At 35.4% G+C, this 72,089-nt stretch overlaps 1 protein-coding gene across 2 annotated transcripts; it reads right to left on the minus strand.

Moving 5' to 3' along the window:
- Window positions 1-30,739: 30,739 nt before the first annotated feature.
- On the minus strand, window positions 30,740-45,167 carry LOC149571372 (uncharacterized). 2 transcript variants are annotated; one of them, XM_089812913.1, is made up of 5 exons: window positions 44,151-45,167; window positions 32,977-33,086; window positions 32,516-32,887; window positions 31,641-32,406; window positions 30,740-31,516 (listed from the first exon to the last, which is right to left on the minus strand). In XM_089812913.1, exons 1-5 carry the CDS (start codon window positions 44,359-44,361, stop codon window positions 31,437-31,439), a joined length of 1,539 nt encoding a protein of 512 aa, XP_089669039.1. In that variant the 5' UTR covers window positions 44,362-45,167; the 3' UTR covers window positions 30,740-31,436. The 2 variants fall into 2 exon arrangements, with proteins under 2 accessions (XP_089669039.1, XP_089669038.1); XM_089812912.1 differs by having other exon boundaries at window positions 32,977-33,089; window positions 44,151-45,085.
- Between the last annotated feature and the right edge of the window lie 26,922 nt (window positions 45,168-72,089).

The raw sequence follows: 72,089 nt of genomic DNA on the forward strand, positions 1-72,089 counted from the left end.
ATAGTGAAGTACCCGTGCTACCTTGGTAGAGCTCGAACCTGGAGCTGATATTTGCAGAGGTACTGCATCAGTGCTTGGCTACTATGTTGTTCTAGTAGGAGTCATATAATAGGAAAATTGACCAATATTTGGATTGCTTCTTGTTCCTTCTCCTTAGGGCTCTCCTCCTTGTCCTCTTCAACTCTGCCTTGATCAATGATCATAATCTGAGAAGGTGCACCTTGACTTTGTGTTGTAGGATCAGAGATATCCTTCTATCCTATTTTCTCCTTTTCTTGCTCCTTGGTAGTTGAAGTCACTATGACTGTGGAATCAACCTTAGCAGATGCATCTTGTGCTTCTTGCTCTTTTGGTTGTCCACTTGTAGCTGTTGGAGTATGTCGAGGTGGTTCTTGTGGATTCACCTTCTCCTTTGTTATCTCAACTACTGCCTATTTTAGTTCCTCTACACTCACCTAAATTGGATTGGTACATAGCTATTATTGCAGAGTAGTTTGGTGAAGGATCTTTCTAGGATCCTCTGCAGTTAGTGGGTTGATGTTCTAACCAGAGGTGTTAGGAACATCCTTCACAATTATTGTCTCTGCAGGTGCGGGTGTTACATGTGGAGGACTAGGTGGTGGCATTTGTGTGTCTTGCACACTCGGTTCCTGTTGTTGCTCCTCAGCTATTGCTATATCACCCTCTTGTGTTTCCTTATTCACTATAACATCTTCCTTTTCTTCTTCTCCTTATTCTTCCTTGTAATTGTCTTCTTCATTATCTTCATCATTCCTTCCCTCAAAGGGATCTTCTTGCCCTTCCTTAACTATCTGGAGACCATAAATTAATTTCCACATGAGAGTGGACTTCTTCACAACATCTGGACTTCTTCACAACATCTTCAATTTTATTTTGCAAAATGTTGAATGGTTTATATTTGGGTGCAAATTTTCTCCCATGTTTCTTACTTGCCTTTCTTATTTGACCTTTTGTTAGTTCAGGCATCACATGAGCTAATGTTGACTCTCTTATTTCTTTCTCCATATTTAGGCAATAATGCCATTTATTTTCTACAATAGAGTATAATTCTTTAGGCATAGTTTTATCTAGTTCAAGTGGAACATTCTTGAACTTGGCCTTCATAGTGTAGATTGACTCTTCCACTATGTTTTGCTCTTCTCTTGTCAGCTTATTAAAATCAATGCCTTTAAGTCCTGACAAGTCTGCATTGTCTCTATTGTCACAAATGTTTTCCAAATTTGATTTAGTGGTGTGACTTACCACTCTAAATTGATCGGTGTCCTCTGATTCAGTCCTCTCCTCATTTGATTCTAGAGGTGCCACATATTTTTTCCTCTTTTTCTCTGTTGGTCCTCCCTATTCTATGGCTTTCTTCTTTTCTTGTTCTTTGTCCACCTTTTTTGTAGTCCTTGTATCTGCCCTTGTGGTAGGCTTTGTTGGGCTTGGCTTTGCTTTCTTCTTGTTGTTAGGTTATGTAGCAGGTTGTTTTTGTGCTTTTCTCTTCTTGGGCATTGCTTTAGGTGCTTCCTCTTCTTGCTTGACGCCTTCTTGTTCCTTAGCATCTTCACTCATGCCTTGGTTTAGTGCTAGTGGTCCTTGCCCCTATTCTTCTTCTTCTTCATTATCTTCTTCTTCATCTGCCTCTGTTGTGCCTTCTCCAAATTTTTCCTTAAGCTTCTTCACTAATTTGTCCTTTTTCTTCAATGTCGAAGTAGTCTTTAGTTCCATATCCACTTTAGATCTCACTACATCATATGTGCCCAAATGTGGAGCACTCTTATCTACTTCCTCTGCAAGTAGAGTTTTTATTGATGCAGATGCTTCATCAATATATATTTCATACCCAAGTGGTCTAAGCCATCTCACCCTTGGTATGGTTGCTTGGATGTAGGTACAGTCAATATCAACAAGAAAACAAATATCATTTATGTGCTTCTCCACAAGTGAGATTGGAATCCTAAGTCTTTGTTTCATTGAATTCTTGAAGTCTTCAAAGTAGTTGGTCATGAGTGTCCCAAAATTTTCCCCCATTTGTTCAATCATTCACCTAGGCTACTATGGACTTGTTTGTCTTCCAGCTAACCTTTACAAAAGAAGGAAATTCATTCTATACATAGAAGAATATACATATCAAAATTGCTCTAAATTTGATTTGAGCTCCCTTTGTTCTTCTTATAGCTCCTAAATTTTCATTGATCTATTGTAGTTGCAGTTCAACCAGATCATAAGTATGATCCTTTTTAACAAGTTTGTAGTCAACATCTACTACAATACAGGGAACATTGTTGAGTCTGCTAGATTGGTAGAATTTATGGGGTATGACTCTGACAGCAAAATCAACAAGAGGATCCTTAATGGTATCTATGGTCATGCCTCTCTTGTTCCACTTGGCTCCCGTATTCTTTTCAATAGCTTCCTTAGAGTTACTTCTTAAGATTTTTGTCTGATCTAGGGTTGGATACCCTGTTACCCTATGAACAATCATTTTTGATATTTTAACTGGCCCATCTTCTAACCATAAATTACCATCATGAATCCTACTGAGTACAATTCTAATCCATTTAGTCTTAAAGACAATAGGGAACTCTGGAGCACGGGTTAAGCCCTTCTTCTCAATGATTTGATATTCTTCTTTCAAGACTCCATTCTCACCCAATCTATCATATGCCTCCCTGATTTCCATGTCTCCAATAGCACCTCTTTTGCAGTTATAGAATCTCCTAACATCTTAAACCATTACAACCTTAGGAGGAATTATGGATAGGGCTCCAGCAGGGTCGTTCTTGTAGGCAACTTCAGGGATAGGTCTGAAATCGGGTTGCTTAACTTCATTTGATACAAGCTGGACTTCAAACAGCTCTTTATCCTGAGGCTTTCTAGAGCTAGAGGCCATTTCTTCAAACTAGGGTTTAAACACAAAGAAATTTTAAAACTGTGTAGCTCAGCACAAGTATAAATACCTTGAAATCGATGAAACTATGTTGAATCTATGTAGAAATCTGCTCAAATGCCTCAAAATCTGCTTGGAAATCGTTCTACGCTCTTCTTGTCTTTTTCTCTTTGTTCACACTGGTGAAAAATGATTCAAAATTTGAACATATACCCTTATTTCATAGCATTTAATGTTTAGTGCATTTGCAACTATCCACTTGGCTCCTTAAGCAATTATACTTTACTCAGCTTCCATTGACTTTCAAACACTCGGCATACACTGGAGTTTCCCTTTCTCGGCTTCAACTAGAATTTTCCTTTTCTCAGCATCCTCTACTAACTCGGCCGCAACTAATCGCCCAGCTTCTCCTGCTTTTGGCAAACAACTCGGCATGCACTGGGATTCTATTCAGCATCTGAAGGTCACTTTCCTTATTCAGCAACACTTGTGAAAACTTGAAATTTTAACTTTGCATTTTTATTTATGTTGATCTCTCCTTTTCAGCGCTTACTTGTCTTGGAACTAATGTATGATAAAGCTTTGTATATCATTTATGCATACCTTCTTTTTCTTAGTTTGTTGTAGTGTGACCACTTGACCCTTCAGGTGAAGTAATCCTTTCATTGGATGTGTTGCCTCCATCTTTCTTCTTCCATGTTTTATTCATTTCTCCTCTGATGTGTTCAACATCAACCTTCCATTTTCCTTTTTTGAACTCTGAGTTGGGTGCCTTTGACCTTGTTGGGCAATTCTTGCTGATATGTCTAGTCTTCAAACAACTAAAGCATGTAATTTGGCTCAATCATCTTCTATAGTTTCTACTGAAATGTGTTCTTATGCAATTTTTAGGGATGTGTCCATACTCTTGACAGTAGTGAGAGCTTTGCCTAGTGTTGTAATCCCAATTGTAGTGATATCCATTACTTTTGGTCTTTGCTAGTTGATTTGGTGTCCACATAGGCTTTGATCTACACTCAAAAGCTCTATGTACATACTTCTTGCAATTGTAGCAGTGACCTTCAAATCTTGATGTCCTGATGGTTCTAGTCCTGCAGTCATGTGCTTGATGTCCTTGATTGTTGCATTTGTGACATGACCGATGCTTTTGGGTTTGTCAAGTTGATTGGCATTATTGCTCCTACACACATTAGAGGTATGTCCTTTTTTATACAAAAATGACAAGTAGGTTTAGTGTTCTTACCTTTGTCACTTATTTCTTTTGTAGTCTTAGACAACTCTCCTTTTTCAGTGTTGGTGCATCCTAGTTCTGAAGTGTCATTACTAGATCTTGGTGATTTTAGAAGCTATTGAAAGTAATTGATGGCTTCATTAGGTTTGTTGAAGCTTTCTACAATTTCCTTCTCTCTTTTCAAGTCATTTTGCAGTTGTTCATTTTTCATCTTTAGTGTGGAGATCTTAATGTCCTTGACATTTAGCTCATGATGTGCATTTATCATCTGGTTTAGGGTGTCTAGCTGCATGTTGGAAATTCTTCCAAGCTCAATTGATTTTTCCTCCAATCTGTTGGCAAGGTTTCTCTTGTCTTCTTCTATCATAGCCTTATCTTTAATGGTTCCTTTCTTCTATTCAGTTACTTCACAAATCATCACAACTTGAGATTCTTGTTCAATCTTGAGAGTTTGATCTCTCCTACTTGAGCTCTATTCTTCTCCATCAGGTCTACTATTTCTGCATCAAACCCCTTGGAATCTCCATTTGCAAACACTTTTTAGGTGTCAATCTCCTTGTACTATGTATCATTCTCAGCTATGGCAATCTCTCTTCTTCTCTTTAGGGATTTCCTTAGTTCTTCCCTAGCTTCTTCCAAAGAATGCAGAATGAGATGTATCTCAATCTCTTAGTTCTCTATAATCTTCTCAAGTTTGTAGACTTCCATTTCTAGATCTTTTTCTCCAAACTGTAAGGCTTCTCCTTGTGAGAACTAGGCTCTGATACTAATTATTGGAATTTACAAGTGGGGAGATTTACTTATGAGAGGGGGCGAGGGTGAATTAGAAGTAACAAACTTTAACCTCTAAAAATTTTAATTGAGATCAATCACATGCATATAACATATTTAATTAACATGACAGTAAAGACATGCATGAAAATAGATAACACAAGATTTGGTGACCCAGAAACCCTCCAAAATGAGAAGGTAAAACTAGGGTGGGCATGACAACCACAACTTATCACTGCAGCAATATGTAATTGATTAAGGTTACAAAGTTTTCCCATCAACAATGGTCTACCTTGTTAAAGGCTTTACACTCTGTTAAAAGTGACCTGGTTAAAAGATTTACAAACATTCACTTGGAATGTCACCCTATTAAAGGATTTAACACCTTGTTAAAGGTTCTACAAAATAGTTGTTAAGCCAACCTATCTTCATATGATTTTCATTCTCCTAATACAATGGTTAGACAGTATAGTAGAATGTGTTGACCTGATGATTTACAATCTTCAATTGTTGATTCCAGATCCTTGTTCTGTTCAATCTAATCCAATCCTTCCTAATCTAATATAACTCTATTCGTAGTGTTGATATTCTATTCTGAACAACTTTATTCTGCAATGTTGTTCTTCCTTTAAGTCCTTACACCCCTTCCTTCAAAACTTCGCTAGCATTCTCTCATGCATTCCATATGACCTCTTACTCTACTGAACTATGGGTTTTCGACCTCCTTATAAAGGTTTTGAGACTTAGGGTTAGGTGTGAATCTACGATCAAGATTCATCCATCTTTCTCGCTCAATTCTTTCCATATTTATTGATTGGTTGCTTGCTCTCTCCATTTTTCTAATTGGTTGCATGCTAATTACATAGGGAATGTAATAGATTTGATCTCATCTTTTAGATCCTTTGAGATTGATCTTGAGTCAACTCAAAAATCGTTTACATCTGAATTTGTGAAGGCACAAACTCATATGTTGATTTTATGTTACTCAGCACTTACTGTTTGTTAATGCTCAGCACATATAGGAATTTTGTTTTGCTCGGCTCCTAACTCTGTCTTTCTCAGCACCTATACTTTACTCTACACATATGTTGGCTCACCATCAATAGTCACTCGGCACTTGTAACTTGTTCGACACTTGAACAACTCAACATTTGTTGAATTTCTAGCTTGGCACATACTGTAGCTCGGTATCTATATTATACTTGGCATCAACCTTAGAATTTTCTTAAGTGTGTTGACACTCAATTGTCGAAACCAATCTGAGACCAACACGATTGTGTGGTTTTTTGAATGGTGTTCTCCCAGATTTGATAAGTTGACATGGTGCACTTAATGTGCATAGCATATGATCATGGCATGGATCGATCGTAGGGATGTGTGTGGACCTATTTGGGTCTTGGTTATTTGTCCTAGGTGTATTTAACAATTGTTGTAAACTGACTTGTGGCATATTTATTTTATTGGGATTCTAAATGATTCTATTTGAAACAAGCTAACTTGTGGATGTGAAAGTATTTAAGGAGGGCTTGGGTAGACTTGTAGGGGGAATTTAATCAGAGAGTGGAGGAGCAAAAATTCAAGTTTAGAATTTGGAATTGCAAATTTGTGAGAAGAGCTAGTAGATATGGCTTGCGAGCATAGGTTTAGATATTTCTTGGTGTTTCTACCATATTTTTGTTGTGTTACAAATCTGAACTAGCTAGGGTTTGGGTTGGATCTTGAGAGATCTTGCAGAACTATTAATTTTATTTTATTTAACCATACCCAGGAAGGCCTTACAGCCTAGTACATTGCATGTAATCAATTATTTTATGAATAAAGACTTAAGTCTGGTATCAAATCTTGTATCTTGTATTGTGTTCCCACTATGTTTTTATTGTTGGAAACTAGATCGCCTCTAATGGGGGTTCATTTGGTTCTACACTACATCACCAAATGAGTGTGTTATGTGTTGCAATTTAGATTAGACAAAGTTACTTTCATTTACAAACATTGTGGTAAATGTTATGTGATTACTAAGTTGTAGAAGAGACAATGAAAATATATCAAAAAAATTTTAGGGTAAAAATTCTTGAGGATACTAATTCACCCCCCACCCCCACCCCTACCCAGCATCCTACCTTTCCAAATATTCCAACAATTGATATTAGAGCTCAGTTCTCTTCTTGAAGGTTTTTCCACCTAAGAGTAAAGATATGAGTCATGGAGAGGTATTGGCTTGATATGACTATTGAATACCGGATATTGGAGTTAAGGATGGCCATTAATCAAATCAATGAGATGAAAGACAATTTGAGACAATCATTGAAAAGGAGGAAGGAAATTGCCTAACAAACAAATAAAATAGCATATTAGGAAGAATATATTAAAGAATTGTATGATGGAAACATATCTAATGAATCTGTTGTTATTATAGCTGATCTACTAGAGAAAAATCATAGTCTGGCCAAGTAGGTTAAATCATTAAAAAGAGAACAAAAACTACAATATAATAGGATGTGTGAAGTAATGGAACAAAAGAGAAAAGTTGAGGGTGACAAGAAAATGATGGAAGAAGATAAGAGACAAATCATTGCAAGACAAGATGCTAAAGATAAAGAAATCTCAAGGTTGACTCAGAACCATTAAGTTATGGTAAATCAGGCACTTGATCAAAATCATAAAATTTGTAGAAAGATTGAAGACAATTTATTAAGAAGTAAAAATGAAAAGCTAAAAAATGAACTAAAATCTGAGAAAAAAAGAAATGGGAGATTGACGATATTAGAGGAAAGCATCAAGATATTGGATGAACAACCTAGAGGATAGAGGTGACCGAGAGATACATCTAGACTAGGTTATAACAAGCATTCTACCAATTCAGAGTTTAAAAAGCCTCTTGCTATCACTGTGGAAACCCTAGACACATAGCTAATGTTTATAGAAGCAAAAATGGTAAGTACAATGTTAATCCCAAGTTTGATGGTTATTGTTATCATTGCAATAACTATGGACATCAAGCATATGAATGTAGATCTACGTTCAATCGACCACCTAAGAAGTATGCATTCAATGGATATTGTCAAACTTGCAACAAATCTGGACATAAGTCTCAACACTACATATCACAAATGAAATTTAACTAGTTATCAAGAAAGAAAGGCAATACAATCAATTGGAATTATAATACATGGTATTCTTCTACTAGATGTGGTAAGTAAGGTCATATTTCTGCAAATCACATAATATTACACTTTAGAGGAAGATCTAGTAACTAGAAGAATCTTGGAATAGCATGTTATCACTGCCACAAAGTTGGTCACTTAAGCAAGAATTGCAGGTACCGAGTGTCAGTGCCTAAAGAGGAAGAACCAAAAGGTAAAGGGAAAGTGAATGTGGATGAAGTTCATAAATAGATGAATAAGACATGGATCAAAAAGAAAGAAGAGAATGAGACATCAAATGCAACTAATGGTGGTACCTCATCCAATGGATTAGGTGGAACCTCCACCTACATCTAAACCTTATAAGAATGTATGGAACTGCATTATCACAGACACATCTTATATCAATTCCTAGAATATAAAGGAATGAAGTTTCTATCTACATAGTGTATGATGCACAAGGACAACTCATAAAGTTTGGAAGTTTTGCAAAATTTTCAAGTCACATTGAGATGGTTGGTAACCAAAGATGTAGTGATGATCAAGTAAGTAACAATGATGTGTTAATCAAACTCGAGAAAACTCTAACATGCTAATTGAGCAAGTGATGGGAACAATTTCTTGACCAAGTTTATTAATGGGAACTAAATATGAGGTACAAAGTATTTATTATACCCTAATATGCATTAAAAGATACCTTTTTGAATATTAATAGGAAAAATGGAATTCATTTTTTGTTACCTTGTTTTTGAGAGCATTGAACAAATTTGAGTTTCCTATGAGCGAGATTGAATTTGAGAAGTTTGAGTATGAATTTGATGAAGAATCATGGTGCTAAAGTGAGATTGAAGTAAGCTGATTGAAGTGCAAAAATATGGACAAAATCCTACTCTGTAACGATAGCTTCAAGTTCTGCAACCATGAAGAGAAAGCTAAAGGAAAATATTGTGAAATTAATTTAAAATTATTTTTGTGAAGAACTGAATTATAAGTTGTATCTTGGGGTTGCATCACAAATAGAAAAGGTGGGTGCCCTATCATTGATTCCACATAGGGTTTTACTAGTTAATGATCTCCGCTCATTTTATCATTGCAAAATTGTTGAAGCCAGAGATCATGAGTTACATGAGGTCTATGGTAAATTACCTAGCGATGGCAAACTAAAAGATGAACACAAACATATGGAGACAAGAGGTCTCACACATGCACTACATTTTCCAAATGTATTCAAAATGGAGTGGATTTGAATTGTCTAGAGTCGAGTTCACAACATGAAAATGTGGTTCAATGACCCTGTAAAAATCACAAGGGATGTAATACACATGGTTATTAAATACCAAATTACAAAAAAAGAGAAGGCAATCTGCACGACATCAAGAAAGGAAATTAAAGAAAACACTAAATCCTAGTGAGAAAGTAGAGGTTTGAAAGTGAACACAATTACTAATTTCAAAATTAAATTTGGTGTATATGTCATTGCATACAAAACATTTCAATCAAGCAGACCAAACTGTGTTGCATGTGTTGTTGATTTGGCCTACAAAGTTATAAAGAAAGGAACCAAACTTGACCTAAACGAGTTACAACTAGAGAAGTTAGGTGAGAATATGAAGACTATCTGAGTGGCTCAGTCTAACACACGTAAGTTTGGATCATTTTTAGTTTGTATATTCTTTTATATGCAAAAAATTTTCCCCACCATTTGTCAAGTGAAATGGAGAACCGACACTCCTGTCATCTATCAGATAAATGAGTTTATTGCACAATTAGGAGATAACTTTGATGATGTTGTGTCTACTTTTTTATCAAGTTCAAAGAAAGGATGAACAAAAGGTATAGAATCCAACCCAAATTAGTTGACAAATATCACAATGAGATCTTTTTTCTTGTGGACACTAACACCATTCATGTGAAAGTTATGATTCCAAGGGTTGCTTGGCTTGAACCCATGGAATATGAAATAAATTATGATTAGGAAACCACAAAAATAGAAGCTTTATTGAGTGAACATGTGGATAAGGATACCAAACCATTTGGTGCATATGAATTTTCCAAGTAAAGGATTAAACTGGACATTGCAGTAACAAAAGTTGGAAAGAAATCAACAATGATGTTGAGTACATCAGAGAGTGTATTTGGTGAAAGAGAATTGAATCGACCATAGACAATCACTGAAGGTAAAGATGGGAATGTTTCTAGAGAAAAGGATAAAGGTAAAGCAATAGTTGTTGTAGAACAACAGACAAAGAAAGGTAAGAAGAGACCTTTGACTAATCCCATGAATCTGAATAATACTAGGTCAAGGACCCAAGCTACACAAGTGATTACTCCATCATTGAAGAAGGGTATAGTCAAGATTTAAAAAATCCTACCCAATCATGGGTCAAGAAAAATTAGAGGAGAAAGAATGCCACTAAATCTTCCAGCAAGTAAACAAATAGGAGGAAATTGCTTTTAAAATATGATGATGATGAAGCTAAGGAAAGAAAAAAAATTGAATCAAATTATTTTAGAGTTTCTGTACAAAGGAGACCCAAGACAATTGAGGAAATAACTAAAAATATTAAAAATAGTACATGATTTTCTACTTTCAAATACTACAAGTATGATTCTACGAGTGAAGAGGACATGAAAAAGGTTAAAGATGCTATGATAATCATGATAACCAAAATCAAATACATGCCTTTATAAATTGGAAATAAAATTCCTAATGATCTCTACCAAATAATTGGCAATCGATGGAAATATGCTCTAAATACTGAGAAGGAAATGAGACGAAGGACACTGGCTACTCTTATACCAAATTTTGGACTTGAAGATATAAGTGATAACTGATACATTGGAGCATTACAAAGATAAATCTATTCAAAAATAAAGATTTGTTTTTTTTTTGACAAGAAATCTGCAATTAGTTGATGAGGACTTTGAAATGATCTGGAAGCAAGTTTATAGTATCAAGGATCCAGAAGAAATAATTCAAGTTGACACCATTGAGCCCGAAAAAAATGTTGAGCTTGACAACAAAGAGCAAGAGTTTGTTAATATTTCACCAAAAGAATGGACAAATTTTGTGCATGAGATGGTAGAGGATATAATTGGGAGATAGGAGGATGTCACTATTGAAGATTTGACAGAGGGTGATCCAGTCGAAAAAATGAAGAAGGATGAAGATATCATAATAGTGATTGAGTTGAACACTGAGGGATACACTTACCAATCCATCTTATGCATATATACCTAGATTTGCACATGTAATCAAATAGATTAAAGAATGATATTCCCAATGGTTCTTTACAGATTTTAGCATGCACTATCCCCATAGACAATGAAGGACAACAAATAGATGTAGATACCAAGAAGTAGGTTCAAGACACGCAATGAGGACAAGAGAAAGAAATAACTGGAACTATAGACACCAAACAATTAAATACAAATATTGATGCCAAACATGCTCAAACTAGAGGAGGCTCCACAAAGAAGAATGCAGATGGTTTTGCTATAGGTGAGATAGCACCAGCCCACAAACCTTCGGGTGAGGAATTATTGGGCATGTCCAACTTGTACTTGCAGAGAAGCAAGAGTTTGAAAAATTTTCATTGTCAACATATATACCAATTTATGTATTCAATCATATTTACTATGTTCTATTAACTTGATATTGTCACAAGTGAAGATAAAGGAGAAACTGAATGAGGAACCGAATAAAGATAAGGTCGTGAATACTTTACCGAGCATGGATCTAGTACCATTTGTACAACCTATGGTAATCATTGTTGTTGACCCATAGAATAAAGAACATGAGTCCAAGAAAGAACTAGAAATCGAATGGAAGAATTTGGAAATCTGAGTTTGTGTGCCACAACGTGCATCACTGAGCACCGGTGCTATAGATTCTGAGGGAAAGAAATCAAAGAAGACAAACAAGGAGAGTCCACCATCCACAAAGTCACACTAGGTGACATTAGGTAAAGTAATTTTAATACAAAACTAGGATACAAACATTCTAGATGAAGAGAGAATGGAAATATACATCAAGCTATGTGAAAGAGAAATACAACAAGCTAAACTGAGAAAAGAGCACAAACAAAAACAAGTATTGCATGATCTCAAAGGCATGCTACTAGACGTTGGGCCAGATATTATTCTAAATGAAATAGCTCCTATACTAGACCAACTAGTGCAAATTGTTTATAAGCTAAATGAACTGAGCATCATACACAATCAATATTAATGCAAAGAAGTGAGAAGAAATTTGAAAATAAGGTGTTGGAGAATGTCTCTATAGACATTGTAGTCAAACAAGTGCATTATCCACTTATGTCACCGAGTTGGAAGTGATTTTAAAAAGTTATATTATTGTTTCACAAATTGTGTGATATCCCCTCTCTAACAAATGAAGTCAAGGACAATTTGCAGAAGATAAATGAGGATATGAAGGTAAGTGGTGATGCACTAAAAATAGATGCAAGCACCTCATCAACACATTATTCCCATGTTGAATATCTAATAGAACTTCAGCACAAATTGTTAGAAGAAGAGAGAAATCTGGGGGCCAAGATAAATGAAGTTCAAGCATTGTTGCTACCTCCGATGGAGGTTATGCAAAATCGTATCAAGATTGCTAAAGAACTCATAGCTTCCCTTAGCTTATCTATTGTTGAACACATGATAGAGTTAGCAGCCAAGCTGATAATTTAGAAGCAAACACTTGAGTTGATAAGAACAAACTAGAACAACACAATGACAACTATGTTGAACACTCATAAGGAGTTTCGTATTCACTTTGGATTCCATAAAAAGTAGTATTTTTCTTTTTTCAAGTTATTTTAACATCAATGTCAAAAAAGGAGTAACTATATATGTTTGTTTGTATTATGTTTATTTATGAAGTTATAGGTATATAATATAATACTATAAACAAAATCAATTTTAAAAAGAAAATATTTTGAAAAATAAATTCAAACTGAGGAAGCATGTGTATAGGGGGAGTTTGCATAAACTGTCAAGGTATTTGAAGCATAATTTATTTTGCACTAACGTAAAAGGGAGAGAATGTTACTCCCATATATAATCATATTACCAATTACTGTCAAAAAACTAAGGAGAACATGGTAACTAAGCCACCATACTGCTCGAGCAATGAAGGAAGAAAAGGATGTGTATGCCAAGCTTAGTATTCACCGAGCTATTCTATACTCAGCGAGCAAAATACATTACTAAACTTGGTAGAGGTCACTAAGCAAAGACACTACCGAGTGACAACATATAGAACATTGTACTTACCAAGTAGAACAGAGGCACTACAAAAGTTTGAATTGGCACAAAATCTCATGTGACATGACTATACTGAGCAGAAAAACAGTTTACACGGTTTGAGGTAAATATTTGCAGAGATTTCTTGAAGATTGTGCTTTGATTGTTTTATGATTACAAAACATAAAAGACCAATTAAAATGAGTAGAAAAGGAATGAAATGATGGATTATTCTAGATCATTGGTTTTGATTAATGATGTATTCTAGAAAGTTTCTAAACACCAATTAGGTCAGATAGAGAAGAGGAAAAAGGAAACTATAAAAGGACCTATATGAAATAGTTTAAAGTTGTTGATAGTTGTTTTTGAGAGGAGTATTAAAGGAGAGTTGACAAGAGAGCAAAGTATATCAAAGTTTAGAGATCAGAGATTAAGGCAAAATTGAAAGGAATTGCAAATGAATCATAGAAGGTGATATATCAATAAGCAAAAGAGGGGTCTAATCAAGAAAAATAACCTGATATTACAAAGATCATTTGCTACTACTTTCATATGATTGTAGTAGTTCTAAATTCTTGAAGAAGGTAGACCTAATTGTCTCTATGTTAATCTCTTAATCGAGTACACACTTAAAAGAGTGTTGTTAAACCCTTGTGAAAGGTAGATCCTAGCACATCTAATTGTATACTCTTAATAGAGCAAGTCATTAGAAGTGGGCAAACATTGTAGCCCTAGCAAGGAACTCTCTTACTACAATAGTGATGAATTTGTGGGTACCATCCTCGTTGCATTTTTCTCCCTCTAATCAAGGGTTTTTGCGTGACCAAATTAATGTATTATATTTTATGGTTTTATGTTTATGTTTGATGGTTGATGTAATTTAAATTAGACAAAGTTACTTTCATTTACAAGCATTTTGGTAAATGTTATGTGATTACCGAGTAGCAAAAGAGACAAGGAAATATATCAAATTTTTTTAAGGGTACTGATTCACACACGCCCCCTCCTCTCATCATCCTACCTTTGCAAATATTCCAACAAAAGATTCAAGGATGGTGACTCCTCCTCATAGAAAAAGTTTGCACATTCACAAAAAGGGGGGGAAGGGACTTTGGGCTCAAGTATGAGAAATGTCTTCCCCTTTAGAGAAAGAGGAATAGGAACAAGAGCAATAGGATGAACAGGTTAGGAGTTTCTTTTTCATCGCCTTCTAGGGAGAAGACTTCAGAACCTTAGCATTTACAAGAGATGACTCAGAAAGACTTTGAGTCAAAACATGAAAGGGATCAAGAATAGCTTCCATGTAAGGATGATGACCTCATCATGCCTTATGAACCTTTGACTGCTTCCACCAAGCCCACCTAGATTTCCAAGAAGGAACGTCCTTGAAAGCATACATATTTTGATCCAAGTGTTGATATGTACATGTAGGGACAAACATTTTAGAGGGGAGATTCTAGTAGGCTAGGATAGAGGACATCTTCTTCAAAGAAAGAAGAACAAGAACATCAATAATAAACTAAAAATATGCAGGCTATGTTCCCAACTCCTCCTAGAGAGAATACTCTAGAACCCTATCGTGAACAAGAGTAAACTCAAGAAGAGGCTAAGTCATAACATAAGGAGGAACAAAAAGAGCTTCCAAGTAAAGATGATGACCCCATCATACCTTATGAACCATTTACTACTTCCACCTAGCTCACCAAGGAGGTATAGCCTTGGTAGTGTGCATACATTGATCCAAGTGTTTATATGTCCATGTTAGGACAAATATTTCATAGGGAAGAGTCTAGCCAGCCAACACAGACGATGTCCTATACAATGCAAGACAATTAAGGAAAATAGAAAGCATATATTACAGTGCCTCCTCTAGATGCAAGTATGAAGGATATCATGCACAAATATTATATGATGGAAGAGGTAGACTTGGGAGATCCTACTAGAGATGGAAGCAAGAAATTAGCTACATTGGGTCTTAGGTAGTTGTTTAGTCTAATTCAGAAACATGAGGCAGAGAACTTGGCAATGAGAAATTAAATAGAGGCCTTCAAGAAGTATATAAATAAGGTTTTTGGTCCTATTGAAAAGATCAATCTGTAAGACACATTACAAGTAGCCCTTGAGAAGAGTGTGAACCTGAATCCCACATTGAATATGCATCATTCTTTTGTGAAGGCATGTGTTGATTCGAGGACAGATCTCAAACAATTTGGATCCAAAATAACAATAGTTATATTTATTCATTTGAGGAAGTTGTCAGAACTAATTTGTCTAATTCAATTACAGGAAGGCAAGGATAGTATTCATGAGTGTACAGATAAGTGGAAGGGATCGAGAGATTTCAGTAAAATAGAGAGTCAGAGACTCCAAAACAATTGCCTTGTACGAGAGTGTGAAGAGCTGGAGAATTTTGAAATTTGAATATCTTTGATTGAGGATTTTCTCTAGGAATATCAAAGGTGGCTCACAAAGATTGAGAAATAGAGGGATGATGCATTGTTATGGATTGAACACATTGAGAAATTCATTGACAGCATGAACATCCAAGTGTACCAAGTTGAGAATCAGACCAAGTTATGTAAGGTAGATGTGATAGCATAGAAATTTGTAGCTACAGTGGTCGCAATCAAGATCTAAGAGGGCATCCAGTCGATGTTCACGTGTAAGTGACACATGGAGGATATCATGATAGGGAAGCGTCAGATTGAGGATTCTGAGGCTGGTTTCATGAAATTTTGTAAGAAACAAGAGTGGAGGCTTTATGCTTTGCACTTACCTAGTTATGAGGAAGTCCTTGAGGTAACAGAAAGATTCTGCAAAGCACACTGGGAAAATTCCCAGAAGACTAACTGCAAGAATTTCACACTTGGTCAATTTTGACGCTTAGTCATTTTTTGGACTGTACATTTTTGGACGTGAGCTAACTCAAAATTGGGCTGCAATGTGGCACCTACCACTTTTTGATATTCAATTCTATAGGCATGGAGTGACCTCCAAAATTCATGGAACTTAGTCAAATTTTGAAGGTGAATTTTTTGGACTTCACTATGACCTCTAAAATTTGAGGGATGTGACGTGTGTCAAAGAGATGCATGTTGGGGCTTTTTTTGGTCGTCTTGCATGTTTGTTTGGGGTGGTATTTGCATGTGTTTGGGATATCAATCAGTTGCATACATGAAGGGGGATTCATATGATGGATTCAAGGTAAAAATATCAAAGTCAAGTAGAACTCAAGTTAAAGAACGGTGGAAACTATAGCTCATTTTCTTCCATCTTTGGGTGGATTTGTGTTTGTATTTACATTTGCATGTAAATAGATGTAAATATGTGCATAATAGTTAGTAGTTCATTTAGGAGTATTTTTGCATTATAAAATAATAGATTTTATTTTATTTTTTCATTTCATACATGATTGAAATTCTAGTTATAGGTTTCTTAATTTTGAAGATAAAGCACTATACAAAAAAAAAAATAGTACAATCAGGGTCCATATTTTTTGTAGTAAAGCTATATGTAATTGATGCTTCATTCGTGATGTGGGTTCTCTTCTATTTATGAGAAATTTATGAATAAGTGATGCTAAATTATGAATTTTAGAGCATTGGTTGTGAATTATTGTAATTTACAACTATAGACAGTCAATTAGTTTGGAGTTAATCATTGTTGTGATTTTCTTGTTGTGACAAATCATTGGGAAGATTTCTTCATTTATGCTTCAAGATAATTTTGTCTCATGCACGCACATTCGTAGTGGCTTCATGATTTGATGAATTGCATTGGTAGAATTAAAAATATAAACTAATTTCCTTTCATAGAATTATGTTTCACTGGAAAAACTTAAATATACCCAAAAAAATGGTGTTACTAAATGGTTTTGTTGCAAAGGTTGCCTTATGAGAATTTACATCATCTTCAATTGGTCTACCAAGTAGTTGACAAATGGCCTAAATGAACCTTGGGAATAATTTTATTATTTTTTCAAGAGGGGAATTTGCATCTCAAATTCATGTCTCATGTAAAAACAACGTTCGACACTAATCTTCCAAATAGACTAAAGAATATCAACTTATAAGATAGAGAAAAAAACATTGTAGTTTCTTGTTTAAGGCTCACTATATTTTCGAGTATTTTGGTGAGGAATATATTCCTATGAACGGACAAACCAAGAGGCTCCATATTTCTTTAGCTAACAAACAATAAAAAATTAATTGCATGATAGTTTCAAGAGTTCTGTAGAAAGGATAGAAGTTTAATTCACCACTATGATGCTTCGTAGGCACTCTCAGCAAAAGGAGTTTCTATAAGAAGGAAAAAAAATTCATTTTTTGAGTCATCAAGATACCCCACAACTTATCCACATAGATTTGCTACTAGGAGGAATCAAATGCGAGAAATTATCATTGTTATTTTTTAAAAAGGAATAGATGTCCTTGGTTCTGATGGTAGAAAGTAGAGTATCATTGGTATATCGATAGGAGAGAGACCTCATCTCATTGAAGTCACGAGACCTAAGGAGTGAAAGTTATTAGCAGTAGGTTTTAAGGACGAATAAGTTTGTATTACTCATGGGGAATGTCAAATTTGGTTAGGGCTCCCTATTCAATAAGTTGTTTGTCAAAGATAACATTTATCATCACCCTTCTCCCTTTATTAGCCTAATGTCTTGTTGAAAAACCTTGCAAGAGGGAAAGGGGTTTGTCTTTTTGTACTAAATTCCACAAAATAGACTACTTGCCATAGATTGAATTGTCCACTGTTATAATATCTATACTAGATATAAGATGCCTCACTAATTCTCAGCCTTCCATATGGCTTTAAGAACATCTGGACCATTCGGCCTTACACGGAATGAGCATGTAACAAGGTGACACAAGGGAAGCCCTTTCCAAGAAGGGCCTTTGAGGGGAGCTCCTCTACTAATATTATTTCTAATCAATATTTTCCAAGGTTTAGAACTTTGTGTTCCTTTATAGACCCATTTGTTAGAGAGGGAAAGCTTTTGGGTCTTAAGAGCCCAACCTTCCTGCTCATGGTACATAATTTCCATTTCCAATTCATTGCAAGATGTTGACAATATATATGATAGGCTAAGTTACTGAGAGGGGAGGGGTGAATCAATAACTTATAAAATTTGATCCTTATTTACCAATTAATCCTTCATGTGTGTTCTAATCTAATTGTATGCATGAATAACTGAAAACATCAAAACATTCATAACACTTTGACACACAATTTGGTGACCCAGAAACCTTCTAAATAGAAAGTAAAACTGGGGTGGGGATGATACCCACAAGCTTTAGTACTACAGTATAAAGTTGGTCTGTTAAGGCTTACAATGATCACTTATGATGATCTGCCCTGTTAGGAGCAATAAGAACTGCTAGATCCACCTTGGAAAAGGATTTACAAACAGTATGCACTCGGTAAAGAGATTCACAAAAGACTGTTAAATCTACATTGTGAAAGGATTTAACTGATCCACCTGTTAGGATGAAACAGTGGCTAAACTCTGATCTGCAACTTGGCTTTGTTGAATGAGATTCCTTTGAGTGTAATGATCACCTTGCTATGATAGATAAATATTTGTTGCTCCTTATACTGTTATAGCCTTTTATTTTGCACTTCTGCTCTTCTCTGCTTGATATCTTATTTCATATCTATTTTTTGGATGTGATACTATACATTACATATATACCAATCCAATTTACAAATCAACAAAGTTGGCTACAATACAAGTTTACACAAAGTCAGCCCAAACTACAGGAACTCAAGTTCTGAAGACTAGCTCGGTGAGGTTTTGATACTCGGCATTATCATGCATTCGATAGATGTAGAAGCTCAATCCATATTGATCACTCTCAAGTAGTCTTAAACTCGGTTTGCACTGGTAACTCGATGAATACTGTGAAACTTGGCATATAAACTAAATCACTTGATTCATACTGCATAGCTCGAAAAATGTTATCACTACGAGCTCGGTATAAACTGAATCACTCGGTTAACACTGAGTGGCTTAGTCAACACTGGATTCACATCGCTATAACTGTGAACTCAATAAGCATTGCGCAACTCAGTTTGCACTGAGGAACTTGGTAAACGTTATGAAGCTCAGTTTACACTACTGATCATCATTATGGTAGAAACTGCTCGGCACAAACTAAATATTGTCCCTTGGATTTGGTAGAAACTGTAGAACTCGATAGAGACTGAAATTCTTGGTTAACTCAGTTAACTGTTCAATACGCTCGGTAGATACTTACAATTTGAATAAGTGTGTCACTAATAACAAACATGACTGTAATGTCAACAATCTCCCCCTTTGGCATTAGTGACAAAACACTTATTAGGCAAAACTGAATTTCAAGAACACTATTTATTCATCACCTTGTGTCTCCAACTCGATAGAGTACTCTATTTTTTAGATTTTTCAAAATTGTTTTTGTAGAAGATGTATCTCTGAGTTTTTCTACATATATAATGCTCCCCCATACATATATACAATATACTTTACATCTTTTCACATCTGATATATCCATTTTCTCCCCCTTTATATATACTTCCCCTTTATAGTATACATCTTCTCTACAATATACATCTTCTCCCCCTTTTTGACATTAATTCCAAAGATGTATGCTATATAATATACAAAAATGTCAAAATGTGACAAGAAATGGGAATGTACCTTTAAAATCAGTGTCATTGTCTTGTCCCAATTTTTTTGCAACACCTTGCATGTGTGCAATGCAACTTGAACTTCTGCTAAAAGTTCTATCATTTGATCTACAATTGAGAAGTTGTTATCATGGATGAGCGTTTTGGCATGTGCAATATGTTTCTGCAATGCATCCATGTTTGGGAGAATCATGCCCTAAATGTCTACTTGTGTAGCTTTTATTCTGGCTTCTTCTCTTAGCAACTATGTCTGCATATCAGTTAAGAATCTGATCTTTAAGTAGTGGTTAGAGCTATAACTTAGGTCAAGTTGCAATTTTTGTGCACTTGCCTACAAATCTTCATCAATCTTTAACAGTTTATCTCTTATTTCCTTGGTGAAAATTGATGTATCGCAAGGTTTACCGAATAATGAAGACACATTGTTGCAAGAGGTCTCCAATGAGCTTAGAATAGTAGATAGATCTACTTAATGAATAGAAATCTTTTGAGCAATAAGTTCCAAAACTTTATTCTCAAATTTCTTCTCCACTCTCTGCAACAATTTCTCCTGTCCATTCAAATATTCGTTGAATTTTTGGACTACCTCTACTAATTGAATCAAAATTTGGTTGAGAAGTGTCAACCTCTATGTTTAATGCCTTTTCTAGGATATTATTTGCATTTCAATTATTTGAAATTCTTTATTTCTTTCTTCTCTAAGCCTATGTTGCTTAGCTTTCTTCTGAAGGAGTTCTCCAAATATATGCATTTGATCAGGGTTAAAATTGGAGATGTCCCAATTTGGAATAACAATCTCCTCATCAAGATCAATTTCTTATTCTTTCTCTTTTCCTTTATTCAAAAAGTTTGTACTTGATTGAGGCTTGGTCTCAACTCTCTTTGCACTTATTAGTTGCATGCTAGGAATGGAAACAATGGTAGAGATAGTAAGACTAGTTGAAAAAGTAGATACTATGCTTATTATTGAAATACCAATTGTTGAAATACCTAGTATAACCAAAACTAATGTAGAGGGAAGTGTTGACTACTTGGTTGATGAAGTGCTTGTCACTTATGTCAATGAAGTACTAAGTTGAACAGGTGCAAAAAATGATTGAGTGTTTGTACTTACAGTGTTTGACACAATCAATCTTGTAGTGGCTTTCTCTTGGCTTGATGTTTTCAATGTTTCTCTTGAAGAATGAGGAAGTGAGGCTATGACCACTACTACAATTTTCTCAAGGTCAGTGTCCTCTATGTTCTAAACATCAGGTAAATCTTCCCTGATAGCTTCCTATCCCTATTCCTCTTCCTCATCATCTACATTGTCATAATGAGTAACTTCTTCATTATCAATTTCCTCATCTTTTTCATGTTCATCATCATCTTCATCCTTGTCACTGACATGAACCACAAAATCACTTTCCTTGTGAAGATTGAAAATGTTCTTCCATGTGTTGGTGGCATTCCTTACCACATGTTCAATGTCATTTATCAATATAAGACAAGTGTTGAATCTCAAGGTAAGCTTTTCTTCATTCTTCTTTAATGATTCTTTTACTTCCTTATCATTCGAACTCGTCATGAGTTGCCTCAGGGTTTGCTCATATATGTCCTTAGCAGTTTTCATAGCATTCTCCCATCTTGGCTTTATCTTCTCGATCAGATCACTTGGAATCTGTTGAACAAGCTGGTCTGGGGAATATTTCCACTTACCTGTTTTAGACATTATCGTGTCTTCTATTTGTTTTTGCTCCTCTATAGTTCTAGTCTCATACGTTAGTGATTTAAAGTTTGTTATGTCAAGTCCTGAGTCCATTTCCTTTAACCTTTCCTGAAAGGTGGGTGGAGATCTTTTAAAGATCACGTCGATCACATCTCCTCCTTCTTTATCAAGTTTCTTCCTAGATGCCTCCTCATGAACACAGCAATAGATGGTTTGGAAGGCTTGGTTATTATAACCTTTCCTTTCTTCTTTATAGACTCTTCTTCCTCTGATTTCTCTTCACCTTCTACTTCATCATCCTTAATGTCATCTCCCTTGCCTTCGGTCAACAGAAGAGTGGAGTTGGTTTTTAATTTTGCAATTCTCTTCTTCCCTTTGTTGACTGCCTGAGGGAGCTTTATTTCAAGTTCTATTATGGCCTTTGCTTCATCATAGGTGACAAAGTATGCAGCTTTAGGGTCAATAGGCTCATTAATCAATGTTTCAATAATGTCCTTGGTTTCATCAATGTTAACCTCATAACCTAGAGGCTTAACCCATACAATTCTCAATCTAACTGCCTGAATATATACTTTCACTATCAACCATGAAACAAACATCATCTTCGTAATCATCAACGAGTTTCTTTGGTTTCTTGAATCTATTATTCATCTTGTCCTTAAATGCATCAAAGTAATTATCCATAATACTCACATAGTTTTCTCCCATTTCAACTATATATTAATTACTCTGATAAAGAGCAGGTACATCCTTCCTCCATACGACTATACCTTTAGATGAGAAGAACTTTTGCACATAGAAAAATAGACAAGTTAAGAGTGAACCAAACTTACAAGGATTGTTCTTTGAAGTTTGTATACTCTCCATATTCGTGTTGAATTGGCTTAGCATCAACTTGGCAAGGTCAAGTGATATGTTATTCTTGACCACTTTGTATGCAAGATCCTTGGCTCTAATGGTAGAAAGCAAAGTATCATTGGTCTATCGATAGGAGAGAAACCTCATCTCATTGAAGTCATGGGAATTGAGGAGTGAAAGGTATTAGTAGGAGGCTTTAAGGATGAATAATTTTGTACTACTCATGGGAAATGTCAAATTTGGTTAGGGTTCCCTATTCAATAAGTTGTCCATCAAAGATAACATATATCATCGCCATTATCCCTTTATTAGACTAGTGTCTTGTTGAACAACCTTGCAAGAGGGACAGGGCTTTGTCTTTGTGTACTAAATTCGACAAAATAGACTACTTGCCATAGATTGAATTGTGCACTGTTATAATATACTAGATATAAGATGCCTCACTAATTCCTAGTCCTTCCATATGGCTTTAAGAACATCTGGACCATTTGGCCTTACAGGGAATGAACATGTAACAAGGTCACACAAGGGAAGCCTTTCCAAGAAGGGCCTTTGAGGGGAGCTCCTCTACTAATATTATTTCTAATCAATATTTTCCAAGGTTTAGAACTTTGCATTCCTTTATAGACCCATTTGTTAGAGAGGGAAAGCCTTTGGGTCTTAAGATCCCAGCCTTCCTGCTCATGGTACACCATTTCCATTTCCAATTCATTGCAAGATGTTGGAAACATATAAAATAGGCTAAGTTACTAAGAGGGGAGGAATGAATCAGTTACTTATAAAACTTAATCCTTATTTACTAATTAATCCATCATGTGTGTTTTGATCTAATTATATGCATGAATAACTGAAAACATCAAAACATTCATAACACTTTGACACACAATTTGGTGACCGAGAATCCTTCCAAATAGAAAGTAAAATTGGGGTGGGGACGATACCCACAAGCTTTAGTATTGCAATATAAAATTGGCCTATTAAGGCTTACAATGATCACTTCTAATGATCTGCCCTGTTAAGAGCAATAAGGACTGCTAGGTCCACCTTGAAAAAGAATTTACAAACATGCAATAAAGTATACACTCGATAAAGAGATTTACAAAAGGCTGTTAAGTCTACCTTGTGAAAGGATTTAACTGATCCACCTGTTAGGATGAAACAGTGGATGATCTCTGATCTACAACTTGGCTTTGTTGAATGAGATTCCTTTGAGTATAATGATCATCTTGCTATGATAGATAAATCTTTGCTACTCCTTATATTGTTGTAGCCTTGTATTTCACACTTTTGCTCTTCTCTGTTTGATATCTTATTTTATATATATTTTTTGGATGTGATACAATACATTACATATATACTAATCCAATTTACAAATCAATAAAATTGGCTATAATACAAGTTTACACAAAATACACGAAGTCGGCTCAAACTGCAAGAACTCGGGTTCTGAAGACCAGCTCGGTGAGGTTTTGATACTCAGCATCCACAGTCAATGCTTGGCATCGTCATGCATTCGGTAGGCGTAGAAGCTCGGTCCATAGTGATCACTTCTAAGTAGTCTTAAACTTGATCTGCAATGGTGACTTGGTGAATACTGTGAAACTTGACAAATAAACTGAATCACTTGATTCATACAACATAGCTCGGTAAATGCTATCACTACGAGCTCGGTATAAACTGAATCACTTGGTTAACACTGAGTGGCTCAGTCAACACTAGTTTCACATCACTGTAAATGTGAACTCGATAAGCACTGCACAACTCAATTTGCATTGAGGAACTTGGTAAACCTTATGAAGCTCAATTTACACTGCTAATCACCATTATGGTAGAAACTGCTCGATGCAAACTAAATATTGTCCCTTGGATTCGGTAGCAACTGTAGAACTCGGTAGAGACTGAAATGCTTGGTTAACTCTATTAACTTTTCAATATGCTTGATAGATACTTACAATCTAAATAAGTGTGTGTCACTAATAACAAACATGACTGTAATGTCAATAATTTTTTACCCCCTTTTTCATCTAACTATAGAAAATTCTTTTCATCTGACTATAGAAAATTCTTGATTTGCTTATGAATATAATTGAATTGTTATTGGTTTAAAAGACAAAATGAAGTGTAATAAATATTGTTGATGAACATATCTTTTGACAAACGTGGTATCTACCTGCCAAAGACACCAAATGTTTGTTTAATCTTCTCAACTTCTTATCAAGTTTATGTCTAACCCAATGCCACATTTATTTCAAGTTGGGGCAAACACAAAAGGAAATTCCCAAATATCTAATTAGATGCTTGGAGCTCCCCCATTTCAACACATGCTTGGGTGAGGGGGTGTCTTCCCAGCCTAAAAGAATAGACTTTGAGATGGATATTTTTCTACCCTGGGCTTTTTAAAAGATATTTTGTCCATTAATCTATTCATGTTATCATCTTCTAGACTTATTGATATCTTCATGTTATCATCTTCTAGAGAAAATAGGAAAGATGTATCATCGACAAATTGAAGTCTAACTAAATCATCCCCAATAGGTATAATAACACCTTGAACTCTAGGGAAAATAACATCATCCATTGAAGAGGAAAAGAGAGTGTCTGCAGCAAAAACAAATAAGGTAGGAGCTAGTGGATAGTCCTTCCTAATGGACCTAGAAAGAATGAGAAGGTTTTTTTGACATCTGCAAATATCCATCCTAGCATTAGCATCTTTCAAGAGGGTTCAAATCATGTGCTAAAAGTTATTGGGAACTCCAAGCCTATCAAGCATCATGAAAATAAATTCTCATTCTCTCTTGTCATAAGCCATCTCATAATCAATTAACATCATATAGACCTGCTAATTAGAACCTTTTGCTTGGCTCATTGTCTCCCAATAGACAAGCAGACTTTCTCAAACTTGTACTAATTTGACAAAACCTATCTAGGTGGGGTTAATCACAAATGGGAGGATATCTTCAAATCTTTTGGCTAGGATTTTAGCAAGGATTTTATGAGACATTGAGAATAATTATAGATCTCTAGTTCTTAATAAGGGACTTATCCCCTTTTTTATGAATCATTTTGATGATTCATGCATTTATGTCACTCCCAAGGGAACCTTGAGAAGAGGTTTCTTCATCAAACTTGGGCAGTTCCTCCCTAGTCTAGTGGATATTATGCTTGTAGAACTCCCTAAGCTTTAGGAACCAATTTGATGATTCATGCATTTATGTCACTCCCAAGGTAACCTTGAGAAAAGGCTTCTTCATAAAACTTGAGCAATTTCTCCCCATCTAGTGAATATTATGCTTGTAGAACTCCTTGGGAAGCCCATCAAGTCTTGAAGGAGGTTGGCATCCTCAACCTTGACTTTTGGGGGAATGGTGTTTTTTATCTACTCTCTAGCTTTTGTCATTGCCTCTCTTGAATCCTCAAAAGTAAATACCTCATTGTGCAAGTGGTAGAAAGATGAGGAGATCTCTTGTTGTTATGTAAGATTAACACCCTCTTCCCACGAGCTATCAATTCTCTCCTTAGCTTCCTCTTTTTCAACAACTGAGACAATTAAGCCTTTCTCTAAACTTGGCCCCTTGAATTTTGCCATTTTCGATCCTTCTCGAAGAGTTCTTATGCTTGAGTATGGTCTTTAGTAGCATTCAAGTTAGGGGGGTTGTTCTAAATATCCTCCTCTACAACCAATAATTGCTCATGTTGAATATTGCTTGGTATCTAGTATCTTTGGGTAGTTTTTTATCCACCGATTGGAACACATTTCTTCCAAGAATGTGTCTTGACCCCAATTATCAATAGCAAAGTTATCTTAATAAGATCATGAATTAAATTGCTTAATGATGGAGATAGCATTAAGAACTTCTTCACAATATAGCAAGGTTGAGTTCAAGGCAAATGATTCAGCTTGGTTTTGATACAATAGTAGACTCGTGTAAAATGTTTGCAACAATTTGGCAACAATCAAAAAATGAATAGGGAACCACTGTCACACAAGTACCTCTTGCTCCGTTGACAAATCTGAAAGAGTCTTTAATGGCATAAAAACTTTCTAATTTGTTGTAAATTATGTTCTTCCCTTGTTGATAGTCCACCGAGTAAACCAAACTTCTAGAGTATCAAGTTTATAACAAGGGGATCCAAAAGGTTGTGCTTGTTAATTTCATCCCCTTTCCAAGTGAACTTGTTTCTATTTGTTTTATCTTGAGGCCTTCCACCATATTAAAATCTCCTATAATGACCTGAAGGTATCTGATACAAGTTTCTATAACTAAACCCTATCTCTGTATTCACTTGGGGTGTATATTGAACAAATACCAAAGGTAAAAACTTCATCCTTCAAGACAACCTAATCTACTCTATTGTAGGCAAAGGAGGCCCTACTTGATAACAAAATTCTTCCACATAATTCATATTAGAATAGCATCTCCACCTCTAGCCTTACAATAATTAGTACTAAAGGATAGAGGATCTCTCCAAATACATTTTAAGATTGGTGTCCATGATAGCTTTGAGTTGTTGCAGTAGAAGGGCGCACATATTTTTATACAAGTTGCGATGTCTATTCACAATGTGTGAATATGTGGAGATTTTAATCCCCTAACCTTCCAAGATGCACACTTCAAATTCATGGGTAAATATACATTGGGGCTTCAAAGCTCTTATAGCACTTTGGCAAGGTCTTAGTTTATTACCAAGTTTAGAGTTTGTAGAACCTAGATGTCTGCCTCTCTTTTTAACCACCTCGAATTCAATAGTGTTCAACTCCCAAAGGAGATCTATTGATGTCTGAGACTTTGGATTTAGCTATATTTTTTAGGTATCTTTTTTTGCTTTGGATTCTTTTTGGTTTTCCTACCTCTAAGGGTGCCTTTGAGGGTTAAGAGAGCTTCAACGAATACATCCTCAAACATTAGATTTTGAGAAACATTAGATTTTGAGAAGCGAACAATGGCCCACTCCAAATCACCTACCTCATCTTGCTTTGACTAATAACATCTAGCAATTCAAGGAAACTAGCAAGGGCTCCACCACCATTATGAAGAAGATAATTAGTGTTATTTTAACCATGTCTAGTGTCAACAAACTAGGGGGATCCAACTTGTGATGAGGGATCAACAAGAATAACAATAGGGGAGAAGTTAAACAATCATTGACATTTGAATCATAAGTCTTTGATAGCCTAAGGGCTTCTCCGTAACCAAAATTAACAAGGTAAAGACCTTCCTACTCAATAAACACTATGGATTTCACTACTATCTCCTCCAAACGATCCACCCAATTTACTAGGAAAAGAAGTCAACTTGGCAGAGACCACCAACTTCCCATGGAATGGATGGGGTAATCAATAGTAGAGGATTCACCTATATCATGGAATCATAGGAGATTCTTATGTTCTTTACATAATATGTTTGTCTAACTCTTGAGCTTATCAGCAATGACATCCCTATGGATATCCTCCTTAAAACCAATGGCCTCAACGCATTTAGCAATATGGTGTGGATCTCGAGGTTTGTGTGGACGGTCAACATCTTGGCTCACAATGGCAAATTTTGACAACTTTTAGAGACAATGAAGTCTTATGCAATTGCGTTACAGAGTTTGAGGGGCTAATTTGAAGGCAAAGTTTTGGCTAGGCTATTCTTTTAAGACCAAACTAAGAGACAACATTGTTATTGACACTTGAATGGCTATAAGAGTTTAGAGTCAATTTCAAAAGGGTACAAATTCTCCTTTAATGGTCCTCTTTGCAACAAAGAAAGCATGCATTGAGTCCACCCAAAAATTTGATAGTAAAAGAGAATGCCATGATCCATTTCAATAACCAAGGAGTCGAGAAGATTTATGTCAAGGAAGATGGCAAGAAGTAGTATGGCATCCATACATGGTAAAAGAGAGGCAAATTCTTCCATCCTAATAACCCTTCCAACAATTTGATAGCTTTAGGAATCAAAATTCGAAAATAGGGCAGCAATTTTTTTATTATCACCTATCTAAAGCTTGAGAAGGCAATCACTTCCTATTGCCGTTAGCCAACCACAAAATAGCCCTAAATTTGCTAAAGCAAATGCTCCAAATATGTCTTTTAACTACTTTGTGATTCTAGGGTTTTAAAGAAAATAACAAACAAACATTTTTGTCTAACGAAACATATAATGAAACCCCTTCTCAATGTTCCATACTTGATGCATCCAATCATTTATAAAAGCACGCGAGGGTAACTTGGCAATGTTTTGGGCTGCCAAGAAAATAGTGATGTCCTTGAATTATTTTTGTCAGTTTTCTCATGCAATTGTTGATTACGTTTAACAAGGGGTTCTCATGCAAAGATTAGGTTTAACAAGGGTCATACCAAAGCCCTTACTTCTAGATTTTTCTTTGTTGCTCACTAGATAAACTCGCACATTGTTGCTTGGGCTTAGAACATCCATTAGCCATAAAATGAAGAAAAAAAACACGCAGTTAATAGGGGCCAAAGAGGACTGCCTCCCTACGAGTGGTCGAAAGACCACTCAAATGAGCAAGAGGCATCGAGATAGATTAATCAAAGTTGTAGAGCACGCTACAAACTACTCATGATTTCCTCATTGATAGATCAAAATAAAATTGTTTAAAAGTCATTTTTCTCTTGTTCTTTTTTCCGTAATGAAAGCTAGCAATTCAACAAGATTTGAAACAAAAAAAAAAACAAATATTACTATTGTAATCAAAGAGGCCACGTCCTAGTGAATTGAATTCAACACGATAGGGATATTATTGAGAGTAAGTTAAAAGATGTGACAGTAATTTGATGGCTAATGAAAATAAGGCTCCAACGTGTGACTTTTCAATACACTATCAAGATTCTCTTACGATAACAATGAGAAGGAAGATCGAAACTAAAAATCGAGCAGGGAATGGTTCAAAAGGAGGTTTGTCATCTCAAGTAAGTTTGATATACAACATGAGAAACAACGCTATTCTTATCTTGTTTGGCTCCCTTCATGAAGTAAGAGCAGGCAGAGCAATTGTCCTGATTTGCAAGTAATATTGAGTTTGACTCCGACTTCATTCATAACTTTGCAGATGCGTGACTATAGTTGATAAGAGTTTTTATCAATTTGCAGTAGGCTCGTGGATAATGGAACATGTTTGAAATTATAAGTAATGTTGGATAATCATGCAATTTGCCTAGACAGCAATTTAGGGTGGTTCCGAAGTGTAATAGTCAAATAATGTTGTTATTTATTTTTAATAATGTAAAGCTTAAGGCACATGTTGGAAAGTTAAGGTTCACATTTTTATTAAATTTAGTTACCTAAGATTAGAACTAAAGAAATACTCAGTTTGGAAGTTCCAATTCTGTAGGTTGGTTGGTTGGCACGAATCAACGGCTTTATAACCCATTCAATTGTACTGTGAAAAGAACACAAAGAATCATATACATGTATATTTTTATTTCAGCAAATATCGATTAACTTCTACAAATTTTTATATATGTCTGGCATGTTTTATTTCTTAAAAACCATACAATCCACAACATGTGGTATAGGGAATCAGGTCCACACCCCAACTGCTACAACTTTTAAAAATTATTTGCGTCTTCTCCGATACAATTAGTTGGCCCACCAATTGTTTTATGAATTTCCACCAAGATTATGTTGTTTTATCGACTCCTCTACAAGCCATGGCTGAATATCTCTCTGCATTTTTTCTACTGTTAACACTGTTCTGTGTTTTCTTCTCTTGTAGGGACTAACTCAAAATCAATGTTTACTGTTTGTCAACCTCAGACAGAAGTAATATATTTAATCGGTTCAGATCGCACCTCGTACTGTTTCCAACTACCAGACAAGTAATACAAATACTCATATGCAAACGCAGAAGTCAACACTAATGCTGTTGGAACATTAACCACTAAATCCTATGACATCATATTTCAGCATCCAAGCACATAGGCTGAAGCTAAAATTTTACTGAACTAAATGAAATGAAGCTATTATATGAAGCACCCAATCCATATGCAACCTAAGACTGAATGGTGAATTTTGCACTCCACTCATTCTTGGGCATATGGATTTTGGAGGTTAGTTATTACAAATTATATGGCATTTGTATCTTGCCACAAACTAACCAAAACAGGCACTAGAACACATGGATTTTCAAGGTTAGTTATTACAAATTACATGGCATTTGTATCTTGCCTCAAACTAACCAAAACAGTCACTAACGTGCCTCAATTTGCAATACCCAAAACACTGGCTGGGTAAAATCAGATGATATAAGAGAAACGCTTCATCTCGGAAGCCAACGTACACATACATCCATCCTTTGAATTCTGAAAGCCTAAGTAACAATGTCAACAGGACTACATCCTTTTGAAGATCACCCCAAACTTATTGCGAGAAACGCCTTTTTTCTTTGACTACTAAACAACAAAATGAAACCAAACCCGACTTGGGGTTGTATAGTTTCAACACAAATGCAACAAATTATTGGATTTTTTTAATCAATGGCCTGCCAAATTTGTGGCTTTGACCAGAAATTACATAATTTCAAGCACTTTGTAAAGAAAAAAAGTACTTTTATACACAAGGATATGCAATCATCTGAGAAAATCCAGGAGCATACCCCATCCTACCGGAGACTGAACCTTTCTGCTCTCAAGCAACAGCATGCCATTGGACTTGGTAAGTGACAACTTAGTAACCAGGCAAGTTTTGCTAGTCTAGCAGTTACAGGAACAATCATTCAAAATCGGCTTGCACTGTATTTATATCATACAGATGCCAAATTAGACTTTCTTCTAAGGGCAGAACATTATAGCGCCCTTTGTGATTTTGATTGATTTTTGTAGCTATAAACATTTTGCTGTAGTCGGAACACATTCACCTCATGGCTGGATTCTTAAAGCCAAAAAGCCTTCCACTGACTGCCTTACGGCAAGAAAAAAATCAAAATGATTTCCACTAAGAGCACTGAAGTGATTAACTGAATAGGAGGAACAAAAATAAATGCTGCAAAGAAAAGGCAACAAATTATGTTCACTCAGAAACGGTCCAATCAGAGCTATAAATAATATCAATGAATGAAATTGTATCGAACCATAAAAGATTTTAACGTAAAGCCAAGAGAACTCACCAGAAGATGATAATGCTGGAACTGGAGCATTCCCATTTGTAAGCTCAGTACGTGTCCGCATTCTTGCTGGTGATGGGGCCTTGACTGGAGATATTGCCGCAAACACTGAAGGTTTTGGAGTTAAAGTGGGTCGAGCTCTATCAAGATGTGAAGGGGAAGGAGATGGTGACACGTGAGGATAATGTAGATGACTATGACAGGGTCGAGCAGGGGAAGGAGGAACATTCTGTGGAGGCAAGGCAGTGGCAGGTACAGGAGCAACTCCTACATGATGGTGAATGCAAGGCTTTTTCCAGGAAGCTTTGGCATGAGGAGGAGGAGACGGTGATCCAGTTACATGTCTAGCATGATGTTTATGCCCACATTTGCAATGATGGTGATGGCAATGATGATTGGAAGGAGCCATGGCATGGTGATGGTGATGGTGATGGTGATGAACAGAAGGAGCAGGTGAAGCACTTGATTCTGGTGCTGGCACAGGCGATGAACATGGTGGATGTGATGGGGATGGTGATGGGCTCGGCACAGGAGAAGGTGATGAAGGTGGATCTCTCAGATAAGAGGAAAGCATGATCTGCTTTACTTTACCAAAAAGAGTATGATTTAGCCCCAAGTTATCTGCATGATCTTCAGTAATTTCTTGGACCAACTGCTTTAGTCTTGGTTTTGCTAAACCGCCCCCAATCACTGGCATGATTGATGTCTCGATGATGGTTGAAGGTTCCACAGTTGACCCCTTCAGATTTGTTAATTGAACAAACAAATTCTGCATTTTTAAGCACCATGGTTATAGCTGGTGTGATTACAATAATCAATACCATTATAATTCTGAAATATTGTTCTCAATGACAAATGCAGATTATTAGATTACAAACCTCAGTGGGCTTGACACGTAAGCCAATCTCCAGTTGCTGCTTCAGTTGATCTAGATTTTGAACAACTTGAAAAATGCTGTAGTTCAATGTGAAATTGAATAGAACCTGCATATGCAGTAAAGGAAAATGTGCTTGTTCTGGTATAACTGTTATCCCTTTAGGAAAGCTTAACACTTGAAAGAAGTAAGCTCTCCCAAACACAGTGTGTGTTAGAGATAGGTTATACTTCTCCAAAACTAAACTTGTAAAAGTTTCTCTCAGCACACTTAGGTCAAGTGATGAAATTGATGAATTTTCTTGATTTGGGAAGAACCCAAATGCAACATCTGTCGCATTGTATTTGTCTAATGGCCTCAATGATATAATTTTCACCTATGCAAATTCAAGGAAATTTAAATCAGTCAACACAGATACAAGCTTGGCCAAACTGAATGATTCTAAAACAATCTGGCAAGACGTACCTTTACATTTCGAACAGCTATTTCGTCCGATATGTCTGATTCAAGTTCCAAAATATTTGATTTAACTACTGATAATGGTCTCTTGAGCATGAAGCTTGCTTGTACTTGAGCTGCTGACACCAACCAAAATTCATCACAATCAGCATGTCACAAGCAGTAATGCAAATGGATGGTGAAAAAGCAATTTACAGTTCGTCCAATGCAGTTCCATTGATTTAAACCTAACATCATAGATGCACATGTCACCTACATTAAAAATGCTTGCAAGGGATTAAATTTGCATACGAATCATTGAAAAAGATAAATACCAAGCATATAAATAAGCAAGGGGCTCTCAGACATCTATAAGCATGACCATCCATCGTAAACAATTAAGCAGCCCTCCCTATGTATGCATGTATAGTGGTTAACCATTTCATTGCTGTAAAAGTAAACTAAAAATGTATCATACTGCAACTTGGAAAAACATAGGTGACAAAACACATGTTTTGATAGCCTTAAAAAATTGCTGGTACATAATGCTATAAATTAGCAGTTGTGACCCGCCAACATTCCCGTTAATGGGAAGCAGCCTCCAAATAGAGCCATTTCTCTAAAAACCTAACAAAGAAAATGCAATGAGGGAGATCTATAAACCCATGAATCTATAATAAAAAGTGATAATATTTAATACAAATATGCTGGAAACAGAGAATGGCATTGTTCACAAATAAAATTCTTTCCCAAAACAGCTTTACAACTCCAAGCATAAAAATGATGTGACCATCACTGAAACCAAGAAAAAGAATCACCCTCTCTGGAGACCAGCAAGCTCAGATCTAATCTACCCTACCATATACCAGCCTCAAACATTATCATAACCTAACTCTCACCTACGGGATGTGATTCTCAGCCCAGCTGAAACATTGACCTTATCAGTATAGGGCATACTTAGTACTGCTTAAGGGGAAAGTCAAGTCAATCCCATCTATACAAGTCCAGAACAAAGATGAAACAAAATATAAATTTGCTTCACTTTCTCCCGAGCTATCATCAAGAAATGCTTAATGCAGTTTATCATGGAGAACAAATGTGAGACACAAACTGCTCGCTACCAAGATTAACTTAATCTGTCGAACATAGGAAAATTAATTTAAGCATCTGCTCGAATACTAACCAATTTTCAGGTTCACGTAGTCAATTAAATTTTAGTAGTATTCTTCTTGAGAAGACTTTAAGAGATTGTATCATCAGACAAAAATATTCTAAGAATGGAACAGCAAAAGCAAGCAAAAGAACTAATTCAGGCGCCCAACCCAAATTAAAATTCTAATAGATCATTGGAAATTGCAAAATCAGGATAAATAGACTCAACTTGGCTTCACAATAACCTCCAACTGATGTGGGATTCCTTATGTGAAAATTCCTTTATCAGAATATTTTTTCTTGCAGCTCATCTCTTTAATCCAAAGCTAAATGTAACAATCAAGGCTTAGACTTCTGAGAAACTTAAGCCTTTCAGGCATTCCTTCAAAGTTACAGATCATGTGTGCCTTTACTGCTGAATCCAACCTGTTTCCATCATCTCCTTTAGAATCTTCAACTGATGCAGAATTGAAGTCTACTCAAATATTTGATGTGCTGTGCTAGTTACAAAGGCACACCAATTTCAAGCACCATTGTAAGTGGTAGAAACTAGAAGACCTCTATAAAACTTTACAAAATGCCTCTATAAAACTTCACAAAAAACTAGAACCTCAGAAATTGAAAAGACCCAATTTCTCTTTGCTTCAAATATGTTCCCTTTCCATCTTCCTCTGGAATAGATTTACAGGTATGGATGTTTGAGATGATTAGATGTCATAGGCCTATTGTGTCTGTCGACTGAGTCCATCTCCCTTCAGCCTGCAATAGCTCGTCTTTAGTTCTTTTGCTCATCTCACTGAAAGACGTAATTCATCTTTCTACCGAAGAGACGCACTTTGCCTTTCTACTGAGGGGATGCATCCTGAACAATTTGAACAAGGGCTGTTGTTTTGGCTATCCTACATCAATGCAATCCTCTTCTTATCAAGGTTTTCTTATGTTAATGTTTTCTGTCAGTTGTTTCTAAGGCTCTAATTTTCTTGTCTAGTTTCCTTAACCGCCATTGTCTGATAAGCTCCATTTCCATGCTATACATATTCAACAACCATATTTGGTAGATAATCATATGGCCAAACCTCAATAAAACACATTGCTTGATTGTCCACATCTTTCTAGTCACAAGTATAAACTGTTATTTCAACATTGGTGGTAATTTTTGCTAAAGTTAAAACTCATACCCACTTAAACCTCTGCAGGATCCACACCCAGCAATCTGTTTCAATGTTATCTTTAATGGCAATCTGTTTCAATGTTATCTTTAATGGCCTAATGCTCATGGTCCATGGGTGAATTTCTTTATGGCAAACTTTGTTACTTTTCCAGGTTTAGTCACCGTGCTTTCGGGCTAGGACCGAAACGAACCCAAGAGAAGATTGGCAAGATTTAGTTTATACAGCCTACCACTTAACAAGAACACTTTCATGTAACAAACATTCATGCACATGATTAGACTTTTCAACTTGTATCCAACCCAATAGATAATGTGTCTCCATCTGCAAGAAAACATGGATATCAGTATTTAGTCAAAAACTATTTTAGGCTTCCCTTCCCATCCTGACCCTGTAACTGGCCCAAATGAACAAAGATCCAAGTCTAGGGCCCAATTCCCCTGCGATCACCTAGGCAGAGCCCAGGTCAAAACTACCAATAGAAACAAAAAGTAAGCATACATAAAATATTTTTCCAAAACATTTGAGAACATGTATATGGTATGATAAGACTGAATTGTATATTATCTTCAGACATCCACCTCTTCTATCATGCATGCTGCACTGGTATGGAACTGATATATCTGTAATCTTTGGTCTGCTTGACTGTATTGTAATCGGATTACCTTGTGTACCTCTTGTGCCATAATGTCTGATACATTTATTATCTTCAGCTTTTTACAGATTGGTCTATATATAATTATATATTATGTAATATAACTTTACACTAAGGGAAGAAGTACCAGTGGTGGTAATAGCATTGGAGAGTAGATGAGAATTGGATAAACTTCCTCCTGCTTTTAGAGGGGAGGCTAGTATTTCAAACCAGTATTTTCTCTCTTCTACAGAATCTGACAACACAGTCTCCCTTATACTCCAAAATTTCACCAATTATATCCTTATATTAAGAAAAAGGGTACAAAAGTCTTTCAGCTACCTTCCATCATTTTCCAAAACAAAACAAGCTCGTAATAACCTCCTCATATATTCTTGAATATTCAGATGATATTGTAAGCCAAGTGAATTCTATATTTGTTATTAATATTATTTAATGAAGCATTGATATTAATAATATTGAAATGATTTATTATTAATTATATTTATATATTTTTACCATTATACATATTGTCAAACCATGCCATATCAAACCCAGGAGAAAAATAACTTCCAAGTCGAACACAAACCAGCAACATGGATCAGAAAAGAGGCATGGATGGATTTCAGACTACCCTGGTACCAGAATGAGCAAGTGTGCTAGTTGTCTTCATCCATAAACCAACAAGTATGGTAATTGTCTTCATCCATAAACCAATACCTAACCAGATCCGATATTTCCAATACATAGATTATTGGTGATTTCGTGTCATGTCTACTGGACATTCTCTAGCTTGTCGTTGTTGTCCCTTCTCTAGCTTGTCGTTGTTGTCCCTGTGAAGTACACTTATTGCTATGGTAGCATATTCATGATTGACTCTTGTTCCACATTAATATTTTCTTTTGTAAGAACATACAAAGCAACTGCTTGGCAAATGTAATAATAAGCACTATTAATCTATTTTAAATTTGAACACTAGGGAATATATTTCCAAGCTTTGCTGGCCAACATCTTATTTGGGCCTCTGAGAGTTTGGCTTTTCTGTCAAAAGACTAACCTTGCTCGGTTTAATGGATTTCATGGACTAGAAGATTGCATATTAGAAATTATTTCATGCGTTACCCCCATCAGTTTAAGGATTTCTTATGCAAATGTGTCTAAACAGTACATAAATAAATTGCTCCTAATGTGTGATTCTTCACAAGTGATTGTATTCTCTCACTTGGAACATACATCTGATTCGTTCAGTGAAAATCTATGCTATCAGATTCTCACACTTTGGCCCCCATATTGCATAAATTCAATGCTCCCTTGGGTACAAGTATGGGACAACCCCAAAATTTGCCTTGGGTTCAGCACAAGTAACCTGTGTTAAAATCAGAACCCCAATCGAACATCTGCAAGCATTTTGTCATTTGAGAAGAAAGGAGGGCTTGAGGCAGGGGAAGAAAATGCTATGGTCTGATGGCACTAAAATGAATCACAGCTACAGAAAATGCTTTTTCTGTGGTTGTTGAAACGATTTTTGACTGAGTAAATTGATTGCCTAAGTTGAGTGGAGCAAAGAGATAAAATTGTGGGCCGTGCCTCATCCCTATCCAATCATTTGGAAAGAGCAGCTAAGAATTATTGACATGATCAACCCTTTCGCATCCATTTCTTGGGGCTCTTCCATGCCAGATCGCATTCTGGATTATCCAAATGCTTACACTGGATGGAATCCTCTTTGCAGCTTTAGCCTTTTCCAGCCTCAGCTCTCATATATCCATACTTGGCATTCATAATTTCTTCATGATCATAACAATAGCAGCCTTTTTTTTAGAATTGGAAGACGTGTGCATGCACACTTGCAAATTATGAATGTGTGTATCTGCAAATGAATACATGTGTGTGTGCTCGCGCGCGCACAAATAAGAATATTATGCAAAAACATGAACCCCTCCACATAACTGTACCTAGGAAGGAAAATGGTATAACAGCATACCTTAATCCCAAACCCATTCTTGTACAAGGCCAGTAGCTTTGATGAAAATGAAAAAGACATTGAGCTTGAAGAACATTCTAGAGAATCAAAATGAGTTTGGTTAAGTGATCAGGTCATTTGCTTCCTTGTAGTAGAGACCAAGTTTCAACCTTCCGTCACAGTAGTCCTGTTGTTATCACAGAAGGAAGAGTATGTAGCCGTGAGAATAGATATAGGCCCTTGTGTGGAGATCATGTTGTAGTAGGCCTGAACCCCTCATAATCTCAAAACAAATGTTGCGACAGGAGTGGATCCTGATCCAGCTCATACATCTAAATTTCTAATAGTCCAATAAAAGCATTGTGGAGAGCCAAACTGCATACATTCCAAGCTTACAACTGAACCTCAAGTTGACTTTATAAATGGCAATTCTTTCAATTTGTGATATTGCTATCAGGATTTAACTGTGTAAATTTTGGGTCAAACTCATTGACCCATGTTTCATGAGTAGTGATTCAATATGAATCGATCTCTCATGAGAATAAATGGAACACTTAGCACTCATTGGATCTAGGTGATGCTCACAGGGGTGAAGCACCAGGACTTCCCGGAAGGTCACCCATCCCAGTACTACTCCAGCCTGAGCGCGCTTAACTACGGAGTTTCCTCCATGGTTAAACCCAAAATATAGTAACAGAGTATATAGAATTAAGGGTTGGCTCATGAATTGTAGAATATAGACTTTTGTTATTTTTCATATCACTGACTACATTGCACTGCACAAAACATACTTCATAGTGCATGGATGCTAACTAGATGCCAACAGTTCACAAATTTTCGCAAAAATTCTAGTTTGTAAAAAAACAAAAACTTAAAAGTACAATGAGTTTTACTACTAAAAGAGAGGTATACTAGAGGATTGCAGGTCTTGATCATGAAGCTCCTCGTTCAGAGCCTCTCCAAATTGCTTCCATCACATTACTGTCAACATTCTTGTTACCTTTACTAAGGGTGCCATGATAGTTGGACCACGTAACATTCAAGGAAACATTTACAAGATGTATAGAGATGCAAGAAAACTTCATCTTAAGTACCCTGACACGTGAAGATATCATCATATACCTCCAAGATGTGAACATATTTCTGATGCCAGAGACAAGAACCAAGGGCATTGCATGATTCTCCTACTAAATATTTTATTCAGTGAATCTGTTTTTAGATTCCCATGTGTGGGTTGGAAGAGAAAATAATGGGGAATACAATAGTGGATCAATATCTCCATAACCTTATTAAACTACAGAACTGTATGAATCTATTGCTTGTGGACTTCCATAGCATTCCTCCTTGAATCAATGACATAATCACTAATACAAAAACGCTACAACACTGTGAATCAATCCATGTCCGAACCAATTGACTGAATATTCTTTGTGCAAAGGCATCCTTTCCTTCCACTTTTATCATGCCTGATCAATTCTCAAAAGAGATACAATAACTTGGAAATACAGTCCTTACCGCTAAGTGGAGGAGATGAGTTCATCCTTGCACAATGGCCCAGTGTATATGATGATGTATGTATCTATCATATCACTGACATTGAGTATTGTTTATTTTATGACATGATTTATTAGAATATTCTAATGTTTCTTTAATGGTCATCTTAGTTAGTCTTTACTTTATTAGGTAGTTTCTGTTTCCGTCTTTAGCTCACAATTATTTCTTTTGGAAACACCATCTTTGTAAATCTACATAAAGAGTTTGCATCTCCTCTATTTAATACAACTACAACCACATTGATTTACCATAGCATGCTATCAAAACAGGTTGATGGGATTTCATAAAATTTGACCGATTTTTTAAGGAAAATTCGAGCCTATTTTGATCTGGAATTTTTCCAAAAATTGTTTTTCCATTTGTAGTAATCTAATTATCATTACAGGTATTATTTTATGAACCTTTTGTGGTTCACCTTCAAAGATTTTTCCTAGAAATCGCAACCCTGGTTAAGGGTCTTGATCCCACAATTTCTTGGTTGCACCAAAAGTCCTATATTTTTTAAGGTGGCATGTACTCGCATGTTTGTTCCATGTACTTGCATGTGCTGGTATACCATGTGAAGTCTCGTGTTTTGTCGCCCTTAAAAAATTCTTCTCGATTTTCTTATTTTTTTCCCTAAAAAAATCTAACTCTATAATTCGCTAAGTAGTTTGGGATTCTTTTGTGGGTTTATAATTTTTAACTCAAAATTATCTAAAGGATTATACTGTTTTCCTCAAAAATGAAGCTTTGTATTCTCTTATCCATGTCTCAGATTATGTTTGGTTTTGACTGATTTTTCACCTCAAAAATCATACTAGTTTTGATCGATTTTTCACCTCAAAATTCATATCTGGTTTTTTTTATTTTTCTCCTAAAAAATATGGGTTTTTGCAAAATGTTTTGGGGCCTCGTGCTCATATGCAAAGTTTGGAGAGTTTGCCGACTTTTCCTCAACATCATGCTAGTTGTTCTTAGTGTTTGTCTCCAGAGGAGAGCACCTTCATTATCCAACATCACGTTGGATATCTTATTGTGATTTCTATTCAGATGTTTTACTGATTCTGGGAGGGTTAGTAGTAGACTCATCTCAGTGGCAAGCTCTTGTCTCTTGTTGCAAAGCATTCTAAAGAAGGGGGCACCCTTCTCTATTCTTTTATGGGCAAATTTTTACTTCTTGGTCATTACCATTTTGCAGATCCGCAGAGGGTCTCAGCAGCAGCAAAATGTTTTGGAGACTTTGTGGCCAAAAGACATAAGTTAGACAATGACCATTTAGGGAGGAAATTAGAATATTCTAATGTTTCTTTAATGGTCAGCTTAGTTAGTGTTTAGATTATTAAGTAGTTTCTATTTCCGTCTTTAGTTCACAATTGTTTCTTTTAGAAACACAGTCTTCGTAAATCTACATAAGGAGTTTGCATCTCCTCTGTTTAATATAACTACAACAACATTGATTTACCTATATCATAAGGACATAAACCTCGGCTACTGGTTCAGAACCTGGTACAGATGCAGGTACGAGAATCTGGTACAAAGATGCATGGAATTTTTATTTTAATTATTAAATTGGAGGGGGATGGGGAGGGGGAGCGGGAGGGTTGGATGCATTTTGGGGTGTGTGTGTGTGTGTGTGTGTGTGTGTATTATATGTTATATATATAAAAAATAAAGAAATATACAGATTTGTCGAGCTAAATCATTTGATGGTATGATACTTCACCATTGATCAATGCCAAATGCCAAGATAAACACTAAAGGGTCGTTTTAGGGTTTCTACAAAAATAATATTGAAAAACAATTCCTTTAATGTTTTAGCTTTTTCATTTACAATGTCTTTTGGTCCCAGGGATGCATTTGGATGGTCCCAGATGCATCCAAAATGCGCATCCTAGACACCATCCAGATATGCATCTGAACCACGCATCCAGATTTGGTATCCAGGTACACACCCGGTAACTGAGACATAAACAAGTAAAAACTAAAGAAAAACTAAAATATAAAGCACAACAGAAAACTCAAGCATAATTTGGACGTCTCACTAACCTAGAATATGACTGGACTGACATCTTGGTCCCTGGCCAATTTTGGCTTTTACTGACAGCTTTATACACTGGCTCTTCGGTTTGTTTCAGTGCAGAAAAAAAACCATGAGTCAACGCCATAACTACCTCAACCCAGAACATGCTTCCTCCAGCCCATGACTCTAGGTTTTTCATGGGTTTCAGAAAACTGACAGGAATCATTTAAAATGACTTAAATGCATATAATAATAAATCCCAATCCAAAGCTGTAAAAATTATATGGCTAAACCTGGAGATTTTTTTCAACAATTTTTTACCAATTTAAAATGTTGGACCCGAAACCGCATTCAAAATTGCAGGTCAACAATTTTGGCCAAAAGCACTGTTTTTTGAGTTGCCTATTTCAATTTTCCTATTAAATGCAATTTTTTGCAACTTTTGCCTCAAAGGTTTGCAGAAATTCATATTTCAAAAAGTAAGAATGAGCTTATTTTAACAGATTATAGGAGGATAGCCATAGAAAATAATTTATTGATGTAAATTAACCTCTCTTTAAAGGAAAGCCGGAGTTTATTGCTTCAATTACTCAGAGGATGGTATCAAATGGGAAAAACGTCTTGAAGGCTGATAGAAACTGAATTTTTATGGGGCTGCCACTGGGTATCTTGGCCCTTCAGGTGCAGGAAGTATCACCAGGGACACAACGGGGATACTTTTCTATAACACGTCAAAAAACTTAAGGTGGTCACTCATAAATAAGCAGATGCCCAAGCCCTTCTTTTAAATTTAAAGATCTGGAGGGCAAGTGCAACATATACAAATACAGTTTGAAGGTGATCCTATGCTAATCATTAATGCTGTGAAAAAGAAAGGCTCCCTTATTGGGAACTTAACAACATCCTGCAACAGGCAGGCCCACTAATCGATATTTTGCAACATACTCTATCCAACATGTGTCCAGAGAAGTGGATAAGGAGGTGGACTTCCTTGCTGGCTTCACCATAGACCACAAAGAAGCTGCAATCATGAGTAACAACATCAAGACATAGAATTTATTTGGCAATTGGCATTACTTTTGATCTCTATCAATGTCAAAGATCCTTAAGTCTATTAGTTATCCCACTTTTTAGGCTAACAAGTAAGGGTGGCAGTGTGGTGACACATTAATTATAGAATAATCATTGTGTAGTTGGTAATTGAAATGGACTGAATTTAAATAACATCTCTCTATCTCATGAGAACTGGTAATAAGCTAATTGGCGTGAGCAGACCACAAATACCTTTAAGAGAGCACTAAGCGGTGATAAATGCAAACTGGGCTCTACTACCATTTTATCCCCTTTGTTGTTGTGCAAATGCAATGGGCATGAGTGTGAGCCTCATATTGAAGAAGACCCATATGCTTTTCTTGGGGTAGTTATAGAGAGCCAGATGAAGGTGCTCAAAGTGTGAACCCAGATTTATCATGGTTATATAATAGTAGGTCATGGGGTTTTATTTTTCAGCTGCCAATCGCAGATATTGCCAGCATTGCATCAATGTTTGTGAATGTGATTTATTTTGGAAAAAGAAGAAAGCAGTCAGCATTCCCATGGATTTCTCCTTCAGAAAAATCTCTTTGGAACTCTAAAGAGCTTAAGAAAACATTGATTACAGAAATTCCAAGGTGTTGATTTCCTGTGTAGAACCAGACACTGAGAATCAGCCCATGGAATCCGCTGCAACACACCACATCCGAGATGGAGGAGGCACGTAGGGAGAAGGCTAATAAAGCTGTTGCATTTATAAAAGGTTCACAGGACTGTACACACTGTGTATAGTGGACTTGAGTCTTGCATTGGACGATTATATATTAAGGAGCCTACTGACTCTGTTCATAGAGGAGGTAAATTCCCCATGCCATAGAATAGTAGGGGTCGGTGCATGCAGAGGCCCTTAACTATATTGGGGCGCCAGGGTTCCCCGAGATGCTTTCTTGCATGCTCCGTTCCTATCTCCCACATCTATCTCTCGGAAATCAGATTCGCATTTTTTTTGGGCATATCATAGGGCATACTTTTGCGTTAGAAACGTAATGTAGATAACTATTGAAATCAGTTATTTAGGAATATAGATTAAGCCAGCCTCTTTTCGGTGTCATTCTCTTGTTCCACCTGTATGAAGAAAAAAAAATGTGTTCCTCTTAAATAAAATCAATATTCAGAGGCAATCCTCTAGACCACAGTCGGGAAATGCTTTTGGAACATTTTGACAATGGTAAAATCTAGAGTTTTAGAAGAATTTGCTGATGTAACAGTACCCTGGTTCAAATGGCTTCAGAATTTTTTATTTTGATGGCTTCTCAATGTGCAACTGGAGAAATCATACCATTTCTTCACTATTTTGGGCATTCGTGCTTCTTGACATGCAAGTCAAAATTTCGGCAGCTGCAGGTCTACGCAGCGAATCTCAAAAGGTGCAGTCAACTACAATAGCTCGCATATCAATTTAAAATTAATGAATGAAGGTCGCAAAGGAAAAAAAACAACTAGGGTTGTAGATCTGGAACGTGGACAAACCTAGGGGATGCATTATCTTAACTGCAATCTGCGTTACTAATTTCCCGATCTACAATTAGGTTGGCATTATGAAAGAAATGTAGAAACTGCCCCTTGAGGAAGAAACAATGACCAGTATTTCCAAACAGGAATGCAAAGCCCACATTTTTAACTGAGTAATCTTACCTTCCAAATTCTCTCCCGTATTCCCTCCATTGTGCTTTCTGAGCATGGGAAGGTTATATACGCCCACAAGCAGAAGATTCACACTAACAACAACTGCAACAATTATTTTAAGAGTCGATCTGTTACAAACCCTAGAAGCGTTGCAACACCCGATGTTATGTTCTTCAGTATCCTCGCCTCTGGCTACCCCATCGCTATTCTGTTTCCCCATTGCTTTGCGTTCAGAGTTACCTAAAAGACCACATTGTAAGACCGTAATTTTACAGACCTGTAGCGACCTGAACCGATGTTATCACAATCATGTCAGTGACAACAACAACATTCTGTGAACGAGCACGAGCCCCCATTACCACTGCTCATGTGAGGGCCAAGCCCCCGCGAGGTCATGCTCTGGTTTGAAGCTGAATAAAGCGCCTCCAGTTACAAACCCCTGCTGGGTATTTAAAAAAATCACAGAACCAAACACCCAATGCCGAAAAATTGCCACAAGAGACTCTTCACGAGCACCCACTTCAAATCATTTGGTATGCGAGGGCTTGCAGATCGAAAAGAAAAACCTAATAGTTGAACTCCTCCTTTGGTGCTGGACAAACCCACATAAACTAGCACCCAATGCCGAAAAGACTGCGAGAACGCTGATTCCCAAGCGGCACTTCGAATCTGTTCGAGAATCAATCTGAAAGTGTAAAGAAACAAAGCAAGCAAACAGGTAGGTTAATGCAGCGGTGTATTGTGAGTTGTAACGTGCCTTGGCATACAAAAATAGAGGTGAAAGAAAAGTCAGGTGTTTGTCATGTGATTTCCCCCTTGCAAAGCACGGGCCCAATGCGAAGCAAACGCAGCTGCACCAGGCCAAGGTCCCACCTTGTTGCTCTTCTTACTTCCATATAATCCTCCTCTTATCTCCCTCCCTATTTTTAAGTAGTACCACTATCAATTATATTATCGATTGCGTTACTTAAGTGTATTAATTATGCAGCCCCACCGCCTTACTCCTTTTTAAAATGTTATTTAATTCTGTCAATGATGGCTGACTTACAAGGACTACCAGATGGGTGACCAACCCATTCTTGACTAAAGATGACATTTTTATTCAAATGCAAATTGTGGGTCCTCCCCACTTTGTTGAGATGATGTGCTTTCTACATTCCATTGCAAGCTTTCCTTTAGAAGGTCGATATTATGGATCCAACATCCTCATCTGTAAAAACCTGCTCTGTAAGCAATTGGAATGGATTGGAATATGTCATCTTCACTCCACAGGATATTGTGGTTGCGGTAGTGATAGAGAGGCACAAACTTGAGACATTCAAGCTTCATACTTGTCCTCCATTCCAATTTGGTAGAGATGGTTAGAAAAAGGGACGTGAGGCATACAAGGAAGACGTAATCTATGAATATGAAGAAAAAAGATTAAAAAAACTCGAGTGTGATAATGAATGGAGATTTGAGTATTTTATTGGGGTATGATAAGGATGATTTGAAGAAAAGGATAAAGACTATGGTAATAAATGAAGATTTGAGTATTAAATAGGGGTATGATAAGGATGATTTCAATCAGGTTAATCAATCATAAGTGCACCACGTTTGGGCCATGTTATGTGATGGGTAGGTTGGGGCCCTACCTCAAATTTATACGAGACTTTGCCATATGCACTTGTTTTTTAATGTGTGTTGGCACAAATGAGGGACTCGCGAACCTTTCTTTTGCGACATGGTGCTCATGCGGTGGTCTTGAATGAGTTGGGTGGGAAGATACTTGTAATCTCCCTCTATTTAAAATTGATTGGAAGGATATGGAAATAGATGGGTGGTGGAGGTGGTGGGTATGGGCTATTCATATGGTTTTAGATTGTGATGGAGGGCTTTAATTTTTTTAAATTATATGGGATTTGTTTAATTTTAAGATTATTGTATAGATGTATAAATTATTTTATTTTGATGACATTTATTCTTTTATGAAAAGCAATTAAAGAATTATAATACTTAAAATATAATTTATTTAGACTAGATAATAATGAAATGAGTTAAAGATATTTTTATATAAATATCTTTTTATATTCATATTTCTTTATTAATTTTTTCATTTATATACTTATTTCTTTTATTTATATGCATTTATCTCGTATCTCTCTTTATATATTTAGGCATTGTGAGCTTTGGAAATTGTCTCTATGTACTAATGTTGCTTTATATAGAAACTAAAGTCAATAGAGAATTGGTATGAGTAAAGAAATTTGAACATTGTGAGTGAATGTAAAAATAGAGAAGATTGTTTTTAATAGAAGTATTTATTTCAAAAAGAACCTAGGAAGATAATTGAAAAGAAGTCGCGAAAGGGGTTACTAGTAACATTATTTTAAAAGAGAGTTTGATAGTATAAGTTGATTCTATCATTTTCTTATCCTTCTCTGTTGTGGATTTGAAATTTTAGTTGAGATATTTTGTGTATCATCAATAAATCAATGGTATTGGCTTTTTAATTGAAATTTTGTAAAGCATATCCAAATATATCTTATTTAAAGAAGGGTCTTATTTAAAACACAAAATTTCATGATAGCTATTATAGAGACAAAGACAATTTACACTTGAAAGTCATCTGTAAATTTGATATTATCGTTAAGTGTGCACATATATTTTACAAATGCTAAAGTAATGTTTGGAGATAGTGACATGAACTGGTTGTTTAGATCATATTTTAGATTATAAATTATATATGCAGTTTGGAAGATATTAATGACAGTGTTTTGGCAGACAAAGTAGGTTGCAACAAATCATGAAAGTGTTCTCATTTACAAATAGTAAGGCTTGTATTTTTATATTTGTCAAATGTTCCATTGGCATGTTTGTCATTGTTGTTACATGAAAGAGGCAATATGATTATGTTGGAAAGATGGTTATTTTTTATCTTGATTGTCATTCTTGGTTTGAAGATTGCACAGACAAGACAATGGTTGATTTATGTAAAAGTGTTAGAACAAAGGCATTATTAAAACGGTTCTGATTTGATTCAAATGTGATGTATTGTAACAAAGAGTTATATATAGTTTGATAATTCATTTTGAAATAGTGAAAATGTAGTTTTGACTAGAATAAAAGTTGATCACTTAAACCAGACTTTTGTGTTGGATTTGCATTTGGATTTTTTATAAATATGTTAGAAGGTTCTCTAAATTTTGATTGATTTATTGAAATGTAAGTCAAATGGTTGATCATATCTAAGACAAAGAAATAATTAGCTTCTTCTTAACAGTGTTTGTTATTAGTTGTTCAAAATTCTAAATTTCTAATTGATACATATTATAACAGTGGTTATTGATAGGAAAGTAAATTGATTATTTTTGAGTTCACATGCAGGTTTGGAATTATAAATGTGTGTTGTTACAAGAAGGTTGAAATAGGAACATTAAGGAAAACATTTAAAAGAAGTTTGATATGTAAATGTATTTAGTGATTTGGATTGTAACAGAGCAACCCTCTGATCTATTGTTCATTATTTTGTGTAAAGGAAGTGGGTGCTTCTATCTCTTCGTGAAGTGGGTGCTTCAAAAATAAGGGATGGGTGTCCCTTGGGGTAGGTACTCCTAAATGATAATGGTCTTGGTGCTTCCCAAAGTTGTAGCTTTAAAACTATTTGTCTTGAAGGCTTAATAAAAAAAACAAAATTGAAAGTGGTTTTCATCCTACGGGGTTTTCCATTATAAACCTCATGTCACTTTATTGTGGTTTGTTTATTTTATTTATTATATCACTTCAGTATGTCCTTCATGTTATAATTAGTTCAATTACTTCATTTTTTGTGTACCATTGATTCACCCCCTTCTCGATGGCTTTTGTATTCCAACAAGTGGTGTCGAAGTAGGGTTCCCTTCCCAAGAGTCTAATTGACTTGGATTGGTCTTGGTAGAAGGAACGTTATGTGTAATAGGTGTAAGAATAAGAAAATGAAATATTCATCTCAAAGTGAATTTGATTTAAACAATGCTAACAATTTGAATTCTAAAACTTGCATTGTGGATGTGTTTGGTGCCTCTATTGACTAGGAAATAGAAGAAAAAGAACATGTGGTTAGTCTTGAAGAAGAGTTTCTTTTAGCCCTAGATGTGATCAAGAGTCTCAAAAAGGAAAATCATGATCTTAAGGTACACTTACAAAAAAAGTATTGATGTTAATAAGGTAGTGATTCAACATCTTGAAGAGTCTAAAGGGATTGTTGATTTTCTCAAAGATGGTTGATAGGAAAAATAATAGAGAAGAATTAAAAATTAAAAGGTTTAAGTGTCTAAATTTTCAAGCATAAGTTGTCACTTTAAGGAAGGAACTTCAATTTGTTAAAAAAATATTCAAAGAAGAGATAGAAGTTTGATAACAATACTAACTTGTTGAATGAGATGTTAGAATAGCAAAGACATTCAAAAAAACCTTCAGGTTTGAGATGCAATGTTGGACAAAGCTCTTTAGAAGGTTCTAAGAACAAGATAATCCTTCTACTATAGATGGGAAGGCAATTACATTCATGCAAATAATAAGGAAAAAGATTGATTTGGATCACCATGCTAATATATCTAAAAATGAGAGAAAATTAGATGTTAAGGATGTTGTTAAAAGACCATTCAAGAGAATTCACAAGAAAGAAAAAGGGATTTTAGATCTTAACATTTATGGTATGATCAATAAATAAGGTACAAATATATTTTTCAAGGATATTATTTTAGTTGTAATGGTTTTGGTCATAAGGCTTCAACATGTATGTTTGTTAATAAGAGATGGGATAATTTTACAAGAAGATAAGTATTTACTTCAAAAGATCAAGTATGTTATAACTGTGGTCATAATATTAAAAATTTCAGAATGTTTGGTAGAAGATCTACAAAATCGATTGAGGGAAATGTGTTCTTGACACATTAGAATGAAATATGGTTCAAATATAACAATATTGGACATGTACAAAGTCTTTGTAGGAATGTGTTTTTGAAAATGAAAAGAAGAGATTCCTTATTATTTGGAGAAGAAAGTGTAACCAAAGTAGTGGCAAAGATCAATTCGTAAAAACACACTGTGAGGTCTAAGTGTTAAAGATAAACCTAGCTCCAGGGGGGTTATTTTATGATAATATCATTTATCCCTATGAAGAAGATGTGTTGGTGTTGAAAATGGTTGATATGTGATGAAGGTCAACAAGTGAGTATATTGACATGTTTTTGTTCTTTTGGAATTTTATGATGCAAAGATAATTCATGAGGTACAACACTGCTCAAATTTTTAATATCGTTGGTTAGTTTAAAAAAATTGTGAGGTTTCATAAGAGTTAATGGCCCTATAAATTGGCAAGTAGAAAGGTGTTGATGATACCTTAAAATGTACTTCCTTCTAGACTTTTTTTTAAAAAAAGTTTAAGGGGTCAAATAGATCAATCCCCAAAAGTTGTCTTAATCCCATCATTATTGCAACAGGAAGTTTGGAGTAATTATGTAGCTTCATTTTAGAATAGAAATTTTGGAGTATGTATTGAATGGTGGACAACAAGTACATAATTGGTAAGATATGTTTATGACTGAAACACGTCTTTAATGGTCTACTCTATTCTTCTAATAAGGATCTCAAATTGATGTTTAGTATAGATTCTTTTTAACTATTTATTATATTCTTGTCTAGCCTATTTCATACAAGGTTGTGCAGAATTGAACAGGTTAATGTTAAAGTTGTAGCTTCAGTCGAATTGATTCAATCTGATATACATTATTGTTATTGGTAATTCATCATTTCCTATATATACTTATCCATGTTAAATAATATATATTATTGTACATATGTATATTATTGTATAATGTGTGTGTGTGTGTGTGTGTGTGTGTGTGTATTTATTTATTTATTTATATTACTAATATATATAATGTTAACTAATGATGATTAATTGTAGAGACATGTCTCTTCATGAGACATGTCTCCTCCTTTCTTATTTATAAGCCTTCATTTGTATGTGGAACACAATCAATACAATGGTAATTGTTAGTACATTTGCAGTGGTCCTAGAAATCAACAATTAAGAGGATAATTAGAAGAGAATATAAGGTGTTTTAATGTGATGACTAATGAGAGGACTTTGTACATGACAAAGCAAAGTGTACCAAACTATGTAAACGATGCTTCATATTCTATGTTGTTTCTCCTTATATAATCAACAAATACAAATGCAATCAACAATTGTAGGTAATAATGAATTAGAATATGGTACTCCATAATGATATTTTGAAGTGATCAGTCAGCTTGATGTGTTCAAAAAAATATAGATGATAGTGGTACAGTAATTAGAAGGCAGTTTGTGTTATTTGTTATATTATATTTGATCAAAAATTAGTAAGAGGTATGATATGAGACAATAACATTGATTGGTAGATGTCAAAACATAGTTTGAAAAAATGCGTAAAGAATATTTCGAGTAGTAGATTTATACACACAACTTTCACAAAAATCCATATTAACACATTTTAGACCTGGTAAAACTTTCTTTAAATGAAGTACTTTCATACCTTTCTCACTCATGTGCCCAAGTCTATTGTGCCACAGCATTGTATCAAAATCTACAACAGTTATTTGTTCTCCCTGCTCAACTGCAGTAATTGTTCCTGAACATTCATTTTTCTCTGAAACAATTAAAGTAGAAGGAACAATATGACCTATACAAATATATAAGGTGCCTACTTTCACACCTTTTGCTACTATAAGGGAACCTTTTGAAACCTTCCATTTTTTATCATTAAAAGTAACTACACAACCCTCATCACCGAGTTGCCTTGTTGAAATTAAATTCCTACTCAGCCTTGGAACATGTCTTACCTCATGTAGTAGCCAATGATTCCCATTCTGCAACTTAATCTTAATTTTTCCCTTTCCAACAATTTGATAGGGTTCATTATCCCCCAAATAAACAAGCCCAAAATCCCTTTGGACATAATCAATGAAATAACCTCTATGAGGTGTAGCATGAAATGAAGCACCAGAATCTAAACCCATAAATCATCAACACTTTCTAAAGACAGAAGCAAAGCATCCTCTTTGAATTTGTTACTTGCCACATTTTCCTCCTTGTCTCCATCTGGTTTATCTCCTTCATTTTTCTTTCAATTCCAACAATCTTTCTTTTTATACCCTAGTTTCCCATAGTACCAGTAGTCATTCGGTCCTCTTGATTGAGACCTCCTCCCCTTTGACTTTCCTCTTGATTTCCCACAATTTCCATAGTTACTTTCTCTCTCAGTCGTTCTACCTCTGTTGTGTGCATTCAAAGCACTCCCTGATGTAGATCCACCTGAGGTTTTCCTACGAGTTTCCTCACTCTAAACAACACCGATCGCATCATCATATTTTAGGGTACTAGATCCAAGAACAAAATTACTCATAGCCATTACCAAGCCATTTTAGCTTTCAGGAAAAGAACACAAAATCAAGAGAGCCCTAATTTCTTCATCAAAATTGATACCCACAGAAGATAACTGACTAGTAATAGTATTAAACTCATTTAAATGATCTGCAATAGATCCACCTTCTACCATTTTCATATTAAATAAATGCTTCATGAGAAATACCTTGTTTGAAGCGGAGGGCTTTTCATACAATTTTTCTAGGGTTTGCATCAATTATTCTGTCGTCTTCACTTTTCTAATATTAAATGCCACTGATGGTGCTAGGCATAATCAAATGTTTCCAAGTGTCTTTCTGTCTAAAAGATCCCATTCATCATTTGACATAGATCCCTAATTCTTGGTTTTGCCTTCCAATGGCTTCTGTAAATCCTTCTGATATAGATAGTCTTCCATTTACATCTTCCATAACTGAAAGTTCTGCCCATTAAACCTGTCAACCCTCAGCTTACCCTCATTTTCCATCACTCCCGCTCAACTGTGAGACTCCAACTCAACCATGAAAATTTCCTATAGAGGATAACTGAAAAAATAACCTCGCTTTAATACCAACTGTTAGGATTAAACCATGGATAGAAATAACAAATACATGCAAATATAACCAATATTAGAAAATAATAGATCACACAGAAAAGAACACAAGACACCAAGATTTAACGTGGTTCACCCAAACCCTAGGTTATTGTTGGGCCCATTTGCTATCGCACCAAAAGCCATGACTGTTAGTGAACATGGAACACCACATAATTAACCACCTGTGGGCAGGGGAGCACATCACATCACCCAACAATCTCCCCCTCAACACACATACCAGGTGCTTATGTGGGTCGAGAAGGCACCGAGGAGATTTGAACCCATGACCAGGCCAAAACCAGGCTCTGATACCAATTGTAGGGCCCATTTGCCATTGCACCAAAAGCCATGACTGTTAGTGAACATGGAACACCACATAATTAACCACCTGTGGGCAGGGGAGCGCGTCGCATCACCCAATAGTTACGTCCACCAAAAAAGTAAGTCTAATATTTTTATGATCCAGTGATTACGACCTTATTACAATCTGTAATCCTTTATAGCTCAATACTACTGCAAGAACCAATTTTCGCATCACCTTATGAAACAATCCCTAACCCTAAGCCCTTTTATACAAGTATTTTTACCACTTTAGGGTTATAATTAATAATTACATGTCAGCCCAAAATCCTGACAAAGAATTTATGAAGTATGTATAGTATTTTCTTGATCAGTCACCACAAACTAACATGTTGTTTGGTGTACATAGCCCAGGGATTGGGAGAACCATGTTAAATCTTGGTGTCTTGTGTTCTCTTATGTGTGATCTATTATTTTCTGATATTGTTTATATTTGGACGTAATTGTTATTTCTTTTTGAGGTTTAATCCTAACAACTAATAATGGTGGTGAGTATTGCAGCAATGAATTTGAGAATTATTGTTCCTATAGTGGTATTCGTAGACAGAAAACTATTCCAAGGATTCCACGGGAAAATGGAGTGGCTAAATGCATGAACAAGACAATCATGGAGTGTGCAAGGAGCATGAGGTTGCATGTTGGGCTGCCCTTAAACATGTGGGTTGAGGCTATCGATACTGATGTATATTTAATCAATAGAGGTCCCTCTACTCCTATAGATTGTGGTATTCCAGAGGAAGCATCGATTGGTAAGAAGGTGAGTTATTCTTTTCTCAGAACCCTTAGTTGTGAAGCATTCACACATATAGATTATAAAAATAGAACCAAGTTAGAAGCTAAGTCAAAGAAATGTGTATTTGTTGGATATGACATTGATGAATTTGGTTATAGGCTTTGGGATTTTAAAAACCATACAATTGTAAGAAGGAGGGATGTCATATTCAATGAGAAAGTGTTGTACAGAGATCTGTTGCAACAGTATGAGAAGAAAGAAAATTATTTTGTAGTGTTGGATGATACACAAAAGGATGATGTTCCAGTAGTTCCTTATGCTCCACAATAACCACAACAACAAATACCACACACAGTAGTGAATGTTAAATAGTCAACAAGGATAAGTAGACCTCTCAAAAGATTTTCTCCCTCTTTGCATTCTATTTTATTAATAGATGTTGGTGAGACTGAATGTTATGATGAAGTTATGTAGGTGGATGAAAAGATTCAATGGGAGTATGCAATGACAAAAGAAATGATATCCTTGCTAAAAAATGAGACTTGGGATTTATGCAAGTTGCTTGCGGGTAAAAGGGTTTTACAAAATAAATGGGTTTTCAGGTTGAAAGAAGAGGATGGAGGTAAGAAGAGATTTAAAGTCAGGTTAGTTGTAAAAGGATTTACATAGAAAAAGGGCATTGATTTTGATTAGATATTTTCTCATGTTGTTAAAATAACTTCTATTCGCACTATGTTAAGTATTATTGCTATTGAAGATTTGCATTTGGAGTAGCTTTATGTTAAAACATTTTTTCTTCATGGAGATTTGGATGAAGAAATATATATGGTAAAACCACAAGGATTTGAGCTCAAAGGTAAGGAGAACTTAGTGTGCATATTGAAGAAAAATTTATATGGCTTAAAGCAAGCACCTTGACATTGACATCTTAAATTTGATAGTTTTATGAATGAGCATGGTTATACTTGGTGTCATTCTGACCATTGTGTTATTTTAAGAGGTTGTATGATGACAATTACATTATTTTATGCTTATATGTTGATGATATGATTGTAGTTGGGTCTAACATGGATCACTTTAAGGGGTTAAAACAATAGTTTGCACATTCATTTTCTACGAAGGAGTTGGGGGTAGCAAAACAAATCCTTGGTATAAAAATTTGCAGAGATAGGAAGAATAAAAAAATGACATTATCTCAGGCTGATTATATTGAGAAGGTGTTGCAACGTTTCTCTATGGAGAATGTTAAAGTTGTTGACACAGCTTTACCTAGTCTCTTAATAATGACTAAGGAGATGTATCTAAGAAACCCAAAGAACATGCTAAGATGTCCAAGGTACCTTATGCTTCAACTATAGGAAGTTTAATGTATGTTATGGTATGTACTAGGCCAGATATTGTACACGCAATGGGAGTTATTAGAAAATATATGAGTCATCCAAGGATTGAGCATTAGAATTTAGTCAAATGGATTCTTAGGTATTTGAGAGGAAAATCCAATAAGTGTTTACATTTTGGGGGTTCTACTACTAATTCACAGGGCTATGTTGACTTAGATTTGGCAGGAGATATTGATACCAAGTGGAGTACTACAACTTATGTATTTACTATTGGTGGGACAATAATGAGTTGGATTTCACGGTTGTAGAAGTTAAATGCTTTAGCCACTACAAAGATAGAGTATATTGCTGCTACAGAGGCAACTAAGGAGATGATATGGCTTTAATTCTTCATGGAAGAGTTAGGGCACCCATAGATGTACAATTATTTGTTTACAAATAGCCAAAGTGTCATTCATCTTGCCAATAATTCTTCTCTACATTCAAAGACAAGGTACATATAGTTGTAGTCCCATTTAAAGTTGGAGAAGATACATACAAATGATATTCCAACAAATATATTTACAAAGGCAATGACAATGGAGAAGTTGAACTCCTCTTCTTCTTCAATTGGTTTTCTAGATTGAACAAAATAAAAGAACAGAGTCCAAGATGGTTTGATATTCTAGTGGGAGCTACAGGTTTAGCAGTGCTATGATTAGTCTCCAAGTGGGAGGTTATTAATATGGAGTTTGATCAGTCTCTCAGTGGGAGATTTTTGTGATGTCGAACCTAATCAAACTCAAAGGTTACTTTCCAGTTAGTACCTATAGTTAGCTAAAGAGGAAGAAGTTTGGTCCTTGTACAATTCTAAGAAAGTCTGATAGTGGAAATGATTTTGAAGTTGAATTACTTGGAGATATGGACATTTCACCATATTCAATATGTTGAAAAATATTGGTTAATTGTGTATTATCTTTGATATTACACAAAATGTCATATCTTTGCCAGACAATGTATGCCAAGCTCACTCAGGTGATGAAGACAATTTTCTATGTCAGCTGAGCATTCTAGAGTTTTGCCAAGTTCATAAGTCACTAACTACCAAGTTCACTCGGGTGTCAAAGGGAAGTTCGAAGAAGTAGAGTGTTAATCGAGCTCACTCGGTTAATGAAGGAAAAGTTGGATGGAACCAATGTTAATCGAGCTCACTCAATTACCAAAGGAACTCTATGAAGATGTAGTTTTAACTGAGCTCACTTGGTTAACAAAGGAAAATAATTTCAAAGTTAGTGTCTACTGAGCAGGGTTAGCTAATGAAGGATTTTCTTATTTTGGCATAATGAGTTCAATATATTTGTTTGTTGGTTCCAACCGACTAAGGAGATGAATATTAATTATGCATAAGGTATAAGTATAAGGTCAAGTTGAGGATTGAATGTGTGGAAAAAAGTATGAAAGAATAGAAGATGCTTCAAGGAAGCGAATTAGAAGGATAAGAAAAATATCCTTATGGAGTTGCAAAGATACATTAGATCAAGAAGGATCAAGTATACAAGCCAGAATTGAGATCTGTAATCAACAATTTTGTTGCATCTGAAATTAGGTTATCTCATTATTACTCTCTAACCTTTGTAGTAGTTATCTAAATAAAGTAGGCTTAACAACTATTTGTAAATCCTCTAACAAGGTGGAATTTCTAGATTGAAGTGTCTAAAGACCTCTAACAAGACCACCTCTAACAGGGTGATTAAATCCTCTTATAGTGTCACATCTAACAGTGTGTTTTGTAACCTTTAACAAGGTTGGCTCCTAACAAGGCTCACTTTAGAAGAGTGAAAATCAGTAACTAGTTGTAATTGGTGGTTTTTCCCAAATTAGGTTTCCACGTTAAATCTTGTTGTCACTTGTGTTCATGATATTTCTTTTATGTGTATACCACTAAGTTAAGTAAGATAAATCATAGATAATATCTTAAGAATTTCATGTTAAGCAATTGTCAAGTTATTTCAGTGTTTGTTGAGTTATAACATTTGCTAGTGTAAACTAACTGTGTGTATACTGAGCATTAATAATATCAGTGAAGTCTATGTTTTGTACTGGCATCTAAGGGATCTAGGTTTTATTTTAGTGGTAATTGATTCACCCCTCCCCTCTCAATTACTCCTCTTATATTTCCAACAATTAGCATTAGAGTCTACTTGGTGCTTGTAGAGAAGTTTTTGAGGACCTAAGCTAAAGATCAAGATGTCTTGTAGAAGAGAGATTCCCAAGCTGAACAAAGATAGCTTCTAGGCATAGCAAGAACTTATGAAGTTACATACTTGGAAACCATTAGTGATTTAGGTTTGAAATACTTGGAAAATGCTTACAAGGCTCCTACTAGAACATTGACTATGGAGGAGATTATTGAAAATAAAAATCATAACATCATAATGATTGACATGTCATCAGCTCTTAACTATGTTGAATTTGATGAGGTCGAAGGATGTGCTACTGCTCATAGTATGTGGACCAAACTGAAGGATATCTATGGAGGTGATGATAATGTGAAAAGAGTCAAGGTAGGAAGCTTCAGAGGTTAGTTTGATCAGATAAAGGTGAGAGAAGATGAAAACATTATAAAATATGTTGAGAGAATCAAAGCCAATGGCAATGCTATCAAAGCCTCTGGAGGAACAATTGAAGATGTGATAGTGTTAGATTGTGGTGACTAATCAGGAAAGTACTGTACATACTTCATAAATAGTGGGGTTTAAAAAAATTTTGGGCAGTAGCCGACATGGTAGCCAACATATTATGGCTGACATATGGCCGACATGTTATAACCCTAAAGCGGTTTAATACTTGTATAAAAGGGCTTAGGGTTGGGTATTTTTTATAATTTTGTGATACAAAATTGGTTCTTGCGGCGGTATTGAGCTGTAAGGGATTATGGATTGTAATCAGGTTGTAATCACTGGATTGTAATAAGATCGAACTTGTTGTTTGGTGGACGTAGCCCAAGGATTGGGTGAACCACGTTAAATCTTGGTGCCTTGTGTTCATTTCTATGTGTTCTATTATTTTCTGTTATTGGTTATATTTGCATGTAGTTTTTATTTCTATCCGTGGTTTATCCTAACAAATAGTGGTAAGCAAGGTACTCAAAACCCCTCTTCCCATTATGCAATCAAAGTGTCTTTTATTTAAGAGATGAGATGTGATCCAAATAACAAGATAACTTTGGATGCTCTAGTTGGAAGATTGAACGCATTTGAACTAGATAACTATGATAATTATACTCCTAGTTCTAGCAATCTCGAGTCTACATTTGAAGCCAAGGTATCACTCAAGAAGAAAGCTAAAAATTATAAAAGAAAACAATTTGAAAGTGAAGAGAAAGATAGTTTTGATGGTGATCTTGAAGCCATTGAAGCATCTCTTGCAAGAAGGTATCCTAAAGGCAAAGGAAAGTATAAAGTTAAAATCCCTTTAATCTATTTCTCTTGTGAAGAAGTCAAACACATTGCTACAAGGTGTTCAAACAAAGAGGACAAAGATGAAAAGAAGCACAAAAAATAAAAAGGAAAGAAGGATTTCAAGAACTTCAAGGACTACAAAGACAAAGGTAAGAAATCTTGTTTTATGGCTAAAGATTCAAACAGTAGTGAAGATGATGAAATGGTATGTATTGTTGTAAAAGACGAATCACATGAAGAAGAAGATAAAATGGCACTTATCTCTCATGTTAGAAAAAATTATACATGGATTATTAATAGTGGTTGCTAACATCATATGACTAGTGACAAAACAAAGTTTAAACATACGGAACATTATGATGGTGGAAGTGTGAGATTTGGAAACAATGAACCATGTTGCATAAAGGGAAAAGTTGAACCAATGAACTTAGATGTGATAATGATTATTGGGTTGAAGGACTAAAGCATAATCTATTGAGTGTGGTGTAGTTGAATAACATTTGGATTCAAGGTAGAATTCATGAATGGGAAGGCCAAGTTGTTGGATGGAAAAGAAAATCTAGTTGGGTTTGGTAAACAAACAAAAGGTAACCTATTCTACCTAGATCTCGGTGAAAGTTCATGTTTCATTGCTCAAGTAGAAGAAAGTTGGTTATGGCATGAAAAGCAATTTCATGTGAAATTTGATAATCTGATCAAGATAAGCAAGAACAAAAAAGTGAGAGATATTCCTAGTTTGAGGAAACCTAATATGGGCCTATGCAAAAAATTTCAAATAGGTAAGATGGGAAAGACAAGTTCCAAAAGCAAGAACTATCATTCTGAAGAAGTCTTGGAGTTGGTTCATATAGACTTATGTGGACCTATTGGAATAGAGAGCTATAGTGGAGATAAGTATTTTATTCTTTTTGTTGATGTCTAGAATGATGACTGTAATGTATTTGAAAGAAAAGTCTGAAGCATTTCAAAAGTTTAAGTGGTATCTGGCAAGAGTAGAGAAAGAAACTGGAAGCAAGCTGAAGTGTTTGAGGTTAGACAGAGCTAGTGAATTCATTTCCAATGAGTTCAATGAATTATGCATTGAAAGAGGAATTAAGAGACAAGTATCAAGCCCTAGTACAACACAATAGAAAGGTATAGTTGAAAGAAGGAATAGATCCATCATGGACTGTGCAAAAATTTTGATGATAGAAAAGAGTATTGCAATAAAATACTGGAAGGAAGCAATAAGTATTGCAGTGCATATTTTGAACAGAGTACAACTAAAGAAAGACTCAAATCAAACTCCTTATGAACTATGGTATGGCTACAAATGTAATGTAAGTTACTTGAAAGTACTTGGTAGAAAATGTTATATTCTGAAAGAGTTTAGGAAAGGAAAATTTGATGTCAAAGGTGATGAAGGCATATTCCTAGGACAATCCTACAAAAGTAAATCATATAAATGTTTGAATTTGTCCACTCATAAGATCATAGAAAGTGCACATGTGATAATTGATTAGTTTGCAGAAAAGAGTGAAGAAGAGAGCAACAAGGAATCTGAGGATTACAGAAGGTTTATTTACTATGAACTTGATACATTTCCAAATCTAATTGGTGAATCACAGTCAGAAGGACCCGAGTTACAGTCAAAAGCTACCAAATTTTTTCTAGAGCAAACCAAGTTTGATGGACTTAAGTCACAGAAAGTGAAACCCGAGCTTGATATACAAGATCATGGAGAGGCTAGTGGAACAATTTCTAAATCCAAAGTACCTATGTTAGCAAGATATGTCAGAAGGCACCATGCACTTGATCAAATCATTGGTGACAAGTCAGATGGCACTATAGCAAGAAACAAATTGAAAGGTACATGTTTGCTCATTGAATTTGAACCTAGATTAGTGAAAGATGCTTTGGATAATGAAAGTGTGATTAAAGGTATGAATGGAAAAGATAGAATAGATAGAGAGGAATAAGACCTGGACTCTTTTTCCTAGACCCAAGGATAAAAATGTAATTGGCACAAAGTGGGTTTTTAGAAATAAGTTGAATGAAGATGGAGAAATTTCTAGAAAAAAGCAACATTAGTATGCAAAGATTATTCTCAAGAAGAAGGTATTGATTATGGTGAAACTCTTTCTCCTGTTGCAAGATTATAAGGTTTTATAACTCTACTTGATTATGTTGCACATAGAGGATTTAAAATTTATCAAATGGATGTAAAAGCTACATTCTTGAAGAAGAAGTTTACATAGAACAACTTGAAGGTTTTGTGGATCCTAGCAAAAAGGATATGGTTTGTAAATTACATAAAGCATTGTATGGTCTCAAGCAAGCTCCTAGAGCTTGGTATGAAAGACTTCATAACTAATTGATAAAGATTAGTTTTTAAAGAATAAATGATAACAACAACCTGTATATCAAAGAAGGACCAGACAAGAAGATTGTATTGGAAGAAATATTTGTGAATGACACATTATTTACTGGAAATGATGACTTATGCAAAGCTTTTTTAGAAGAGATGAGTAAAGAATTTGAGATATCCATGGTTGGAGAAATAAAATTATTTGTTGGATTGTAGATTCAATAGAAGAAAGATGGTATCTACATTACCCAATCCAAATATATTAAGGAGATACTAAAGTAGTCTGAAATGGAGGATTCAAGACTAGTTGGAACACCTATGTCTACTGGACATAAGCTTTCCAAAAATGATGATTCCAAGGAGGTAGATCAAACCACATATAGATCAATGGTTGGAAAAATGCAATATGTAGTGCACACAAACCCTGATATTGTATTAGCAGTTGGTATGGTGGCAAGATTACCAGCAAATCCTAAAGAGAACCATAGGATGGAAATCAAGAGAATCATGAGGTATATGAAAGGTACTAAATATTATGGATTATGGTATAAAAAGGGAGGAAATTTGGATTTGGAACCATTCACAGATGTTGATTGGGTGGGAAGTGTTGATGACAGAAAAAGCACCAATGGTGGAGTGTTCTTTCTTGGTAAAAGACTAATGTCTTGGACAAACAAGAAGCAGAATTACATTTCTCAGTCTACAACAGAAATAGAGTATGTGGTAGCAATAGTGAATTGCTCCAATGTTGTTTGGCTCAAGAAATTATTGGTAGGTATGAAGGTAGAGATCAAGGATCCAGTGGTTATCTTTTGTTATAACACCAATGCAATTAAGATATCAAAGAATCCTGCGATGCATACCAAGACAAAGCACATTGCTATAAAAAAACATTTTCTAAGAGAATTGGTGCAAGATAAAGAGGTAAGATTGGAATATGTGAGTACCAAAGAACAAATTGCAAACATATTCACTAAGTAAATACCTAAGGATGCATTTTTGTATCTAAGAGGTAAGTTAGGGTTCATTCCCCTATCTGAAGCTCACTAAAATGAAGTTTAGTGATGCATCAACCAGAGCATGTTGAAGATCAATTAGTTGATGCAGTATTGAAAATGACATATTGCATATGAATCAGTACATCAAGTACATTGATATTCACCAAATATTGTCTTTTGCATGAGATGTCAAAGGGGGAGAGTTTTTTGTCATGTCTCACAGAAATTTTCTAAAGAGGGAGAGTATACATTTCACAGAAATTTTATAAAGGGAGAATTATTTGTAGAGATGTCAAAGAGGAAGAACTTGGTTTGAAGAGACAGAGTTATCGATAGAGGGAGAAATTGAAGGCAGAGGGAGTTCACACTAATAGAGGGAGTTCTAAAGGATGAGAATCAAAATGAAACTAAGGATATTTTCCTTAATTTATTTTTCTATAAAAATTTCATTGTAATTTGACATGTTGTGTTGCCATCAATGCCAAAGAGGGAGATTGTGGAAAATAATTGGTTACTTTTGTATTGTCTTTGATGTTACACAAAATGTCATATCTTTACCAAACAGTAAATGTCAAGCTCACCCAGATGATGAAGACATTTTTTCTATGTTAGCCAAGCATTCTAGAGTTTTGCCAAGTTCATAAGTCAATGACTATCGAGTTCACTCAGGTGTCAAAGAGAAGTTCGAAGAAGTTGAGTGTTAAATGAGCTCACTCAGTTAATGAAGGAAAAGTTGGATGGAACCAATGTTAATTGAGTTCACTCGATTACAAAAGGAACTCTATGAAGATGTATTTTTAATCGAGTTCACTGAATTAACATAGGAAAATCATTTCAAAGTTAGTGTCTACCAAGCAGGGTCAGCTAACGAAAGATTTTCTTGTTTTGGCATAATGAGCTCAATAGATTTGTTTATTGGTTCTACTGAGGAGATTAATATTAATATCCTAAGATGTATTCAAGCCTACATGACAATGCATAAGGTATAAGTATAAGGTCAAGTTGAGGATTGAATGTGTAGAAAAAGTATGGAAGAATAGAAAATGCTTAGAGGAAGCAAAATATCCTTGTGGAGCTACAAAGATACATTCAATCAAGAAGGATCAAGTATACAAGCTAGAATTGAGATCTATAATCAACAATTTAGCTGCATCAAAATCAAGTCATCTCGTTGTTACTCTCTAACCATTATAGTAGTGATCTAAATCTCTTAATAGAGTTGGCTTAACAACTATTTGTAAATCCTCTAACAAGGTGGCATTTCTAGATTGAAGTGTCTAAAGACCTCTAACAAGGCCACTCCTAATAGGGTGATTAAATCCTCTAATAGGGTCATACCTAACAGTGTGTTTTGCAACTTTTAATAGGATTGGCTCCTAATAGGGCTCACTTTAGAAAAGTGAAAATCGATAACTAGTTGCAATTGGTAGTTTTTCCCAAATTGGGTTTCCAAGTTAAATCTTGGTGTCACTTGTGTTCATGCTACTTCTTTTTTGTGTATGCATTAAGTTAAGTAAGATCAATCACATATAATATCCTAAGATTTTCATATTAAGCAGTTGCCAAGTTATTTCAATAATTGTCGAGTTACAACATTTGCTAGTGTAAATCAAGTAACTGTGTGTATACCAAGCATCAATAATATCACTAAAGTTTATATTTTGTAATGACATCTAAGGGATCTGGAATTTATTTTAGTGTAGCTAATTCACCCCTCCCCTCTTAGTTACTTCTCTTATATTTCCAATACAATAGTGCAGACATCTTTTAGTACTTTGGAGCAAATGAGGAATCACAAGACAACCTAGATTATCCTAAGAAGAAGGCTTATAAAATTGATAAGTTTTTTGATAACAGAGTAATCAAGAGTACTAGAGGAAAAAATTACATGGAACACCTTGTTCAATGAAAAGATAAACTAGTTGAAGGCAGTTCATGGATAACACAAGGGTTTAGGTCAGGGCATTAGGGTTATCTGATGTGGACATTAGTTATTTACTTATCCTAGGTGTGTAAGGAAGGAGCATCTTGGGTCAACGTGTAATCTTGGATCATCCAAAAACATTTCTTGCTTTCTATACCAATTTTCTATTCACGATGTATTCATTATTGCCTTGAGTTTTGTGATGCACGTGGTTAGTATCTTATTGAGGACATATTTTCAATCCTTACCCTAAGAACACAAAAGATGATGTTTCATTTTATTTGAGTTCTATGTCATTCTTTCTAATCTTTGTTTCCTATAGTTTCACCCAACAAGACATGTTATTTATTTTGGCATGATTTCCTATGTTGACATGACATCTTGTGTAGTTGAGAGTTGACTCCTTGATTGTGTTTTACATCTCCAAGGTAGGATCTATATTGTTATTAAATGTTTGACTGGCTAACTTGTAGTTTAGCTGGCTATATAAGAAGCTTAGATTAGATGTAGGAAGGTAGAATAAAGTAGATTGTGAGTAAGGAAGAAGATAAATATTGCGATCTTGGTCTCTAATGTGGTAATTTCTTTGTATATGGCCACGACCTAGAAGGCCTCAAAGCTAGGCATATTAGATGTTATTACATATATTTTATCATGTAAATTGTGTAATCAATCCATAAGTCTATGAATGTTGTTGTCTCTTGGCTATAATCATGTATTTGCTTCTGTTTGTACTCTTGGCAGGATTGTTAGGTGATTGGACTTCCATCTTCTCATCTACCTTCCCTATGTCATTATTCATTTTGATGATGATATTTTATATGTTTTCACATAGTGATTATAATTACTCTCATAAAGATGGATCTATCAATGATGTAGATGGATTATTAGTTACTCATCCTGTTGGTGTTTTGAAACATGATAGTTTTAAATTAGCTTGATAAGAACAAGATACATCTAGGGACAACTACTTCCCATCTACAACATACCCTTTCAGACACTAGGCCAATTATAAGGCTAGATCCTTCTTCTACTTTAGGCTCTGCAACACCTAGGTAGGTGGACCTATTATTCTTCATATGGTACCAGTATTCAAAGCATAGACTAAATCCAAAAAAAGCATATCAAACCCTTATTTCTTTTGTACTTATGCAAAGATAATAGACATAAAATAGCTAATGACATGACCTATGTAATTGATAAGCTAAGTGAGGGCATCACATTTTAGTTCCTTCAACATGAAAGGGAAAAGATATTTGATTAATGATGTTGATTTCAACAAAACCAAGACATGAACAACATAACACTTTGATCCTGTAGCTAATCAGTGCCTTATCTATTGGCCAGTCCCACAAACCCCTAACACACATCCCTAAAATTCATTGACATATCCCATACATCAGGACTTTCCTAATCTATCCATTCACCTTGTGAATCAGATATCTGCATCTTTTTGAACCTCATATTCAACCTATCCCTTCATGAGATTTGCAATCCTATGATGATAAACCAAGCAATTTACATGACTCCTTGACTCATAAGAAAAATAAATCAACATATACAACCTAGAGTAGATTGTAACTGAGTTTCATACTCTTTGTTTACAAAACACAAAAGATCACAAACAACATGAATGGGAGACAAGATACTAGAATGAAGATTAACTTGATGCTGCATCTTTATTCATCTCTTTGAAACAAATACAATAAGATGCATAAAATTGAAACATAGAAATGCCTAATAGATCATAACTATATGTATTCTTATTACTTTCTATTCATTACAAGAGAAATGATAAAGAGAAATGGTATTACAACCATGAGAAACTTTCTCCAGAACTGGAACCCTAGTCTCGCAATAGTGAGAAAAATCTCAAGATTAGAACCTTCCTAATGGATCAGAAAGAGAGAGATATAGGAAATGAATGTAATCCCAAATCTGATCTAGAAGTGACATGTGTCCACTTGAATCTTCATCCTGCCATTGCAAAGCATCTCTCATCTTTATATAACTAAAATCTGATATGATCTTTATCATTATTCTTGAACAAAACTAAAAATATCTCTTCCTTAATGATGAAAACCCTTGTTTTGCCAAAATATCAGATAAGCATCTAAAGTTCTAATAAAATTTTCATTTAACTAACTTGGAGGTGAGCAAAACTACCCCTAACTACATTCTTACTGCCTAGCACACATTCAGTTCCTCATCTTGATAGAAATCAAATTTGAACTTCAATACCTGAATGTGGTTGAAAATTGGGTATCTGGCACAAAACTCTATATAGCCCAAACAAGTGGCTTCCTATGCAAAAAGAAACTCCAAAAATAGAAAGTTCATTCTCTCTTGGTTCTAACAATATATAATAGTGCTATATTGGCGCATCAGAGATGCCCAAAATCTCAAAATGAATTTCAGGTCCTTGACATGGCTTTGAGATTGCATTTTTAGCAAATATTTAAAATTACCCTAAAGTAAAAACTTTAGATTAAAACCAAACTTTATTTAAAACATGCCTGTACATGGTTTGGAGGAAAATAATATATTTTTTTGAAATTCCACAATTTGATTTTTCCCCTCATTTTCCATCTGGGTCAAATTAGGTTTGACTTTCTGTGACATGTATCACATTTTGATTTGCCCATTTCCCACTTAGTCATTTGACCTACCACCCAATTGGTCCTCATTCTATCATGGCTACTTGGGTCCTTTGCCACATGGCGGCCTTTGATTAGGTCGCCATGTTGCAATCCCAGTCAGCATGGTTGCCACATCATCGTGACATAGTGATGTCACAACATGTGGCACCTCTGTCCACGTCACCTCTAGTCATCATCACCACATCACCACTACCACATCATTGTTGCCATCATGTGGCAGCCTATCGCTATGTTGCAATGCCATCTCAGCATCGCCATGTCATTAGCGACATAGCGATGTTGCACCACATATTGCTCCTTGCTGATGTGGCCACCTCAAAATCTGTGCCAAGTCTGGGGTCATCTACCATTTGTCACTCTGTGGTTGGCTGCTATGCCACATTATCATCCATTTATCAACACTAATGTTGTTCAAAATGTCCTTAAGGTCGCCATGCAAGCTGGGCCCCATTGTGCGAGCTTTGGTTTACCAAAAACCTTGTGTCTTAAAGACAACTAAGGGTTAGAGTACTTTAGTATCCTCAGCGGCATGAATGTGGGATTAAATCCTCTTAACTTTTTTCACGCTTTCCTCTATTCTGCTTGCATTTTGCACCAAACTTGTGTCTGCTATTCATACTTCCACACCTCCTTTGATTGTGATTTCCTCAATTTCTAGCACAAATCTGAAACACCAAAGGTGCTTTGCAACTATAGGTGAAGGAAGTAATAGAAGAGAACCATCAAAATTGCCTCCTCATGCAAACCAAATGCCTTCTAATCTTGGTTGTCGTTGATGAAAGTAAGCACCACAAACAAAGTTGTTGCCATGTAGGGATAACATAAATGTTGGAAATCTGAGAGATGGGAGGGAAATGGGTGGAAAATACCTTCCATGGCGCACTAAAGAAAACATTCTTACAGATTTTTGAATTGCCTCCCACCCCTTTCTCAGGGAATTGATCCCTTTAGTTTGTCTTTTCTCTTCTTGCTTTGTGGGTCCTTGCTTCAAGTTGTGAAGCTCTCTCTCTCCATCTGTGAAATTAGCACTCCCTTGCTACTCATGCAACTTTCTATTAAAAACCATGGAAATTCACTCCCCTTCCTCTCCTATGGATTGCAACTCCTTTAGTTTGAAATCATTACTCTTCATCCATGGTCTATTTTGAACCAGGAAGTTTCTATGGTTTTGCATTTTGCAAAGTGACATGAGTATGAATCTTAATAGCATGGTACGACTTCTGCAAAAATTGAGATAATTAAAAACTAATAAAAGCCTCCTCTTGAAATCAATTTGGGATTTGAAAATGATTTGAGACAATTGTTGCTTCCTCTGCATTGTGCCTTCTTTACAAAGTATGTAAGATGCAACAAAACAACAAAGACAAAATGCTTGGACAAGATCGTAGTAGTCAAAGCAATTTTATCTTGTTGGACAGGCTTAACTCAAAGCACACACAAGTCATGTATAAGATGTTAAGTTATTACATGGGTATTGATGGAGATTTAATATGTTACTTGAGAGTATGGAATTGCCATGAAATAAACAAACCTCCTTATTACCAAAAAGACAAACCTCTTCATTGGATAGTGGCTATGGATTATCTCTCCAATATTATGTGGGAATTCTTCTAAAGTACACTGGTCAAAAATCTCCATATATGTCAATATTTCTTATCTTTTCTTTTAAGAATAGCCACTGCATCTTTTTGGCATCTTCAATCCAAACGCATTTCCATTAGTCTAATGAAATCAAGCGGGGCCCAAGTGGGTCTGGCTAATTTTTATTTTTTTGTTTTTGAACAACTAACATCTCAAACTAATTTGATCAACATTTGGTACTGATCAAAAATCAAACTCAATAACTGAACCATCATTTACAACTCATTTCACCTCTTATCTACAACTTGTCAATTTTGTGCCAAGAGTTCCTCTAACTAGCCTTAAAAACTGACTAAAACACCTGACCGGGCTTTGAAATTAGATATGTTGATTCTTTTTTCCACATTCTATTACCTTGTTAAATATTGTCTCATGATGAATTCTCAATCAAAAGATATTAATTATCAAAGTTGCCTTCTCAGAACTGCCTGCAAGCAAACAAGTCAGAAAACCATAAAATGCATTTAGTTTTGGCTGCAAAAACAAGGCAAACAAACACTTGGGGGCACAAAAACTGGGGCATTGCTTTACTATCATGAGGAGAGTATAAATCTATGGTTTGGTCTCATTATGAATAACTAGGCACATTTGACAAACAATCAAAGTGGGCTACTCAGAATTGCAAAGCTGGGAACACTGGCAAAAAAGTGATTTTTGCAAATGGAATGAACACAGGAAAATGTGCAAACAGATACATCAAGACTTGCAAATTGGCACACTTAAAATAATTTTTAGAGTTGAACATAATGACTCAATGTATTTGATTCAGGCAATCATAGATTCAAAGTTTTAACATCTCGAACAGGGTTACCGTTCAATCTACACTTTATGATACTAGTAAAACTTTACAAATTGCATATGGAATCGCATTTGAAAAATGATCAAATGGATTCATCATAAGCTCAAAACTAAAACATAATAATTCTTTAACCTCTAAAATGTAGTGGAGAAGGAAATATCTCATTTTCATCAACTGGGTCAAAGTTATAATTGGTCAAATAGGGCCTCCCAGAATTTTGAACAATTTACATCAACATGACAAAAATAAACAACTGACTTTGAGGGATTCAAAACCTAGTCAAAACATGTTGAAATGACTTTAAATATGAAACATAGGTTCTTTATAGGCATACTAAACACTCCCAAAGTAGTGAGTCTTGAAACATTACTGGGTGCGACATATTCAAATGTAAATTATGCCTCTTGTCGTTGTTTGACACTTAAGCAAAAATGTAGATTCAGACATTGCTCAAAATAGAACTTCACAAAATGACTCAAAATGATAATTTATCTTCATGGGACACATAGACATACTAAATGCAAGGTGTTAGAAACATTAAGCACCTCTTAAGCCTCAAACAGATAGTTGAGTACACATGCATTAAATGCACTTTAAGGGCTCAAAAGCTTAGAATGGTACTCAAATTGGGAAGGTGATTTTGAGTCCCAACACACCCCATACTAGCATGTGTATGGTGTGTGTGTTTATTTTTGATGCAAGGAGGGATTGAAAAACTAGGGCTAGAGCCACACCTAACTGTCTGATCACCTTGCTGGGTAAACACAATAGAAGCAAACAACACAAAGAACAACACCAAGAGAGAAGAAACAAAAAATACTTTATTAATTTATCAAATTGTCAACATACATGCCCAACTATGAGCCCTTCTAGGTTACGATCAACAAGATTTACAAAATTCTAGACTTATAATTTTGATAGATCCTTACTTCAGACTTCCAACTTCCTCAACTTCACACTCTCCCTCTATAAGCCTAACCTAACCTAAACACCCCTATTTATACTTGCCAAAAAAACTTACAAAAGATTCTAGATTATTACATAATAGAAGGCCAACCTTAAAATGGTCTCTACACATCCCAAGATAAGACCCTTGCATTATAGTTATGACCCAAATCAAATACATAACTTAGCTCACACTAGGAACCAATCACATACAAAGTCAGTCAAAGAATAAACCAAAGATCAACAAACATTAGGTTCACTCGGCACATGAAAGGACACTTGGCCACCAAAGCACTCAGTCAATACTAAACAACTCGACCAACACTAAACAACTCAACAACAATTGCAACTCGATAACCACTGAACTTAGAAATAACACACAGAATGAACAAATATGAGTAAGATAGCAATGCAACCTAGGATGATCCTGCATCAATTATATATATTTTTTTGACATTTCTTATATGGTTGAGGGAGGGAGTCATAGTTACCTACAAGTTGGGATCTATATGATGTACTACTCCCCGCTTGCATGTTGAGTTTAGATATAATTATTGTAAGAATTTGCTTAAGGCAAGAATGAAATGTCAAGATCTAGAAGCTCAAGAGATAGCACAAGAGAGACAGGATATGATCAAAAGAGAATGGATTAATTAGATAATTGGATAAATACATCATATAAGTACCTTGTATATAAAGGCAATCAAGATGATTAGGAGTCATGCAAAGAGATAAGTAGCAATTAAGCACATGTCCACCAAGAGTGGATTATCCTCCATTGTGCATGAATGTACATGCAACAATGAGAGGATAAGAATACAAAGGTGTATCTCATAAAGAGATGTAATAGACACAACATGTGTTCAATTGGAGTACAAACTATTGTGTTGTCTACATGATAACTCATATGAATATGCAAACTCTTAGGTGTCTACATGATAACTAATATGAAAATGCATTAACCTAAGTAAACTTAAGTAAAGTGTAAATAGTAAATAATTATTTACACCAACACCCTCCCTTAAGTGGAACTTAGAGAAATGTACTTAAGCTCACAAAAGATAGATAATAATGCAAGATGGGTCCCAACTAGGCCATGTTATGTACCCATGTAAAAACTACAAGTGCAAAAGATAAATGCAATGCAATCTCTCATAAAGTGGAGAAAGAGGCAAAGCCACATGGGCAAAACCCCCCTCCAAAAAGAGAGATAAGTACAATAAAAGAAAATGAGAACGAAGACATTATTTGAGGAAAATATCCCCCCATAAGAGAAATGAAGAGGAAGATAGACCAAGTAGCCTCCCCTCAATGTAGAATGTACACCAATGGAAGATGCTCTAGGCTCGATATAGAAACTGCTACATGAGTGTAGAACAACGTTCCTCCCCTTAGGAAGAAACAAAACCAAAGGTTTATGTAAGAAGCCTCCCCCATCTATAGGAGTAAACCTCAAAATGTATGAAATTTTTGAATCCTGCTCAAGTGTCCCCATGTCAATATTGAAAGATGCCTCCTCTAAATCATGTGTACTATGCCACTCTGCTAAAAATACAAATCAAGATCAACTAGGGATGAATGTAGAACATGTATCAAAGAATCAAGTGTCTCCTTTGAAGGTAAAGTGACCTCCTCCAATTGCTATATCAAAGGATTTAACATCATCTCGACCTTGAAAGACTGATCAAGTAGAGAATAAAGACGAGGGTCAGAGTGTTCCCTCACAACAACTGAAGAAGGATCATCTTCACTAAAGAGAAGATGAATGTCATCAATGGTGTCTTTGAAATCTGTAATATGTGATTCCACAAAGAAACTTGCAATGTCTATCAAGAAGTCATTCTATGGAGCTAAGTTTGGAAGATAATGAATATATTGTTGCACTCAATCATGTAAATCCATTACTGTGTGAATGCAAGCATCATCGGGAGCAATAGTAGATGCAATGTCAATAGGAGGAGAAGAAATGGATGGCTCAAGAACTTGATCACATGTGAGAATACCCAAGTTCAAGTAGCCAAAGTCATCCTCAAATTTTGAATAAACACTAGAAGTGTGATCAAAATCCACTGAGAAATCAATGTCAACATCATGAGAAAAGTTTAAGAAGTAGTATAGTCGAGATGTATGACCAACCACCCCTATAGCAATGAGCTCTCTAGTAATAAACACTGAATTGGGTGTGAATTCCATAGTCTTCCTTATATCCCCATGAGTGAGCTAATAGATGGAAAGAAGGTTGTGACTTAGGTGAGGTACACACAACACATATTTGAAGTATCCCTCCCCCTTATCAATAGTTCCTTTCCCAATCACATTCATGTAAGTATGATTTCCCATCAAAATAGGTGGAGTATGACAAGGATCGAATGATGAAAACATAGACTATGAAGATGCCATATGATGAGAAGCCCCTAAATCTAGAAGCATCTCCCTAAATCTTGACTTGAAGTAGCTACTAAGGCTTGACCTTTTCCCATGTGATATGTTCCTTTATCAAAATATGAATGTGAAGAAGAGGATGAAGTAGTCATTCTTGATGGTAGACCAATTTGATTCTTCTTAAGAAGATTCTTGAGTTTCTATCTCCTTCTTATAACAATGATGTTCTTCACATCCATTCTTCTTGCAATATGCACAAGTAAGAAATTCATTCTTGGATGATTTTCCCTTATTTTTGGAGTTTTCTTGTAGTGAGGAAGTCGAGCATTCTTTCTCTTGTTTTAAATTTTGTTGCTATGGTTTTTTCTTCTTGTTA

Source organism: Cupressus sempervirens, chromosome 2 (assembly GCF_028749045.1).
Source record: "Cupressus sempervirens isolate cs-2001-9-10 chromosome 2, ASM2874904v1, whole genome shotgun sequence".
Lineage (NCBI taxonomy): Eukaryota > Viridiplantae > Streptophyta > Pinopsida > Cupressales > Cupressaceae > Cupressus > Cupressus sempervirens.

Bases quoted from the DNA above. Each gene is read 5' to 3' on its own strand.
- LOC149571372 (XM_089812912.1), bottom strand. From the start codon at position 44,361: ATGGGGAAACAGAATAGCGATGGGGTAGCCAGAGGCGAGGATACTGAA. The intron at 32,888-32,976 runs GTACGTCTTGCC...GAATTTGCATAG, and splicing joins TAGCTGTTCGAAATGTAAAG to GTGAAAATTATATCATTGAG. The intron at 31,517-31,640 runs GTGAGTTCTCTT...TTTTCTTTGCAG, and splicing joins TCCAGCATTATCATCTTCTG to CATTTATTTTTGTTCCTCCT.